Source organism: Malus sylvestris, chromosome 4 (assembly GCF_916048215.2).
Source record: "Malus sylvestris chromosome 4, drMalSylv7.2, whole genome shotgun sequence".
Lineage (NCBI taxonomy): Eukaryota > Viridiplantae > Streptophyta > Magnoliopsida > Rosales > Rosaceae > Malus > Malus sylvestris.
Window position 1 is genome coordinate 26,376,061 of NC_062263.1, and position 65,150 is coordinate 26,441,210.

The 65,150-nt window shown below is 37.4% G+C and overlaps 8 protein-coding genes and 1 long non-coding RNA gene across 21 annotated transcripts; 6 read left to right on the top strand and 3 right to left on the bottom strand.

Moving 5' to 3' along the window:
• The first annotated feature begins 1,222 nt into the window (after positions 1-1,222).
• On the top strand, positions 1,223-2,789 carry LOC126618272 (rhicadhesin receptor-like). The gene is made up of 3 exons (XM_050286322.1): positions 1,223-1,571; positions 1,694-1,780; positions 2,230-2,789. Exons 1-3 carry the CDS (start codon positions 1,223-1,225, stop codon positions 2,772-2,774), a joined length of 981 nt encoding a protein of 326 aa, XP_050142279.1. The 3' UTR covers positions 2,775-2,789.
• Positions 2,790-3,496: 707 nt separating this feature from the next.
• LOC126619531 (glutamate--tRNA ligase, cytoplasmic) lies at positions 3,497-7,130 on the top strand. The gene is made up of 5 exons (XM_050287927.1): positions 3,497-3,919; positions 4,033-4,274; positions 4,607-5,727; positions 5,925-6,389; positions 6,780-7,130. Exons 1-5 carry the CDS (start codon positions 3,780-3,782, stop codon positions 6,996-6,998), a joined length of 2,187 nt encoding a protein of 728 aa, XP_050143884.1. The 5' UTR covers positions 3,497-3,779; the 3' UTR covers positions 6,999-7,130.
• Positions 7,131-7,860: 730 nt separating this feature from the next.
• On the bottom strand, positions 7,861-9,723 carry LOC126619532 (rhicadhesin receptor-like). Its single transcript, XM_050287928.1, has 2 exons — positions 9,511-9,723; positions 7,861-8,514 (listed from the first exon to the last, which is right to left on the bottom strand). Exons 1-2 carry the CDS (start codon positions 9,617-9,619, stop codon positions 7,970-7,972), a joined length of 654 nt encoding a protein of 217 aa, XP_050143885.1. The 5' UTR covers positions 9,620-9,723; the 3' UTR covers positions 7,861-7,969.
• LOC126619533 (uncharacterized) lies at positions 9,575-10,426 on the top strand. Of its 2 annotated transcripts, none has more exons than XR_007622097.1 (2): positions 9,575-9,713; positions 10,006-10,426. It is a non-coding gene; the product is annotated as an uncharacterized LOC126619533 (long non-coding RNA). The 2 variants fall into 2 exon arrangements; XR_007622096.1 differs by having other exon boundaries at positions 9,623-9,757.
• A 3,350-nt stretch (positions 10,427-13,776) lies between these two features.
• LOC126619534 (pentatricopeptide repeat-containing protein At3g56550-like) lies at positions 13,777-15,807 on the bottom strand. Its single transcript, XM_050287929.1, is given in 2 exon segments — positions 13,777-14,117; positions 14,120-15,807. Coding segments are annotated over 2 exon segments (1,758 nt in total). The 5' UTR covers positions 15,564-15,807; the 3' UTR covers positions 13,777-13,803.
• Positions 15,808-15,958: 151 nt separating this feature from the next.
• On the bottom strand, positions 15,959-20,668 carry LOC126619535 (flap endonuclease 1). 2 transcript variants are annotated; one of them, XM_050287930.1, is made up of 18 exons: positions 20,527-20,668; positions 20,316-20,432; positions 20,168-20,226; positions 20,001-20,060; positions 19,830-19,883; positions 19,692-19,740; positions 19,550-19,597; positions 19,365-19,430; positions 19,221-19,271; positions 18,871-18,990; positions 18,712-18,796; positions 18,498-18,579; positions 18,234-18,348; positions 18,084-18,140; positions 17,935-17,981; positions 17,794-17,848; positions 16,651-16,838; positions 15,959-16,308 (listed from the first exon to the last, which is right to left on the bottom strand). In XM_050287930.1, the coding sequence occupies exons 1-17, from the start codon at positions 20,536-20,538 to the stop codon at positions 16,665-16,667; spliced, it is 1,251 nt and encodes a 416-aa protein (XP_050143887.1). In that variant the 5' UTR covers positions 20,539-20,668; the 3' UTR covers positions 15,959-16,308; positions 16,651-16,664. The 2 variants fall into 2 exon arrangements, with proteins under 2 accessions (XP_050143887.1, XP_050143888.1); XM_050287931.1 differs by lacking the exon at positions 16,651-16,838.
• Positions 20,669-23,045: 2,377 nt separating this feature from the next.
• LOC126618273 (protein NRT1/ PTR FAMILY 4.5-like) lies at positions 23,046-25,750 on the top strand. Its single transcript, XM_050286323.1, has 6 exons — positions 23,046-23,084; positions 23,141-23,228; positions 23,350-23,567; positions 23,664-24,080; positions 24,200-24,324; positions 24,499-25,750. The coding sequence occupies exons 1-6, from the start codon at positions 23,046-23,048 to the stop codon at positions 25,433-25,435; spliced, it is 1,824 nt and encodes a 607-aa protein (XP_050142280.1). The 3' UTR covers positions 25,436-25,750.
• Positions 25,751-34,818: 9,068 nt separating this feature from the next.
• LOC126619537 (protein NRT1/ PTR FAMILY 4.5-like) lies at positions 34,819-38,787 on the top strand. The gene is made up of 6 exons (XM_050287932.1): positions 34,819-35,051; positions 35,144-35,231; positions 35,347-35,564; positions 35,653-36,069; positions 36,165-36,289; positions 37,594-38,787. Exons 1-6 carry the CDS (start codon positions 35,049-35,051, stop codon positions 38,534-38,536), a joined length of 1,794 nt encoding a protein of 597 aa, XP_050143889.1. The 5' UTR covers positions 34,819-35,048; the 3' UTR covers positions 38,537-38,787.
• Positions 38,788-48,578: 9,791 nt separating this feature from the next.
• Positions 48,579-60,166, top strand: LOC126619540 (pectin acetylesterase 10-like). Of its 11 annotated transcripts, none has more exons than XM_050287945.1 (12): positions 48,579-49,069; positions 49,686-49,768; positions 50,072-50,201; positions 50,307-50,380; positions 50,565-50,651; positions 50,727-50,851; positions 50,946-51,006; positions 51,122-51,175; positions 51,500-51,577; positions 51,678-51,783; positions 59,083-59,225; positions 59,329-60,166. In XM_050287945.1, the coding sequence occupies exons 1-12, from the start codon at positions 48,883-48,885 to the stop codon at positions 59,416-59,418; spliced, it is 1,218 nt and encodes a 405-aa protein (XP_050143902.1). In that variant the 5' UTR covers positions 48,579-48,882; the 3' UTR covers positions 59,419-60,166. The 11 variants fall into 11 exon arrangements, with proteins under 11 accessions (XP_050143902.1, XP_050143893.1, XP_050143896.1 ...); XM_050287936.1 differs by lacking the exons at positions 59,083-59,225; positions 59,329-60,166 and adding exons at positions 51,899-52,044; positions 52,151-52,637 and having other exon boundaries at positions 48,585-49,069; XM_050287939.1 differs by lacking the exons at positions 48,579-49,069; positions 49,686-49,768; positions 50,072-50,201; ... (5 more) ...; positions 51,500-51,577; positions 51,678-51,783 and adding exons at positions 52,445-53,696; positions 57,321-57,403; positions 57,596-57,731; ... (4 more) ...; positions 58,674-58,751; positions 58,859-58,964.
• Positions 60,167-65,150: the final 4,984 nt, after the last annotated feature.

Consider the following 65,150-nt stretch of genomic DNA (forward strand, 5'->3'; position numbering starts at 1 on the left):
ATATATTTTTACCAAAAAATGTCCCTAATAGGCTAATATATGTAATAATACATGAAAAATAATTTACCTACCTTGTATACAAAAATATTATTTGATTCAAAATATATAATCTAGGTTTTCTCAAAAAAAAATAAAAAAAAAAAAAAAATATATATATATATATATATCTAGGTGTAGTGTGTGTGTGTGTACTTTTTTTATTAATTAGAACAAATTAATTTTCAATAATTTACCTACAAAAAATTATACCCCGTGTGTAATATAATATCTTTTTTTCACTAATACATGGAGAATAATTTTCCCATAACAAGAAGTGATATAATTTGATGTATTATATTGAAAAATATTATGTCATACCTACATTTATACAACAATAAAACGTGCCTAATATATGCAACAATACATGAAAAATAATTTCCCTACAAGTTAGAGAAGCGTTATTTGATTCAAAATATATAATACGGATTTAGTATAATTTTTTTTAATAATTGGAACAAATTAATTTACTTCCCAATTAATGCAAAATATATATATCACAAAAAGGTAAAGTTTTGGTATGATATGGATACAAATAATGCAATACAACAGTTTATATATTTTATTTCACTTTTTCTACAACTTTTAATTTGGAATAAATTTAGGGATTTGGGAAAGTGGCATGGGTGTAAATAAATTGTTTTGGTAGGTCAATAGTGTTTCAATGTGGCTACAGATTTTAAATTTGGGCTTTTATTAGACGTTTAAATGTAGATGAGTTTTTATGTAGGAATCATGAATTATAAGGGCCAAAATCTAAAGCACCCTATTTTTTTCACTAGCGAATATCAATACTTTTTTGTCGTTTTATTAATTCATTTTATTAATTGTTTATTATTTACACACTTTTTTATTCGACTCTGTCTCCCTCCCCTGTCTCTCTACTTTCTCTTCTTCCATATGCTTCTTGTTCTTCGCATGCCCAGATTGCTCCTAGTAAAAATCAAACTTGGTAAATCAAACCAATACTTTCTCTTCATTTCATTTTCTTTCTCTTCAATTCAAACCCATATTTCTCTTCTTTTAATTTCTTTTTCTTCAAATCAAACACAGAAAAATTCCAAATTGTTTTTTTTTTCAATTTACAGAGGCTTCGTCAGATCTGCAAATTCATTTCAATCAATTTCTGCAACATAGTCATCGTCCTCCATGTAGCGTTGTCGTCGTCCTCCTCCCTAGGCTTACGATGACGGCCTGGCTATGGTTATGGCGTCGGAGAAAAAGGTGGAGCGCAGAGGGACTGAATAGGCGGTGGTGGAGGAGCTTCGACATCATCAACAAAGGCCTTGGCCTCCTCTTTGCGCTTTTTGTCGTCGGCGAAAGAAGCCTGACGATGCTTGCTATGCGAGTCCTGGGTGTCACTGGCGACGCTCTTGTCGTGGGACTAGCAGGGAGGAAGGAGGAGGCGAGAGGAAGCTGGGTTTGCTGGGATTGGGTTAGCCATAGTTGGGTTGCTGGGTTTGTGGTGGAGGAGGAGGAGGCTACAAGAAAGAGGGAGGGTAGACGAGAGGGAGGCTATGGGAAAGAGAAGGAGGGTGGACAATGGAATTAATGAAAAAAAAATAGGGGTATTGTTGTCCAAAAAATTATAATTTTGTGTTCCATGGGCTGGAATAAGTCGCTTCAGGGGGAAGGTGAAACCAAAAAAATGACTAAAATTTGTTTCACGGGACAGCATGTCCCAGACAATTTGGCGCACCAAACGTGAGACGAGTGTGTTCTGTCTCATCTCACATACTAAACGGTACCTAATTGTCCCCAATATTTAAACACATTCAGCCATTAAACTTATACTTGAAGTTGATTAAGTAAACCCAATTCATGATTTCTGGAAAAAATTAAGAAAGTTCTATGATTTGATTACCCGACTCTCGTAAAGCGAAGAGCCTCAATGGCTTGGGGTCGCCCTTTGATTAGCTTAATTTTCTCTCACTTTATTATTGTTGAGCCTACTAATCATGTTTCTGCAAGGAGGTTGTAGCTCAGTTGGTTTAAGACCATCCTCACTTGCAGCCGAGGTTCCGAGTAATAAGAACCCTAATTAGCCCCCAACAAACAAGCACATTGATCCACTAATACACTAGAACCTGATTAAAAATAAACCCAATTCATGATTCATGATTTCAGGAAATTAAGTATCAGTTTTAGTATAATTTCTTGCTTAATCCAAGTGAATTGTGGTACATAACACAGCGGTGAAAGTCAATGGATTCGTCTGCAAGGACGCAGCAAATGCAACAGCAGAGGACTTTTTCTTCACCGGACTAGCCAAACCAGGCCTCACCAACAACACATTCGGCTCCTTGGTGACTTTAGCCAATGTCGAAAAAATCCCCGGCCTCAACACCCTCGGCGTTTCGCTTGCCAGAATCGACTATGCCCCCGGCGGAATTAACCCACCCCACACTCACCCCAGAGCCACAGAAATTGTTTACGTTCTTGAAGGAGAATTGGACGTTGGGTTTATTACCACAGCAAACAAGCTCATCAGAAAAACTACTAAGCAAGGTGAAGTCTTTGTGTTCCCCAAAGGGTTGGTTCACTTCCAAAACAACAATGGGAAGAGCCCGGCTTCCATGATTGCCGCCTTCAACTCTCAGCTGCAGGGCAGAGTGAAAATCGCCCTCACATTGTTCGCTGCCACGCCGGAGGTGCCGGAGAATGTGCTGACCAAGACGTTCCAGGTGGGAACCAAGCAGGTTGACAAAATCAAGTCTAAGCTAGCACCCAAGGCCTAGAGGGCCGCTTTTTCTTTGTGTTTTTATAATTTGATGGACTGGGGTGATGATCATTGTATTTTCTCTTTGATTAGTCCAAACTAGCATTTGAGTCCGCACGATGCTGCGGGTTGTAAAATTCTGTTCTATGTATGAAATATATTGAAATCTATTTACATCCATAGCAGAATTTAAAAGTCATCCGAAGTGTTTTTGGAGATCACAAAATATAAATGTTAGTGTAAATGTAGAAAATCTTAAATGCATTTGGGCACAAATACCCCAGAATTCTATAAAAAAGCTGAAATGTTTCTGTAAGTCTTCCAAACCTCTAAAAAAATGGATTGCCGTGGTTTTATCACTAGCTAATCCCATTTTTAAAGAAAATTAAAATAAAAAGACATTGGTCATTCAAATGATTAGATTGTTTTTATTGATCTCAATAGGTGACAATATTTAAATGGTGGAAAAATTGGGAAAAATTAGTGTTGAAGGAAACAAATTTGCTTAAATCCCAAGCATGTAGCACTATAGTCCACTCATAAAGTAGGAATTAATTTCATTTTTCACTTACAGACATAAGCGTAATCACATTAGTTGAAATAACGTGCTCTTCTATATGTGCCAATATCCGACCATTCATTTTAAATAGAGTTATCTATGGCTTCACTTTGCTTTCGTCAATTTTCACACTCTCATTTTCTCTTTATTAAAATGAAAACGAGCAAAAAGAGAAGTAAAAAAAAGAAAAGAAAAAAAAAATGTGAGTGTGAATAGCACCGCCTTCCTGTAACCCAAACCTTCTCTCTCCCACCCACTTTTTTAATTGCGGAAGGAAGATTCTGCGACGGCCCATCAGTTTTGAGTTTTAGGGTTTTAGTGTGCCCACCGAATCAGTTCTGTCTGGATTCGCACATCGTCGCCCTCGTTCGTCGTTTCTCTCTTCATCTCATCTCCTTCGTTCAATTCTAATCCAGCAATCAAGCAACTAGTCCAGGAGCAAAATCTACACCTTGGGTTTTGACGATGGAGGTTAAGGTTGTTTCGTTCCCCGCCGAGAACCCTCCGCTCGCGGAGCTCGTCGCGGCCAAGCTCGCCGGGATTTCTCTCCCAACCGACGCCTCTCTCCCTCCTGATTCCCCTTATTCTTTTCAGTTCTCCAATGGGTAAACCCTAAACCCTATTACTTTTCTCCGATGGTTATTTTTTATATCAGTCTTTTTTTTTTTTTTTTTTTGCGAAGGGTTAAATTAGATGTTGAATGCATCTGTGGATTTAGGTTGAAATTGCATGGAAAAAATGTACTTCTTCGATATATGGGTCGGATTGCGAAATTGTATGGGGAGAATGCATTCGAAGCTGGGAAGATTGATGAGTGGCTTGAGTACGCGCCTGTGCTCTCACAGGGTTCTGCATTTGAGAGTGCTTGTAAGCATTTGGATGAATATTTGGGAAGCAATACTTTTTTCGCCAATCAATCTTTGTCGATCGCGGATATCGCAATCTGGTCCGGTCTTGCAGGTATAGCTTTTGCTTCCCTCACGGTTTGTTGGACGTTGTTTATGATGTTTTTTAGCGTGATTATGAAGAAGTAGAAATTTAAGGACAAGTAACATAAATGCAAGTGCTTTTTGGGTCTTTGGGGCTTCTGTAAGAAGCACTTCTGCTAGACGTGCTTTTATTGCAACCATTGTTAATTTTTATCAAAGGAGGTGCTTTCTGAAGGAGCACCTAGCAGGTGTTTTTTCGATAAAGCGCTTCCATGACCCAGAAGTGCTTTTTAAGTTAATCTATCAAACGTTGGCTGCCAGAAAGGCAATCTTAAACCGGCCCTAACACGTTTTTCTTTGCAGGAACTGGGAAAAGATGGGAGAGTTTGAGGAATTCAAAGAAGTATCCAAACCTTTCTCGGTGGTTCAATTCCCTATTAGCTGGATATGGTGATGCTCTGAATGAAGTTACTGCTACCTTCATCGGCAAGAAAGGCTCAGGAAAGCCAATTGCAGCTAAAGCAAAAGGCAATCAGGTTGATCCGCAGTCAAAGGGTGCAAATGGAGATGCATCTGAGAAAGGTAAAGCAGGAAGCAAACCAACATTTGAAGTAGATCTTCCTGAAGCAGAGGTTGGGAAGGTTCGACTGAGATTTGCGCCAGAACCCAGTGGTTATCTTCACATTGGGCACTCAAAAGCAGCGTTATTAAATCAATATTTTGCTCAACGGTATCAGGGTCAGCTTATTGTGCGGTTTGATGATACAAATCCTGATAAAGAAAGCAATGAGTTTGTGGACAATATTCTCAAGGATATTGAGACTTTGGGTATCAAGTATGAAAAGGTTACCTATACTTCAGATTACTTTCCTCAGTTAATGAAAATGGCTGAGAATTTGATTCGCCAGGGTAAAGCATATGTTGATGATACGCCACGTGAGGAGATGAAGAAAGAAAGGATGGATGGCATTGAATCAAAATGTAGAAACAACAGTCTAGATGAGAATCTTAAATTATGGAATGAGATGATTGATGGGTCTAAGAGGGGTAGGGAGTGCTGTGTCCGTGGGAAGCTGGATATGCAGGATCCAAACAAATCTGTCCGTGATCCAGTTTATTATCGCTGCAATCCAACACCACATCATCGGATTGGGTCCAAGTACAACTTATACCCAACTTATGATTTTGCTTGTCCATTTGTTGATTCCATAGAAGGTATCACACATGCACTTCGATCTAGTGAGTATCATGATCGCAATGCTCAGTACTATCGAGTTCAAGAGGACATGGGACTGCGAAAAGTTCATATCTATGAATTTAGTAGATTGAACATGGTTTATACGCTTCTCAGCAAGCGCAAGCTATTGTGGTTCGTTCAAAATGAGAAGGTTAGTGGATGGGACGATCCTCGTTTTCCAACTGTCCAAGGAATTGTGCGCAGAGGTCTCAAAGTTGAAGCCTTAATACAATTCATTCTTGAGCAGGTAAGACACTAGTCTGTCCTAGTATTATGCATAAAGAAGTTATGAGCTATGCCTATAACAGATGTATATATATATATATATATATAATGCCCGACTAATGCTTCTTATTATGTCCTTAAATTGTTTTTCCTTAATCGGTACTAGTTTGTGTACATTAGATGAAAATTCAATTTATACACTCTTCTGATTAATTTTAGGGGGCTTCGAAAAATCTGAATCTCATGGAGTGGGACAAACTCTGGACTATTAATAAGAAGATAATTGATCCTGTATGCCCAAGACATACTGCCGTCATCGAAGAGCGCCGCGTGTTGTTGACCCTGACCAATGGTCCTGAGAAACCATTTGTCCGCATCATTCCTAGGCATAAGAAGTATGAAGGTGCTGGGGAGAAGGCAACAACATACACAAGGAGGATATGGCTAGACTATGCTGATGCGGAGGCCATCAAAGTAGATGAGGAAGTAACCTTGATGGATTGGGGGAATGCCATAGTTAAGGGAATTGAGAAGGACGAAGACAGAAATCTCAAACTCACAGGGGTCTTGCATCCCGAGGGTTCTGTCAAGACCACAAAATTGAAGCTCACCTGGCTCCCTGAATCAGATGAGCTTGTTAAGCTCTCATTGATGGAGTTTGATCATCTGATAACAAAGAAGAAGGTACGTGCCAATCAACAAATGTGAAGTTTTTTTCCTTAGCGTATTACTAATCAATTAGTCTGTCAATTGTAAAACACCTTGAATTTTCTTTTCGTAAGGATGGGAAGGGAACTTGGGGTTGGGGTAGTTTGTTTAACAGCCTGATGCTTAACTCGGTCACAAAGGATGCTTCATATGTGTACCTTTAATTGTAGTGTATGGAAGATTTCATGTTTGAGGGGGAAATATGCGGAGTTTATCTCCAAAATCATATTATAAGATAGAAATATAAGTGATAAAAGACCGATCTGAGCAAAACGTTTTAGCTAATTCTTTTTTTTCTTCTGCAAGTGATATATGTAATATGTACAGGCTGAGTTACATATTTGTTTTTGTAACTTGTGATTGCAGCTCGAAGAAGATGAGGATTTCGTTGATGTTGTTAACCCATGTACCGAAAAGGAGACTGCAGCACTTGGGGATTCCAACATGCGAAATCTCAAGCGTGGGGACATATTGCAGCTCGAGAGGAAAGGATATTTCCGATGCGATGTTCCCTACCTCAGGCCGTCAAAGCCCATTGTTCTATTTGCAATCCCCGACGGCAGGCAGCAGACTGGATTGAAGTAAAACCTTTACCTTTTTATCGTGTTTTCTACATTGCTGTTCTAGACATGTCTTAACTGCATTATGTATTGTTGGTTACATTTCGATATGGTACTTCTAATTTTTATGGAAATGCAGTTTATCTTTGTGTTTGAACTGGCTGTCGCATTGTTGATTTCCACTCTTTTTTAAGTCTTTGAATCGAACGGATCAAAAGAGAATCAAGAGGAGTGCGGAAGGAGAAAATAGGCGTGCGGAAATCATATTTCCACCGGAATGTAGTAGTTAATACATCGTCGTGGTTTAAACGTTAATTTAAAATAAATAGGTCCATGCTGAAACGTTACCATGATAATTAAACAATAGTTAGTGTCATTAGCTACAACTAATCATGGTTTTAACGCTAAAATATTAACTTTAGGCTCATTTTATCATATCTAACCTTTTAACATATTTAATCATCCTTCTCTGTTCTCATTGTTGTGAAGTGGTTTGTATGTAGTCGTCTTTCTGCCCTTAGAAAACATATTATCCACCTAATCTCCCCCAACCATGCTGATTATTCTTTCTTAATTATTGCCTCCATGCCCTTCTTTTATTGTTTCTTTTTGGATTTAACTAATGGTCCCTCCCAGATCGCTTGGATTCCATGAGTGAATAGAAAGTTGGATCTACCTCAGATCTGATCTAAATCGCCCTAATTTATCCTCTGAATAGAAGTTTGGTTTCAAACTCGGGTGCGAGCGTCTTACTCTAAACTCTTAACTCTTGAAAAGTCCAGTGTTAGGTGAATTTCTAGTTAGAAAGTGGGCAATGTATGAGGCAAGACTTTATTTATGAAGTGAGATTGGTAAGGTAGGCAGCTGATTTCATTTGAAGACTTGAAGAACAAAACAAGTAACCAATTTGGACTAATCAAAGAGAGAAAATACAAGGATCATCACCCCCTTCCATCAAATTACAAAACAAACGCAACACAGAACCGAAAAAGCTCTCTAGGCCTTGGGCGCTAGCTTAGACTTGATTTTGTTAACCTCCTTGGTTCCCAACTTGAACGTCTTGGTCAGCACATTATCCGGCACCTCCGGCGTGGCAGCGAACAACGTGAGGGCGATGTTCTGGGTGCCCTGCAGCTGAGAGTTAAATGCGGCAATCACCGAAGCCGGACTCTTCCCATTGTTGTTCTGGAAGTGAACCAACCCTTTGGGGAACACAAAGACTTCACCTTGCTTAATAGTTTTGCTGATGAACTTGTTTGCTGTGGTAATAAATCCAACGTCCAATGCTCCTTCAAGAACGTAGACAATTTCTGTGGCTCTGGGGTGAGTGTGGGGTGGGTTAATTCCGCCGGGGGCATAGTCGATTCTGGCAAGCGAAACGCCGAGGGTGTTGAGGCCGGGGATTTTTTCGACATTGGCTAAAGTCACCAAGGAGCCGAATGTGTTGTTGGTGAGGCCTGGTTTGGCTAGTCCGGTGAAGAAAAAGTCCTCTGCTGTTGCATTTGCTGCGTTCTTGCAGACGAATCCATTGACTTTCACCGCTGTGTTATTTACCACAATTCACTTGGATTAAGCAAAAAATTGTACTAAAACTGAGACTTAATTTCCCGAAATCATGAATTGGGTTTACTTTTAATCAGGTTCTAGTGTATTAGTGGATCAATGTGCTTGTTTGTTGGGGGCTAATTAGGGTTCTTATTACTCGGAACCTCTGGTGCAAGTGAGGATGGTCTTAAACCAACCGAACTATAAGCTCCTTGCAGAAACATGATTAGTAGGCTCAACAACAATAAAGTGAGAGAAAATTACGCTAATCAAAGGGCGATCCCAAACCAACAAGACTCTCCGCTTTGCGAGAGTCGGGTAATCAAATCATGGAATTTTTTTTTTCCAGAAATCATGAATTGGGTTTACTTAATCAGCTTCAAGTATATGTTTAATGGCTGAACGAGAAAAATTATTGGGATGAGGATCCCATCCGGATCCAAATGATGGGGATTCTAGGAATTCTCATATCCTAACCGTTCATCGTATATCGTTTGATCAGAAATCATTTGAATTTTATTATTTAAAATTAAACACAAATAGTACCTGACAAAAACGAACCGCACGATATATGATGAACGGTTAGGATGTGAGGATCCCTAAGACCCTCACCATTTAAATCCGGATGGGATGCTCATCCTAATTCTTGGGGACAATTAAGAACATGATTACCAGACATAAACACAATAAAGTGAATAACCAGCAAAAAATTATAAATAAAAGAAAAGCTAAGAATATTAACACAGCAAGTTACAGAAAAGAATAAAGAAAATACCAAATCTCTCCTGAAATCATTATAACATGAAAAGTTGCCAATGAACAGGGTCAACTTGTAATTTGCAATAATTGAGGGGACAAAGAAAAAGTGGCAACTTTTGTTTTTTCTTTCTTTTTCTTCTGTTCTTTTGACATGGATTTCTGTGTTCACTTTTAGCACTAGAATACTGAACCACTGGAAATATAGATGAAGAAGAAGAAGAAGAGGAAGTTACCGGCGGTGAGGTCGGCGACGCAAATGTCCTGAAGCATGTCGGGATCAGCGGCAGAGCTGCCGAAGACGGTGGCAAAAGCCACAAGAAAGAGAGCAAAGACAGCCGCCATTGGTGGTGGTGCTAATTAGAAAGAAAATGCGGGTTAGTGCCAAAGAGGAAGAGAAAAGTTTGGATGTGCGAATGAATACGAAATGATTGGTCGGGTGAGTATTTATAGCAAAGGAGTAGGTGAATGTTGAAGCCTTTGGTACGTATTGTGGTAAATATTATAAGAAAACTTAGAGCTGTTTGGTATCGTATTGAAGAGTTTCGTTATTTTTCAAAAATTAATGTTAAGGAGATTAAATTTATAGAAAAATTTGCAAACAAAATAACATGTCAAATTTAATAATTTGCAAACATCGGGGATAGCAAACCTAACATGTGTTTCAAAAGTACTTGCGTTACTTCTCATATTATTAAGTGATCTTACGGTGAAAACTTAATTTTTTTTAGGAATCAAAGTAAGTTGTCAGTCTTGTAAACATGAACTCTAACGACAACAAGTGCTCCACGCGATTTGCAGAAATCGGTTTTCATAATTGAAACTGTTGCTGAAGCTGGTAATATTTGTTGTCGATATTGTGAGTGAAGGTAAAGGCAAAGCATGGGGCATGCCCCGAAAGCTACGTCATGACATACGAGTCCTTGAGGATCTATCTGTTTCTTGAGCAAACCGTTGACCCCATTTACGGCCCTTTGCGCCTCCACCGGATCTTACCCTCTTGTCTTTATTTTTGTTTATTTTTAGTATTTTTGTCTCTATGCATCTTTATTTATTCTACTCGTAATTTAATAAGTGTGTATAAATTTTTTATGTATTATTTAATACGTTTTTGCGATATTTTGTAATGAGAATTAATTGTTACGTAGCAAATATTCTACCTAAATTTTAGAGCATCTTTAAGGGAGATGTCAAATTTTAAACATCAAAATGATATTTGATGGCTTAAGTGGTAATTTGATATTTTGTACAATTTTTTGCTCCGCCTAATATGCTAAATAATAAGTCATTCTATACTTTTCTTTATCTATTTGTGAGGTCCAATTATTAAGACAACCAATCAAATACTTGAACACAACACAACAACATTTATTATATATTGCATTAGATCCCTTAGAAAATCATTTAATAAATTTTACAGCAAAAGACTTTGTCTTCAATTTACTCAGTGCCACGTAAGAAATTGAAAGCTCGATTGAAGAGAGTCTGTTGCTATTTTTTACTGTTATTTGTCTACTTGGCAGTTTTAACATCTCTTTTAAAGATTCTCTTAGCAACCTAAATATGAAAAGTGAGAGAAATCACTTATAAGAGAGTTTCTGGAATACTAAGGTTCACACTGTATTGTCATCTCGAAGCTTTTTATTCATTCAATATGAGCTAACCCTAAATCTTACTTTGTTTTTTTGTTTTTTATATAAACTCAATGACATATGTAGTGACACATCATTCAGATGAAAATAATTTGACGATTATGATATTATTGCTTTGAATTTGACCTTTTAGTAAGTTTTTGGTTCCCAATAAGCAAGTTATATTTTTTTTAATACATATGGTATTATCTACACTAAAGAGTAGAAGAGTTAGATAAATCTCACAATGGGTTAGTTATATTAATTTTATTCAAATTCACATTCGACCGAACATAAGATCTCTCACTTACAAGTTAAGAAAAATACGACTAGACCATAATACTAAATGACTATATTTTTTTTTTCATTATGTTGTAGTTTTGTTCCAATAGATAATTAAGTAGGAGGGTTTTCAATTCATGGAAGGGGATGGACCTGATCATTTGAGTAAATACCAAGTAAAGGTTACGAGCCACCTCATTCTATTATATTCTATTCTTTAATTGACCATTTAACTTCAATGTGATGAGTCGATAATATCGCCTTCTTTTTGACTTATTGTTTTACACTCGTTCACTTCTTTTACTTTCTCACAACTGATATCGACATATAATATACTTATTAGTAAATATTATATATATATATATATATATATATATATATATATTTTATTTATATATTTATTGGTCTGTTTTTATGATATTTTAGCATGTTTTATTGTTATAAAAATTAGTGCAAATGTTATTTAACTTTTCTTAATTTTTTTTAAAAGTAACACATGTTAGTTTTTAATTGGACCAACCAAAATGATTATGTATGTTCGACCAAAAAAAAATTGTCATGAAGTTGAACTTCAGTAATTTTGTCATTAGTTGTTCTTAACCTTACAAAAATAAATAATTTGTCCTTTTGTTTTTATATTTCCAATTAAGTTGGTACAACTGAAAATAGAAATTTAAAAAAAAACATGGATAATGGGAATCAAGAATATGGACATATATCTCCAAGCAAATAGGACAATCGATTTTTTTTCTTATAATAATGTCATTACAATATATCATAAATGATAAAAATGTTCTCCTGATCATTTCGTGACCATGATCAAAGAATGCATGGTCACTCATCATTAGATCTGATATCATGAGTTGTATAAATTTAAATGTGCTTTCAATATCAAATCCAACTCAACGCGACCATGTAATATTAGTCATCACGTGAATTAGACGAAGTGACTCTCATAAATAAATTCTAAAACTAAGCGTTTTGGCAAAGGATACAAGTTTATTCTTTAAATAACTTGACTCTGCTAAATTGGTTAGGTTGCAATTGCTAATGGAATACTAGGCAAGAAACCAGCGCAGTATCATTCTAGAAATCATACAACCAACATCACTTAGTGGGATAAAACTTGGTTATTGCTTATGAAGGTTGCAATTGTTGTCTCCTTTGGTTGAGTTGTTAGAAAGTATGGAAAGCTAAGAGTGGCTCTATCCTCCAACCTCCAAAGTGGGCTTTCAAAAACACCTTTATTTAATTTAGACTCCATTGTTTTAGGGACAATCTCTACTTTCTTCTTCTCAGAATTTGACATGTTTTGGAGGTTGCTTCCTGCAAATGGCTTTTCTGTTATCTGTCACACTGTTTTCAATTGCACTAGAATGTCGTAACTTTGGTTGGTTGGAGGGTCTCCATCTCCAAGTTGATCATTCATTTTCCTAACCCCATCACTAAACCACCTTTCTTAAGTACTAATCATGCTTTGAGCAGCTGTAAGACGACCAAGTCAGCATCATTAAGCTCCTTACTAGTTACATTTAGAAAATAAGATGGAAACTTTCAAGAGCATATGCTTGTTTTGGAGAATCTATGTCCTAGTTTTAGCTTCACGTGTTTGAAAATTAGCTGTACACTCCACTGACTTTGAGAATATGTAGTTGGGTTCATTAAATAACCAAACCCATTACTAATAACAACTTTGGTGAATTTTGTTTTGGTTATGTTTAGTGCTATTAGGGTTCATCAAAAAACGTGATAGTGTTTAATTGATATAAATTTGAGCTCATTGTAGACCTTACTTATTTTTAACGAATATAGTGTGGATTTAGCGGAATGTTGGGTGGTCACTTAAAAAAAAAGAGTGTAGTGAAGATAAGAATGCTTTATTGAATGTGTAGATACACGAGAAATGATATGATTAAGAATAAGGATATCCGAAGTAAAGTAGGAGTGACTGCAATTGAAGATAACATGGGATAATATCAATTAAGATGGTGTGGACACATAAACCGAAAACTTACAGATGCTCCAGTTAGAGGATGCAACTATGAAGTAGGGACTCAAGGCAAAAGTGGTGGAGGGAGAACTAGGAAGACGTGAGAAAAACTTTATGAAAAAATATGGAGTACTTGGGTCTAATGGAGAACTTAGCGCAAAATCGAGCACATTGATGGCCTAAGATTTATAAAGCCGATGGGACTTACTTCTTAGTGCAGTTTATCAATTGCAAGCATTTATTTGTGATTAAATCTGTATTTTTATTCACAGATATGATTTATTATGCAAGTCAATTGTTAAAATTGCCATTCCTGATTCTCCAGTCTATACATATCTCGTAGAGTTGACATTGAACTGGATAAGGATGAAGATACTCTGGAACCCTAAAAAGGTATATTTTCCAAGTATTTATTAAAATAAAAGAATATTGAATAAAAAATGCAACCCCAAGCCAATAAGGTTCTCCACTTTGCAAGGGGCCGGAAAGGAACGTGTGTTGTACGTAGCCTTACTTTTGCTTGAAATGTACAAATTGAAGAACTGGATTTTGAATTATAGCAGAAATCAATTTGGAGATTAGGCCTCATTGTGTGCTCGTTTGATTCAAATAACGAATTAGATTGGTCACCAATAGTCTTTACATGAACACAATCCACCCTTGAAGTGATGAAACCGAACACGATCCCTAACAATTATTTCCCGATCGAAAGCTTGCGAAACAAACTTTGTAAGCGAATGACAATCCCTACAGACTCTCAGGTTCTTTACTATTCGTAAAAGTGTTCCTTCTGGAGTTCTTGCTAGGCCAAAAGCAATTGCCAGCTTCTCGCTGTGACATGAACCGGAAGTTCCCAAACAATCTGTGTCTGTGGAAGTAAGTTCAGACACTGTCATGAGGGAATCCTCCTGCACGTAACCATGCAGAGCAGCTCGATTATTTTCCTCAATTTTTGGTAAATTTCATTAGCATCTGGATGTGACTTGTCGTCCACGACAAATTTGTGAACCTGATCACCAATTTCAATCCAGCTCCAACCAGAAGTGGTCTTTACTCCCTCAGTTTTGATCAATTTTCTCATCTTTACAACACCATCTGCATTTTTCTCTGTAGAATAAATCGAAGCAAGAAGCACATAGTCCCCTGCATTAGCTGACCCTAGCTGGATTAGATTCCTCATGGCAATTTCTCCAATTTCTACATTTTTATGAATCTTGCAAGAGCCAAGCAGAGTCCGCCAAAGGACTGGATCCTCCTGGGCACGCGAAGTCCCAACAACTTGAAGCACCTTTTCGAGCATCCCAGCTCTGCCAAACAGATCCACCAGGCACCCGTAATGCTTAATTCCAGGCTTGACACTGAACTTGGAGCTCATCACATTGAAGTACTCGACACCCTTGTCAACCAAACCTTGGTGACTGCATCCACATAACAAACCAAGAAATGTGATGGAGTTTGGCTGGACTCCTTCGACCAACATCCGCCTGAAAAATGAGATTGCTTCTTCTCCATGACCATGTACTCCATACCCAACAATCATGGAGTTCCAAGTAAAAACATCTTTCTTTCTCATTCTCTCAAAGACGCAAAGAGCACTATCCAAGTTACCACATTTAGCATACATATCAATAAGCGCATTCCCAACATAAACATTCCCCACAAGCCCCTTTTCATTAGCAATTCTATGCATCTGAACTCCGGTATTCAATGCGCCCAAGTGAGCACAAGACGAAAGCAACCCAACAATCGTAAACCCATCAAGACCCACATTCTCATTTCTCATAAGATTATACGTCTTCAACGCCATATGGTGAAGACCCTTCTGAGAGTAACACGAAATCATACAATTCCAGGACACCAAGTCTCTCTCAGGCATATTATCAAAAACCTTCTCCGCACTCTCAATCAACCCATCTCCCGCATAGGATCTCATAAGATTGGTGCAAACAACGACGTCCTTCTCGTACCCATACCTCACCACAGCTCCATGAACCTCTTCGCACTTCTTCCGGGCCTTCAACTTCTCGCAGGCCTTGAGCACGAAGGAGAAAGTGTAAGTATCACGAGAAGAATCGGAACCAGATGAAAGCATGAGATTGTAGTAAAAAATGGCGTGGAGAGGAGAAGGGCTGTTGGAGAAGCCTCTGATGAGGGAATTCCAATCCTGGGTTTGTGGGTTTTGAAGATGGTGGTAGAAGAGCAGCTGCGCGTAGGCCAAGCTGCCGGAGACGGAGACGGCGCAGAAGTTGAGCAGCTTGTTTGAAATGGCGGGATCGGGTTGAAGACCGTTGGTGATGACGTGGGCGTGGATTTTTTTGAGCCGTTTGAGGCTGTTGCATCCTTGCAATAGGGATAGGATGGCTTTGGTTTTTGAATTTTGGCACATTTGACTTAATTTTGGGTTTGGGTGGAAGTGTGTAAAGTTTTAGTAGAGGCACATACGATCTTTTATACAAGCGATAATGGATCTTTTATACAAGCGATAATGGGACGGAAGAATTGAGTAAAGTATTTGTGTGACGTGAAAAAATCAGTTTGAACATGTAAAGTCTTATGTACTTGGAGTCAAAAAAGTCATGAATCAGAAAGTTACCATTCAGATATGAGATAACTAGTTTTACCATTTAGGGTAAGACCTACTTATTTTAAAACATGTTGTGCCTTGCATACCCATCCATGGTTAGTAAACATCATCTAAATGTTATTGTCTACTTTGATGGCTTTACAGATCCGGTAAGCCATTACCGGATCGGGAACGAGCAGCAACCACGGCAGGAGACGTTCTGATGAACCGGGACTTCAACATTTCACTGGTTGGACAATTCTGGTTACAAGAATATTGCATGAAAGGAGACTCACACCAGGTTTGATCTCCTTAATCTCCAATTAAGGTGGCGTTAAAACACTGCATAATCTCTTCAAAATTTTACATCAAACATCCTCCGAAAACAACCCCAAGTCTTGCAATCCTAACATAAGAAAATGAAAGTGCGTCAGTCCGTAGTGAGTTTGCTTTACCCAACTCCATCTCGCTTGAAGTTACAACGCAAATTCAACTATTTTTTCTTTCTACCGCCACCAGCCTTTGCCTTTTTGTTCGCAGTTTCTTTAGCCGTGCTTTGTGGTGTTTCCTGCAACAAGGATAAACAAACATCAGAAAAACAAAACTAAAAGAGGATTGAAAGTCCTATTAAAAAGACCAAAAAAGGCAATGCAAGATGAGAGTGCAGGAATAAACAAGCGATTTTGCTATAAATTAGAGACAAGGGGCCTTCACACGCACATATTTATGCTAATTACTACAGCTTGAGCTCAAGAAACTAGAACTGTAAGACCCCGGTTACAAGCTTTTTCATAAAGTTCTGCATTCTAGCTGTGGCAAAACGGGATAGCAACAATTCATTTTTCCTATTATACTGATGATATAAATTAAATGAGATTGGATTAAGCACAGATTGTCTGTGAAGCTTCACCAAGGTTTTCAGCTTCATGTGCCAAAACAGACGCCTTTGGCTAATGGCATCAAGTGCTTGGAGCCCAAATGAAGAATTGGCAGACTTATGCTGCCAATGACAGTGGGCCTCGATGGATTACAATCTTGTAGAAAGAACATCTTATGCCTGGTTGCTGGTTTGGGACATTTAAGCACACATTTGCTTCCCTGTCATTCAATGTAGCAAGAAATAATGATAACCTGTTCCGCCATTTTTGTTCTTTTCATGAGTTAGGGAGGAAAAGGCAATCTGACAGAGACAGATATCAAAATCGAAGAGAGGGGAACCTGTAATGTTTCAGCACACATAGCTTGCAGCCTTACAAATTTCCAATTAAGATTCAATAAGATGTGCAAAGGAATCAATATCTTGGTGTGTAAAGCAACGCATTTAATTCATTTCATCAGTTCTGTTCAGGTAATATCATGAGAGACCACAAGCGAGTTCACAGTAATGATACGTAAGACCAACAAAGAACTCTTAAGCCTCAAATGAAACATAAATAAATGCCCAATGAAGATAGATGATACAACCAACTAATGCATAAGAGTGTTGTCTGCCTCTAGCAAGGTTCTAAAAAACGCTAGGAGCTAGTCCAACGGCAGGCTAGGGCCTATCGCCTAGGTGGCTAGGCGGGGCCTAGGCAGGCGCCTAGGCGGACTAGGCGGATTTAAGTAACTCTATTATATTTCGTATAAATAAGTGTCTGCTTATACTTAAAATATATATAATTTCATCATAAACAACAAAATTGAATTGACATATATACTATGAAGTATTGGAACATAATGAAAACATGGGGAACAAGGATATAATGCTGTTCATTTAAGTATGCAACAAGTCTCTAACAATTTATTGAAAAAAATGCAAAATAAAAGTTATCTATTTTCTGTCCAAGTGAGTCATGACCTAAGTGGGTGCCTAGGCAGTCTAGGCGGGGGCCTCAACAGGTCTAGGCGCCCCTTCTTAATTTTCAAACGCCTAGGCATTAATCAGGACGGTGGCCAGCCGCCTAGAACCTAGGCAGCACTAGGTGGGGATTTTAGAACAATGGCCTTTAGCCATATATATAGACACAGAGAGAAGAAAGATGGAAGCTTAAAATGCTTAATGGAAACATACCTTTCGTTTAATGGGCACAGATGGGTTAGCAGTCGGCTTGAAAAATGATTCAAGTCTGCAAATGATAAAATGAATGATGCCTTAGATCCCAATAAAGAAGGAAATTTGTGAATTCATAGCCATTCATGCTAAATCACTTACCTTCCCTGCGATGACTTGTTCTTGGCTGCTTTAATTTTTTCTATTGCCTAATCAACAGAGAAATCGAGATAAATAAAGCTTACAAGATGCTGAAAAAGAAGCATCTTAATCTCAGGGAAAGCATGTAAAATTGCTGAGTAGGAGCACACCTTTGCCACTCTGTCACTGTTAAATCCATTTTCATTCACCAAAAATGCAATCAGTCCCTGTAAAACGAGAAGATGATTTGAGTACTTTGACATGGAAGAATCAAAAAGACACATCATCATATAACAACAGTCAACTGGCAAGTCATTTACTTCTTCATCTGGAGCTGTCCATTTAATCTCAACTTGTTCTTCATCAGATAAAGCAACTGGTTCCTTAAAAAGTCTCCGAGCCTCTTGATAGGGCCACTCCTCTGGTATTTGGTACCTGGAGATAGAAAAACAATAAATGTGCATATAATTACTGCAGAAACAAACCAGGGAAATAGCACAAAGAAGTGCGCCAAGAACAAATACAAATTCATTTTCATGCACCATCATATATGTAAAATAAAAGTGCAATAATACAAGATAAACCTTTCTTTGTTTATGTTCTCGAGTATATTCTCAATGGAGCCATGCTGACGGATAAGCTTCAAAGCTGTCTGTCCTCCAATCCCTGCAGCGTAAATTTATAAGGTACTGAGTAATGGACGCATAGCTAAGATTTCAAGGAAACTAGAGAACCGAGTCTCAATATTATATATGACAGAAGATGTGGTCACAAACTGAATTTGAAACTCCTATGTACCTCGAATGCTGTCACAATAATCACATCCGGACAGAATGCACAAGTCAATGAATTGATCCATGGTAAGATTTAGCTCCTCCAACACCTGAAGCAACGCCACAATTAGAACCGTGAATCAAATATTAGGCAATCACGACAGCCTTAAAAATTTGTAAGCACCTTAGCAATATCAAATTCCATGACAGGGATTTTCCTTGAGCTAGGATCCATCAAATGACGAAGAAACCTAGGCGCTCCAAATGTAAGGGAATCCATGTCTTCAGAGGCCACAGCATAAACCTGCAGCAGATAGAAGTTTGATTAATGTCGTATATTTCTAAGGACATTTTCAGGCCAGGAAAGAAATGGCTCCTATTAATTCAACAAATTTCAATGCCATATAACCCCCCTTGGAATGAAGCCTTTTTGCACAAATACGATATACTGTAGAAATTTAAAAAATGAAATACTAAAGTAAATGGCATTCGCGTAAGAATCCTTAAACAACTCGTAACGAACTGGTCACTTGCCTTTCCTGATTTACAAAGTACAGCACACTGTGCCTCTGCTTCTGAGGGGGCCTGTGAAAGTCAAAACATTGTGAATAACATTCATATTTGTTTTCATACTAATTCAAATCTGCAACAGCTTGCTTAAAATATATCATTTCCCACCTCAACTACAGGCACCCCCATGAGCCTGAGAAGTCTTTTGCAGTCATCATTGTGCTGCTTTGTCACCTGTCAATACAAGAACCACATGGACTCCAACATTCTATTTCTCATGTAACATATTTTAAGTGCTGTGATGGTAATTATGGTTGCAGATAATACGAAAGAAATACAGGCAAAGAACCAACCTTTACTGTTCGTTTACTGTACTTCTCAATGTCTTCCTTATTGCCATCCTGCAAAGAGTTGAAGACAATAAAAACGCTGTGAAATGCACTTTACATTGTCTACATTTTGCCAATCAAAAAGTTAAAAATAATATATACGTACCTCTACAGCCGCTGCCAAATCATCAGTGGCATCTGCCCTCTTTGAGTAACTGCATCACAAGTTCATTATGTCAAGCATTATTGAACAAGTGCATGGATCAGTAACCATGGTTAAGGAATTAGTCAACAGGAAAGCTACCGCTTTGCCAGCTCTTGTTTCTTCAACTCTGGAGGCTTCCCATCGAAAACATAGCTGAAAAACAAATTTTTAGACAGACAATTGTCAATAAGCTTTTGGGTTAGATAGGACAACAAGAAGGACAATATCAAGACTAACAGAACATATATTAAGGGTAAAGAAACTAATTACAGTGGTTTAATTCCAGCTTCCAGAAGCCTAATCGTCCGTGAAAACATGCCTTGCAGATGACTACAATGAACCCAGATAAACAAAACCCATGTCATGATTCGCAAAATAAAAGGTTCTTAGCAAACCTGCTTAAGTAACTAAAAGTTTAGAACTTCAGTAAAGGGTACCTAGTAACTTCACCAGCCTCATTGGTGAGCATCTCAGTCCCAGTCCTTCCCACAACAATCTACACAATTCCACAAAAACCCACTTCAAAATTAAGCTTCTTTAATCTAAATTCATGCAGTTAATACATCAATTAGAGAGAGAGAATACAAGGAACTGGTAAATGCTCATGCTGGCATCGATGGCGATCTTTCGGCCGAAATAGCTCTCGAATTTCTGCTCCTTCATGGCCTTCGGGGCATTGTCCGCCAGCAGCTTCGTTAAACCCTAACATCACAACGTCCACAAATCATAAAATCCCATTAGCCAATAAATCCCAGAATTAATTCAATACTATTAATCTGGAAACGAAAAAGTGTACCTTTATACCCATTGCAGAAGAAAAGAGGAGAGAGAAAGAGTGAAATGGAGAGAGAGAAGAGAAAGGGTTTTGGCTGGAGGTTAGGGATGAATCTGCTTCCCGCCCTTGTACTCCCAAAAGGCCAAGGTCTCGTGTTTGTTGGGGCTCGTGCAGGTGGGCTTACTCTTTTGCATTGGGTAGTCCCTTTCATGGGCTATATTTTGGGCTTTCTATTCCATATTGGAACTTTTTATTATTTTTTAATTAACAAGTCGAGAAATTTTTTAATATGTCACAAACTTATTTTTTGGTCGTAATTGTTTGAACTTCACCTCACCCATGCTGCCTTTTGATGGGAAGTTTACTTGAGAATTTCAAATTCATGGTTGACTGTGCTATTTTTCCACCTTGGAACCTAAGTTAAGGATTCGTTTTTCGTAGCAAATTTCAAATAATCAGAATGCGGAAGAAAGAAAATGATATACTAAATCCATCATCATTCCCACTACTATTTGTCTATGTCAATATTCAGTCCGCTCAGTTGCACTAGATTTAACTTTGGTAGTCGATTTAAAATCCAAACAATTGCATGTGGTAGGTTAGGAATCGAAAGGGAAGGATAGGTGTGGTGACTGGCATGAAAGGCAAAGTTAATTGGCATTTTTACGAAAGTAACTTTAGTTGGTTTCGAAATTTAGTAAGAAAAAGTTTATATATATCAACGAACTGTTTTTATCTGATCTGGTTGTTGTTGATAGAGTGCGGTGAGACTGTCTTTTTTGCAAATATATGTGTTTACATTAACAAGTTTATTTCTTTATAGGGAGTACTTCTGGACAAAACAAAACGAAAATGCACCACTTTAGATGATCAAGAGAAAGCTGTTCATTCGAAGGAAGAATGAAGATGACTAAGAAACATCCTTGTGAATATTGACCAGATTACCAGTGCCAACTTTCTAATTATTACTATGTACATATGAATGAAAATCTAATTTTCGTAGCTTATCGATCATTTGAACAATGAGCAATTGAGCACTGCTAATCTTTTAATAAATATGAACTTATGTATATAAATTTATTTTCTATAACATGAGTTTGTTGTATGTATATATTTCTAAAACACTTTAAACAATCGCAATATCGCACGTACACTTTTGCTAGTTATCTCTTAGATAAAGTGGTTGTATGACCACCCAATGAGTTTTATCAATTTCTCCTAGAACCCTCTGTTTAAGTGCTTTATTAACTACGTAATATTAATATATTATGCTGCTTGTGTAACTTTAACTGAGATTTAAGGATATTACTTTAGAGCTTTGGATATCTTTGTTTAATTAGTCTATGACTATGATTAAGAAAACTCTGCAATATCGATGGTACCCATACAAATATTTTTGCTTCGTCCGTCACAAGAAATGTGAAATTACCAAGGCATGCCAGAGTTCACACTTTTTTTTTTTATGCTGGTTTCTGTTTTGGACTTGTAAAAGGAATAATATTAAGAGAAATGCTAAGGAGACGCTCTTAAAGTGAGACTGTGGATTCTTTGTCACTTCGCAGTTACATGTCAATATTATAAAATATTATGCCAAAACATAAGATGTTAGAGAGTCTATAAAGAGTCTCACTTTGAGAGTCTCTTTAGCATCTCATATATTAATACTTAGTTATTATCAGGCAGATTTGAAACTACAAAGACATGATGAGTCCATGAAATTTTGAAGCTTTGGTCCTAGAAAACATTGTAAATTAATCAAGATCCCTTTGAGCTGCATTGTCAACTACTACTAAAAGAGTTTTTGGATAAATGAGAAGACGGTTCACTTCATGTGCTTTCCTTCCCCTTTAAATTTGCAACTCGGTTGATGCTTTCAAATTCTTTGGTTCCAGGGTTTCCTTTTTAGGGTTGTCCTAAGAAAAAAGACTCTTACATGAGAAATTTTTCCTTGCGGTTGTTGTATCAACACATAGTGTGTACTAAAAGGAACCCATATCAAACATTCGAAGAGTCGCCAAAAGACCTTCACATGCTTGTTTCAAGGCCTCCAGGCAGTCCTTGTATCACTTGGCCCAATGTACATCCGTCCTTGATCACATATCCTAATCATTGAAAAACTTCATGGAGGAATCAACCAAAAAAATGAACATAGAGTTCGTCGAGAGCATACAATTAACTTCATTTATCATAATCCAGACATTTAATCAAACCTAATGAAAAACGACATGTTCCCAAATGCAAAATGGACAAAAATTCACAGCAAAAAAAAAAAGAAGGTGAAAGTTCCAAGTTGCATTCCTCCACTTGAGGGACACGCCATGACAAAAAGAGACAGAGAAAGACAGAGGTAGAGAGAAGAGAGGCAGAAACGTAAATTTAGATATATATATAGAGAGAGAGAGAGAACAAAGTTGACAACAATAAGGCGATCAATCCGATGCCTTAAACGTTAAATACTAGGCCTCTTTTTGTGCTATATGTTCAAGGGCTCTTGTCAAAAAACAAGTACTCTCAACTTAACTTATTCTCAACTTTCAACAATGGTAAGTAAGAAAACCCTAAATCTTCTTTCTGTTCATGTCTGTGTTTTTTGTGTTACTCGTGTTAATGTGTTTCACAATGTTCTGCACACCAGGCAGAAGAGAATGCCAAGCCAACCTACAGCTCCCTCGAGCCGGTGGACAAGAAGAAGGGAGGGCTCACTGCCTCCAGCTTCATTTTCGGTAAGTAGCCATTCTCAGAAAAAGGGTGTGCGGAAATCCCTTCTGTGCAGAATTCTATCTGGTTATACTGCTTGCTTTTGTATATATTGGTTTACACTGCATTTTTTTCTTGCCTGTGTAGTGTTGCTGGCGTTGGACAGCATGGGATTCGTCGCGAATATGGTCAGCATGGTGCTGTACTTTATGTACGTGATGCATTTTGATCTGGCGCACTCCTCCAACCTTCTCACAAACTTCATGGGATCAACTTTCCTCCTCTCCCTCGTTGGAGGCTTCATATCGGACACATACTTGAGCAGATTCACAACATGCCTGATTTTTGGCGTAATTGAGATACTGGTAAAGAAAAAAAATTCATATGATTTGGTATATTTTCTTCTGGTTCTCCAGTTCTACTTATGTCACAAAATTTTATAAAATTTGTTTCACTTTTAGGCTTTGGTGATGATGACAACGCAAGCTTATTCAAAGCATTTGCACCCAACAAAAACTTGCCTTTCAAATTGTGTCCAAGGCCGTATCGCCGCAATGCTATATGGATCCCTGTGCTTGTTGGCACTGGGAACAGGTGGCGTGAGGGGAGCGCTGCCGGCACTTGGTGCTGACCAGTTTAACCGGAAAGAGGAAGCAAAGTTGCTGGCGACGTTTTTCAATTGGTTTATGCTCAGTACTACAGCTGGAGCAACTATTGGTGTCACGGCCATTGTGTATGTGAGCATGAATGTAGATTGGTACTGGGGTTTCTTTATATCAACTATTGCAGCCGTTATTGGGTTCTCTGTTCTTGCAATGGGTAAGCCTTTCTATCGCCTCCAAGTCCCCGGTGACAGCCCCATCATAAGGATCGTTCAGGTCTGCCTCTCTCTCTCTCTCTCTCTCTCTCTCTCTCTCTGTCTCTCTGTTAAAGGCCTTTCTATCTAGTCAAACTCAATTAGCACAACATTTTCACACATGTCGGAATATTGTGACAGGTTATTGTCGTTGCGATAAAAAATAGGCGTTTACCGCAGCCAGAGAGCTCGCATGAACTGTATGAGATTAGTGAGAAGGAATCAAATTATACGGAAGAAAAAATTGCCCATACACATCAATTCAGGTACCATTACATTAATTTATGATTAGTGAGAGTCAAATTTACCCTTATATGTCATGCACTGAAATTGTCAAATTACCTTTTATGCGCCTCACACCTGCGATTTCCAAAAGAAATTGGTGCCTTATAGGTTATGACACATTGTACTAATTGTTTTTTCTAATGGTATTGAATCAGTTGTCTGGACAAAGCAGCCATACTTGGCAAAGGCTCCAAGCCCGAACCATGGAAGGTTTGCACAGTAACACAAGTGGAAGAAGTGAAGGTCCTGACAAGAATGTTGCCAATTCTCTTCAGCACCATCATAATGAACACTTGTTTGGCACAACTCCAAACATTCTCAGTCCAACAAGGAAGCATCATGGACCTCCACTTGGGCTCCATCAAGGTTCCGGCGCCATCTATCCCCGTCATTCCTCTCCTCTTCATGTCCATCCTCATCCCACTGTATGAGTACTTCTTCGTGCCTTTCGCGAGAAAGATCACAAAGCACCCAGCAGGCATAACGCAGCTTCAGCGCGTTGGTGTTGGACTAGTCCTCTCCGCAATCTCAATGGCGGTAGCGGGCCTGGTGGAGGTGAAAAGAAAGAACCAAGCCAACAAGGACTTCACAAAGCCGATATCTCTCTTCTGGCTTTCGTTCCAATACGCTATTTTCGGCATTGCTGACATGTTTACCCTAGTAGGGTTACTTGAATTCTTCTACAAGGAAGCTCCAGCAGGGATGAAATCGCTTTCTACTTCATTCACTTTTCTTTCACTTTCTTTTGGGTACTTCTTGAGCTCAGTTTTCGTTGACTTGATCAATGCCGTGACGAAAAGAGTTGCTCCGAGCAAACAAGGATGGCTCTATGGAAAAGACCTAAACAAAAACAATTTGCAGCTATTTTACTATTTCTTGGCAATCCTTAGCTGCATCAACTTTGTGAACTATGTATATTGGGCTTCATGGTACAAGTACAAAGCAGATGAGACAGATCTAAAGCTGCAGCTTAAAACTTTGCACCAAACACCTCTCATGCACAATGATACAAGTGTTGTTCAAGAAAGTGGAAGCAAGATTGATGAAGCTGCTACCTCCACTGAGGAAAATAAAGAAAAGGTGGCAACATGAAGGTCAAAATAAGAGAGAGAGAGAGAGAGAGAGAGAGAGAGGCTTTGTTAAACCCTAACATCACAAAATCCACAAATCATGAAAAACCATTAGCTAATAAATAATATTGCTCTGAATAAAAAATATCGTACCTTTATGCCCATTACAGTAGGAAAGAGAGAGTGAAACGCAGAGAGGGAAGAGAAAGGGTTTCTGGCTGGAGTAAATGGACGCAGAAGACTATGTACAATGGTTCGGCTACACAGGCTTACGCTTTGTATTGGGTAGTTTTTTGTATTTGGGCCCTCAAGCTTTGGGAGTCTTCTTGATATAAGATTATGGACTGTAATTTGGGCTTTCTACTCCACTGAAACTTTTATTAATTTGTTGGAATTTTAGTGAAACGCATTTTTCATAAATTCTGTTTGATCATGAATCAAATGCGATATATGTTTGATTGTATGAAATAAATTTAAATTGATCTCTGTTTGTTCGTATGTGATAAATATACCTCAACAGTTATATGATACGTAGTTATTCTGGTATGAGAAAGAATGTAGTTTAAATCTTTATTCTCGAAGTTTAGATTATTGTTTTAAGTAGAATATTACTTCTATAATTTTTGTTGTTATTGAGAATTTTGGGGTTAGCTAGTGATTAGCGATGATGGTTGGTAAGAGTAGGCAAGGTTTAAGGTTATAATCCTTTAATTTCATAAAATCGAAAAGAAAAAACGCATTTAATTTTTTTTGAGATTCTTGAGAAGCTCAAGGGAAGATCCATAGATGGACCAAGGTTATCCCGGCACGCACCCAATGTCGGTAAAGCACCAATGAAGGTCCTCCGGGGACCCTCCAATGTTTCGACATGGAGACTGGTTTATGCCTATGGTTATTTACGGGTTATGTCCGGGCAATTTGTTTATTGGGTTAACTGACATATAGTTAGGCCAATCAAAATTCTAGTGCATGATGCATCCATGGAGGAGTTGGGAAGTTACAGAAGCTTTCTCGCAAGGAAGAAGATAAATGTTGACCTCTTTTTTTAATTGGTCCTGTGTCAGTCATTTCTTGCTTTATCTTACTAACTTTAAATGAAATGAACTGTTTCATAGACATGACCCTCACCTAATATGGGTTAGAATTCAAATGAATTTAAATGGTGAAAAAGCCCAATAAGTTGACCTTTTATTTAGGAAAGCTAATAGAAAAACATTTTTTTTTCTTTTCTTTCTCCATAAAGTATAGTAAAGCTGACGTTGAGGTAAATTTTTGTAATTTACTAAATTGTAATGTTGTTTTATCATGATTTATGAATAAAGAGTGTTATTGCGTAACTCTCAATGTTATTTTCATCCAATTTTTTTTAAACGTTTTAGATTAGAACCCATCAATCAAAATTCTAAATTCTTCACTATAGAAGCTTTTATTGTAAGGAATAATTTATTAGTTGCGTAATGATTGAGATAAAGATAAAATGTGTGTGTGTGTGTGTGTGTGTGGTACTAGGGCATATTCTCCCCTAACATTGTGTAGCAGTTAGCTAGCTACTCTTACTGGAAGCCATTGGCGTTCTCTATGCACCACCCATACCAGTATCACATAATTGAAAGTGAACATATTACCCTTTTTTGGCGCTGGAAAAGAAGATGAACCTTAACAGATAAAATCTGACAAAACAAGTACTTACTATGAAGAATGTGGACTGATAAAAAGCTGCAGAAAAAAGGCTACAACTGACGGTAAAATCTTCAGGTAAAAAGAAGAGAAGGCAAAGGGGAAGGCGGTGGAGCATGCTGCATATGCAACAACTTTGGAAAAAAGCATACAAAAATCAAAAGAGGAGTTGATGGAGATAAGAGAAAGAAAGATGATGGAAGTAGAAATGTGAGGTGGGGACAACTCCTGCTTTAATCATGGAAGAGAATATTTCTGGAAAATGCATAGGCACTTAGACAGGAAGCATCATCAGCAACCTCTGTGACTAACTTTTCTTACATCAAAGCCATTTTTGAGCTGAAGGTCCAACTATTTAGGGAGAGTGGTTTTCCTTGTCAAGTTCAAGTTGTTGGAGAATTAAATCAAATTTCAGTTATTGAGTTAGAGGCATGAATAAGGATTAATGAAGATAGAAGCCCTAGAGTTGTAATGTTTGAAACTACCGGTCATAATATTTATTTCTCCAGATGTTTCAGTTACAAAGTTGTTCTTAATTAACTAAATAAATTAAGATGTATTGTAGCAGCTATGAAAGTCATGATCATGTTATTAAACTAAACATGGTAACTAGTAAAAATATACATGACAATATTTGAGAATTTCTTCAATATTCATTAATCTCCAAAGTGGAGTATATATAGGAGTTACAATTGGTATTACATATGTACTTCACTAATGTGGGACAATAAACTACTATTTACCCTTTAACTAATAAATAACTATCAACACTCCCCCTCAAGTTGGTGCAAAGATATCACGCATGCACAACTTGTCAAACGAGTTGGAAAACACACTATTAGACATAGCCTTAGTAAGAACATCAACAAGTTGATCTTCAGATCCCACACACGGAAACATAATAATTCCAGGATCCAATTTTTCCTTGATGAAATGTCGATCAATCTCCACTTGTTTTGTTCGATCATGTTGCACTGGATTATGAGCAATCTCAATAGCAGTCTTGTTATCATAATGAAGTTTCATAGCACCCTTGGTTTAAATCCAAGATCTCTCAACAATTTTTTCAATCACAACAACTCACATACACCATGAGACATACCACGAAACTCAGCTTCTGTACTTGACCTAGCCACTACTTTTTGTTTCTTGCTTCTCCAAGTAACTAAATTACTATCTACAAACGTAAAGTATCCAGATGTAGATCGTCGATCAGTGTTATAACCTGCCCAATCTGCATCTGTATACCCTTCAACATTCAAATGACCATTTTTGGAGAAAACTAAGCCTCTGCTAGGAGCCATCTTCAAGTACCTCAAAATACAGGTTACTGCATCCATATGAGCTTCACTAGGTGAGTGCATAAACTGACTTACCACACTAATCGCATAAGCAATGTCAGGGCGAGTATGAGACAAATAAATTAATCTCCCCACAAGCCCTTGATACCATTCCTTATGAGTAAGAACTTGATTTGGAAATAAGCCCAGACGATGATTTTACTCAATCAGAGTATCAACAGGTTTGCAATCTAACATACTTGTGTTACCTAACAAATCAAGAACATACTTCCGTTGAGACAGAAAAATACCATGCTTGGATCGTGCAACCTCGATTCCAAGAAAATACTTCAATTCACCCAATTCTTTCATCTCAAATTCAGTAGCTAGGTACTTTTGAAGCCGTTGTATCTCCTTCTGATCATCACTTGTCACTATCAAGTCATCAACATAAATAATCAATGCAGTTAGCTTACCATTTTGTCGCTTTAGAAACAAAGTATGATTTGAATGACTATGGATATATCCAAACTTCGTCATTGAACTTGTAAACCTCCCAAACCATGCTCTAAGAGATTGTTTCAAATCATACAAAGCATTTCGTAACCTACATACAACACATTTTCCAGGAGATGTTCCAATACCAGGTGAGAGATACATATAAACTTCCTCCTTAAGAACACCATGAAGGAAAGCATTCTTAACATCAAACTGCAACATGGGCCAATCCTAGTTTGCTGCTAAGGATAGAAGAACACACACAATATTAAGTTTGGCAACATGAGCAAAAGTCTCCGGATAATCCACCTCATAGGTTTGAGTATAACCCTTAGCAACTATTCTAGCTTTATACCGGTCAATAAAACCATCTACTTTGTGCTTAATAGTAAACACCCATCTACATCCAACAGCTTTCTTCCCGTTTGGTAAAGGAACCAAATCCCAAGTAGAATTCTTTTCCAAAGCTTCCATCTCAACTTTCATGACATTAACCCACTTAGGGTCAGATAAATCATCTTGCAATTTTGTTGGAATTGATACACTAGATGGTTGACATATGTAAGATGCATATGGTTTGGACAAACAATGAGTAGACACATAATTGTTGATAGGATATTTGGCTTTGGCATGCATATCATGCTCATATTGTACTTTAGGCTTTCCACGATTAGCTTGTGGAGGCAACTGATAAGTAGAAGAATCGTCAGAATTTACCTCATGTATGCCACCATCTTGTACCAAATTGTTAGAAGAATCATCATTGGACGAACCATCATCAGGCAACTCGTTAGACATACCAGCAGCAGACAACTTGCTGGGCACATCTGATCTGTCGTCTTTAGAAATATTTTTGGGAATGACATGTGACCGATCATTATCTGTAGCCGATTGATCAGTATCACGCAACATAATAGGTTATGTTCCCAACTCTGCTTGTAACACATCATTTATACAATCTCTTTGAATATGCACTTCACTCCCTCTCTCCCCCTGAAATAGAGAGTCGAAAGAGGGCTTCACAAAATACGAAACTTCACCGTGGAATGTGACATCCATGGTAATATAAGTTTTTTGAGTCGGAAGATAATAACACTTATAGCCTTTTTGATTGTTAGCATACCCTATAAAGACACATCGGAGAGCACATGCATCAAGTTTACTCCGCTGATGAGAGTAGACATGCACATACGCAATGCACCCAAACACTTTCGCATGAAGTTTTGATACAGAAACAAGAGAAACATATTTTTGTAGCACATCAAGCGGTGTTTGAAAATCAAGAACCCTACTTGGAACACAATTGATCAAATACACAGCAGCCAAAATAGCATGACCTCACAAATGATTAGGAACACATTTATCCAACATCAAAGAGCGAGCAACCTCCATTATTTGACGATTCTTCCGTTCGGACACACCATTTTATTGGGGTGTAAATGGAGTAGTCGTCTGGTGAATAATACCATGATCACGAAAAAAGCATGCCAAAGTGTGATTCACATATTCTCCTCTGTTATCAGACCTGAAGACCTTAACTTTGGTCTGAAACTGAGTAGACATTATTGTACAAAATTCTTGAAGAAGTAACGGAACATCACTCTCATTCTTCATCAAGAACACCCAAGTTAACCGAGTACAATCATCAATAAAAGTAACAAACCAACGGAATCCATTAGAAGTAACTTTCGCCGGACCCCACACATCAGAATGTATTAAATCAAATGACAAAGTAGCTTTAGAATCACTTACGGGAAAGGAAGCACGATGACTCTTAGCCATGACACATATTTCACACTTGAACTCTAAATCACTACAAGTGCAAAACAAAGAAGGAAATAGATGCTTCATATAACTAAATGATGGATGTCTCAATCATCAATGCCACAACCAAATTTGATATCTGTCATCCACTTTAGCAAATAAAACTTGATGATTATTTGAACCGGAAACAACAATATCCTCCATAGTCAAGATGTACAAACCCCTTATTCTTTTACCACGACCAATTATCTTATGAGTTTGAATGTCTTGAAAATAACAATACGTAGGGTAGAAGTGAGCAAAACAATATAAGGTATCAAGAAGTTTTTCTACCGACAAAATATTGCACTTAACATCAGGAACAAGTAAAGTACGGACCAGTAATAAGGTCGGAGTAAGAGAGATAGCGCCTTCACCCTTCACAAGGGAATGTGCTCCATTTGCACTAGTAATATACATATCACGAACATAGTCACATAATTCATCAAACACTCTAGGTCATTAGTCACATGATCAGTGGCATTAGTATCAATTATCAATTTATTTGTTCCACCAAGATGCATAACAACACTATGATTATATTGGGCCATTGAACTAAATCACGAACAATAAAGGCACAAAAGATACGCAGCGGAATGAAAACAATTTACCAGAACATTGTAGCAATCATTGTTCACGCACTGTAGCAGAGACTATTCACGGTACTGTAACAATCACTGTTTACGGGGGCACTGTAGAGGATCACTGTTCACGTACTATAGATGTACTGTAGCGAGACACTATCCACTTTTGTTTTTTGTTTTTTTTTTCAACCAAGGAAATCACGAAAAAGGTAGGCACAAAATTAAAACACACAGGTCACCAAGAGTAAATTGTTCTGATGCCATATTAAACTAAACATAGTAAATACCAAAAATATACATGACAATATTTGGGAATTTCTTCAATATTCATTAATCTCCAAAGTGGAGTATATATAGGAGTTACAATTGGTATTACATATGTACTTCACCAATGTGGGACAATAAACTACTATTTACACTTTAACTAATATATAACTTGCAACACATGTATTGTTATTGGTTTTTGATGTGTGAAGAAATCTGAAAGTTTTCACGTTAAAAGCCTTTCCCTTCTTCACTACACAAAGTTTTACCTAAGATTTCTCTCCCCCTTCCTCCTACAAATTGGTATCAGAATTTTGAATCCGAATATATATTTGCAAGGCACTCAATTAAAATGGAATTTTTGATCATGTTATTAAACTGTCTGAATCCGAATATTTTCATAAAGTTAATGAAAATTGAAATGCATTTAGAAATTTCAATCCGAATTTTTTCGAAGTGTTCCAAACTTATTCCAATAAAGAAAATCCCAAAGTATTCCAATTTTTTATAGTTAATTATTTACTAAAATTATATATTTTGTAATCATTTTTGTAACTTATTGTTAGTTTTGGATACATTTACATTTTGCTCATTGTTTTTATATTAACCATACACTTATATATTAAAAAAGATAAACATACTAGTATACAGCAAAATTTCTTGGATTTATACATCAACATACAACAAATATTAAGAATGTACAATAGTCACTTCGTACTACGGTCTAGGGGTATTATTCTTCACTTGTAAATGAGATGTCTTAAGTTCGATTCTTGCTAAAGGCGAATTTGAACCATATTATTGCTAGTCCATTGTGAAGCTAAGCTCACCCATTTTCCTTAGTGTAGATAATATAGTTTATTCAAAAATAAAATTACAATAAAGTGCATGTAGGAAAAGGTTCAAGGATATTAAAAATTTGCAAAATATATAAATTTTCGAATTATATTTCAAAGTTTTTGAGATTACTCTTATTCCAAAGATTTTGAATTTAAAAATTATGGTCTGATTATGAAATTTCGTAATAAAAAATTGGAACATTATTTTTGACATGATCCGTTATGAAGTCGGCCTTAGTCCTACCAAATAAAAAGTTAAACTCTCCTTGTTTGGAGCCTAGTAATCAAGGTGCCCTTAAAGTTGAAAGTGACATCAAATTAATTGAACCTTTTCTTTGGTCCTAATTGATTGAACTTTACCTCACCCATGCTACCCATTGATGGGAAATCTACTTGAGAATATCAAGTTCATAATGCACATAGTTGACTGACACTGTACCCAGTTTCGTTATAAAATTGATTAATTCTTAATTATCACTTGTTGCCAAATGTATCTCTTACGAAGAATTCTTAACCATCGTCTGTTGTAAAAAAGATATAGTCTCCAATTCCAATCAATCCAAATTTATTGGGCCTTTTTATAATATAATTCCCTTTAATTTTGTAATTTTTTTCCTTTTAATGAAGTTTCATGGACTAAAAAATAAAATCATCGACGGTATCTATTTTGTTTTTGTCTACAGAGATTTTGTAATATCACTAAATATATTAAATCACAAAATAAGAAGAAATAAACACACAGATATATACATATATATACCCACACACAACTATTTAGAGGGAAATTCTACCCTTGCATGGCCACCCAATGAATCTTGTCAATTTCTCTGGACAGCCTCTGTTTAAGTGCTTTATCAAATGGCATTTTCATCTTGCATGGTAGCACTCTGAAGTATTATTGGACAAAAATGGTGAATGGAGAAGTGGATTAATTAGTATATAAATAGGGACCCATGACCTAAAGAAGCTTTTGATCAAGTTGAGTTGTACACGGGTGTAAGGCCCATTTGGCTTGCTTCCTCAAATTTAAAGAAACAGGTATGGGATTGGGAGCATGACCCCATAACCTAAAGGGTCATTAGGAGTCTAGAATGATAGACGTCAATTATATCCGTTGATTAGGGTAGTGTGAAATTTAAGGAATATTGCTTGAGAGTTTTGGATATCTTTTGTAATATAGTGACGGTTCACTTAATTGTATTTGGATAAATAATAAAGCAAATCCGTTGAGTATCAAACAAAATTATCAAACAAAATTTAACACGAGTATGTGAGTAGGTAAAAAATGTGTGTTTATCATTTCTCTACTACAAAGACTTAAGGAAAATGAATTTTTTTGAAGCTTTGGTCCCAGAAAACATGATGAAATCAAGATCCTTCTGAGCTGTATTGTCAACTACTACTAAAAAAGTATAATGAGATGAGGGTTCACTTCATGTGCTTCCCTTCCCCTTTAAGTTTGCAACTGGGTCAGATGCTTTCAATTCGGCCCCAGGGTTTCATTTTAGGAGGGTTGCACTAAGAGAGTAGAAGTGGTACATGATAATTTTTTCTGTGTGATTGTCATGTCAACACATGATATTATTAATTTATCGACACATAATATTACTAGTATAGTTTTGCAATACACATATACATATAATTAATAGTACCATACCCCAACTCCGTAAAATATTAACCTTATCGTTAACATATATTATAATGCATGACTCAATAACATCAAATTACTAGATAAGGCAAAAGAATAATATCTATATATATAAAGGGAGAAGACCAGTTTGGTGAAGCATTTAGAAATACCAAGAAAGTTATAAAGTTTGATCTTGTGGTGGATCGAAAATATTTTATTAATGGTGCACTTATGCAGTGACAAATTGGCCAATAACAAATTATGGTCATGCCAAATCACCACCGCCGTATTGTAATGAACTGTTCAGTGCATTTGCTTTATTAGGATTTCCTGCTAAATATACTTTAGGTTCTCATATGGTACTTGTGAATTTGCTTCAGTAAGATCTCTGTATTAAGGTTAATGAGATGTTCAATAAGTCTGTATTAGGGTTACTTAACAAACTAAAATACAGTATATAATGATAATATTACAATAATTGCATCGAGACTTTTTGCATATACTATATTCACTTATTGAATTGGGCAGGTTTAATTTCATTTATAATTATCAACTTTTATCTCCTAACTAATTCGTTACAAGTTACAACTCAATATAACAAGTTTGATATCTAATTGTGGCTGATAGACAACATGTGATATTACAAATTGAGTGCTTTTTGTTTGTATAATTTTAATGTTCCTTAACTAATAAGACTGATCAGCGACATATAACCTAATCATTGAAATACTTCGTGGAGAAACCATTTGAGCATAGTTTTCCGGGAACATACAATTAACGGCATTCATATGTTCAAAATCATCATAATTCAGACACTCAATCAAACCTAATGAAACATGACAAAAGGGTAAAGTTCCAAGTTGCATTCCTCCAACACTGAGGGACACACCATGAGAGAGAGAGAGAGAGAGAGAGCAAAGCAGAGAGCAAAGCTGACAACAAAGGCAATCAATCTGATGCCTTAAATATAAAAAACTAGGCATCTTTGAATGCTATATGTTCAAGGCCTCTTGTACCAAAAACAAACATTCTCAACTTAATTTATTCTCAATTTTCAACTATGGTAAGTCAAAAAGCCCTAAATCTTCTTTCTGTGTATGTCTCTGTTTTTTGTGTTACTCTTGTTAATAGGTTTCACAATGTTCTCCACACCAGGCAGAAGAGAATGCCGAGCCAACCTACAGCTCCCTCGAGCCGACGGACAAGAAGAAGGGAGGATTCACCGCCTCCAGCTTCATTTTCGGTAAGAAACCATTCTCAGAAAAGGGTTGCAGGGAAATCACTTCCCAGCATGCTAGTTATATCCTTGCTTTTGTATATTAATTATGGTTTACAATGCATTTATTCGGGTTGTGTAGTGTTGCTGGCATTGGACAATATGGGATTCGTCGCGAACATGTGCAGCTTGGTGCTGTACTTTCTGTACATGATGCATTTGGATCTGGCGCACTCCGCCAACCTTCTCACAAACTTCATGGGATCAAATTATCTCCTCTCCCTCGTCGGAGGCTTCATTTCTGACACATACTTGAGCAGATTCACAACCTGCCTGATTTTCGGCGCAGTTGAAATACTGGTTACAAAAAAATTTCACATATTTTGTTATTCCTGTTCTAGTTCTACTTATGTCACAAACTTTAATAAATTTTGTTATTCGCACTTAGGCTCTGGCGATGATGACAATTCAAGCTTACTCAAAGCATTTGCACCCAAAAGAAACTTGCCTGACAAAGTGTGTCGAAGGCCGTATCGCTGTCATGCTCTATGCATCCCTGTGCTTGTTAGCTCTGGGAACAGGTGGCGTGAGGGGAGCGCTGCCCGCGCTTGGTGCTGATCAGTTTAACCGGAAAGAGGAAGCAAAATCACTCGCAACATTTTTCAACTGGCTTTTGCTTAGTACTACAGTTGGATCAATTATTGGCGTCACAGCCATTGTGACTGTTAGCACTGAAGTAGCTTGGTACTGGGGTTTCTTTATATGCACGGCTGGAGCATTTATCGGGTTCGCTGTTCTTGCGATGGGCAAACCTTTCTATCGCCTGCAAATCCCCGGCCACAGCCCCATCATTAGAGTCATTCAGGTCTGCCTTTCTCTCTTATCAAACTCTTTGCGCACAAACTTGATTATTTTACTAGTTAATATTAACTAGTGTAATGTGGCGAAATGATGTGACAGGTTATTGTTGTCGCGATAAAAAACAGAAGTTTACTGCAGCCAGGGAGCTCTCATGAATTGTATGAGATCAGTGAAAATGACCCAAAGTATACTGAAGAGAAAATTGCACATACAGATCAATTCAGGTAACATTACATTAATTTTTTGTTAAAGTTCGCCAATAATTTGCAATAATTCAAACAAGGCTTACCAGATGGTATGTTCCCATCTTGGCACGCCAAGATTCTTCAAAATTGACAATAAAACAAAAGAAAAACATATGACTAAGGAGGAAATTGATAATACAGCGAAAAGTTCACATCAAAGTTTCTGTGCATGTGATAGGGTTTTGCTTTTTGAAGTGAACTTTTTGGACCATGATATCTGTTTATTTATTTGAGGGGTAGACAGGATGTGAAGTTTTTGGAAGCTTTTAATCATTTTTTTGTTGACTTCATTAGATAGCAATTTACAACTATGTAGATCACTTCATTTTTTTTCTTCTAGAAAATGGGTGTGGCATTGTAGCTTACAATTCTGAACAAGATTTCACAATGATGTTGATAAAAAAAAAGGAGAGTTTTAACGAAAAGCTCCTGGTGCTGTTCAATTTAACGAAAAATCACATTTTAACATTAAAAAGTCAATCATGGTACTTTTCACTTTACCCTTTATTTTGCTCTTATCATTAAAACTAAAAATTTTCAAATTCCTTTAATTAGTTTTCTTTAAAAACAAAGTGCTAAAAAACACGAGAAATTTCCATCTAGTTCATGTAGTAATACTTTCGTTCATGTATTTCCAATTGCACCGAATAGTTTTTTGAAGTATGCAGATTGTTCCATTCAAGAAATTCGTCAACTTATGTTAATTTTTTGTAAGAAACATCTGTCAAATTACCCCCGCCTCCAATCCATGTGTCCCGCACTTGACAATTTCATTTATGATATTAGCAAAAGTCGAAGGATGTCCTTAAATTTAAATAGTTTATAAAGTTTCACTTGCGTTCCTTTATTTACAATTACTTCGAGTTTGGTACAAACTAAGAGATCAGATTTGTTGCAATTGAAAATATAAAATAAAAAAAGATCTCCGTGGTAACTACGTGGATTAAAAACGAATTTTGACCGTAACTAAGTAATTATCGTCTTTTTTTCCTACATAGTGTTGTACCTGTAGTTTCACAAAGTTCAAACTTTCATTCACGTATTTTCAATTGCTCCGCATTTCCTGTAGTTTGTAGATTTTTCCACCCAAAAACATCCCTCAACTTTTGTTGATTTTGTATACAAAGTCAGTCAAATTTACCCTTTCATGTGCCCCGCACTGAAATTTGCCAAATTTACCTTTATGTGTGGCTCAAGTGACGATTTCGTGCAAGAAATTAGTGCCTTTGGTTATGACAAAGTAGTGAGTACTAATTAATTACTGCCTAATGGTATTGAATCAGTTGTCTAGACAAAGCTGCCATACTTGGCAAAGACTCCAAGCCCCAACCCTGGAAAGTTTGCACCGTTACACAAGTGGAAGAAGTGAAGGTCCTTACAAGAATGCTGCCAATTTTCTTCAGCACCATCATCATGAACACTTGTTTAGCACAGCTCCAAACATTTTCAGTCCAACAAGGAAGCATCATGGACCGCCACTTAGGCCGCATTGAGGTTCCGGCACCATCAATCCCCGTCATCCCTCTCCTCTTCATGTCCATCCTCATCCCGCTCTACGAGTTCTTCTTCATCCCCTTTGCGCGAAAAATCACAAAGCACCCGTCAGGCATCACGCAGCTTCAGCGCGTCGGTGTTGGACTAGTCCTCTGCGCAATCTCAATGGCAGTAGCCGGCATAGTAGAAGTAAAGAGAAAGAACCAAGCCAACAAGGACTTCACAAAGCCGATATCTCTCTTCTGGCTTTCTTTCCAATACGCTATTTTTGGTATTGCTGACATGTTTACCCTAGTAGGGTTACTTGAATTCTTCTACAAGGAAGCTCCTGTGGGCATGAAATCGCTCTCCACCTCGTTCACTTTTCTGTCACTTTCTTTAGGGTACTTCTTGAGCTCGATTTTCGTTGACGTGATCAATGTTGTGACCAGTAGGATTACTCCGAGCAAACAAGGATGGCTGCATGGCAAAGACCTAAACAAAAACAATTTGCAGCTATTTTACTACTTCTTGGCAATCCTTAGCTGCATCAACTTTGTGAACTATGTCTACTGGGCTTCATGGTACAAGTACAAAGCAGACGAGGCAGATCCAAAGCTGCAGCTTAAAGTTTTGCAACAGACACCTGCCATTCACAATGATTCAAGTGTTGTTCAAGAAAGTGGAAGCAAGACTAATGAAGCTGCTGCCTCCACTGGGGAAAATAGAGAAGAAAAGGTGGCAACTTTATGAAACCCAATATAAAAGGAAAAAAACAGAAAAGAAGGGGAGAGATAGATCATATATAATTAACCAAGGGGAGGAGTTATAATGATAATTAATGGGTTTATTTTCTCTATTTTATCTTATTTTTGTGTGTGTGTGTGTTTTTATGGAATTGTAAGATATAGTGTGTTTGGGACATTGAATGTCTGGATTTTCTGTTTAATAAGTTTTTCTACCACCTTTTCATGAATAAAGAAAAGTGAATTTGTCTTGCAAAACTATCTTGGCCATTTTGCATATGTTAGTATACTGGTCCAAACAAATAAAGGCACTTAAGATTTGTTTAGAAGTGCATTAGAATAATTAAAAAAACTTTCAAATTATTTCTGATAATGTTTGGTGGTAATGCTCTGGCCCATTCTCACTTAACTTCGGAGTTTCTACGGAACCCGAAGCCAGTGAACTTCCATATAAGCCTCGTGCTATATGGAGGTGAGTATGTACATATAAGGCATAGAGGATCCACTCCCCTGGGCGATGTGGGATCTAACAATCCACCCCCCTTAGGGGCTCGATATCCTCGTCGGCACACTTCTGGTTAGGGATTGGCTCTGATACCAAATTGTCACATCCTGACCCGGGCTCGACTCTGCCATAGCACGATATTGTCCACTTTGGATCCCGACCACGCCATCACGGTTTTGTTTATGGGAATTCACGCGAGCAGAACTTCCCAGTGGATCACCCATCCTGGGAATGCTCTGGCCCATTCTCGCTTAACTTCGGAGTTCCTACGGAACCCAAAGTCAGTGAGCTCCCAAAAAGCCTCGTGCTATATGGAGGTGAGCATGTACATATAAGGCATAGAGGATCCACTCCCTTGGGCGCCAATCCCTGGTTGGAAGTGTGCTGACGAGCATGTTGGGCCCCTAAGGGGGGTGGATTTTTAGATCCCACATCGCCCAGGGGAGTGGATCATATATGCCTTGTATATACATGCTCACTTCCTTTAGCAAGAGACCTTTTGGGAGCTTACTAGCTTCGGGTTCCGTAGGAACTCCGAAATTAAGCGAGAAATGGGCTAGAGCATTCCTAGGATGGGTGACCCATTGAGAAGTTTTGCTCGCGTGAGTTCCCAGAAACAAAATCGTAAGGGGCGTGGTCGAGGCCCAAAGCGGATAATATCGTGCTACAACGGAGTCGAGCCCAGGATGTGGTGGACCCCGGGTCGGGATGTGATATCTTAGGTTCGAATTTCGTGGATGGTGAATTCGATACCAAATTAGGTTGCCAATTGTATGGTTTAGCCGAACTCTTCCTCCTCTTAGTGTAAAATATATTATTGTGCTAAAAAAAATGGCAATTCAAGTGTTTTTGTTTTGCTATGTATACTTCTTTGAGGGCGAGTCTTGGCACAACATAAGTGTTGCTTTTTTGTGACCGAAACGGGTTTGAGTCATGGAAACAGCATTTTTGCAAAGTAAAGGTAAGACTTTATACAATAGACGTTGTTCACCACCTCTCTTCTTTCCTCTTCAACCCTCGCAAGGCGAAAAACCATGTTGGCTTGGGATCGCCTTTTTATGCTTACTTCTCTTAAAAACCCCTTCAAATGAGTTGTAGAAATAATTCCTGCGTTCAATCCAAATTGCATAGTCGTATTTGAATTTGACTATTAGGTTACGTAGACTATGTTTTGAGTTAATTAGAAGCACAGTATAGATTGAGGAATTCTGAAATTTCTACATTAATACATTTGTTATCTGTCTTTTAAAATTCCTCCATCCAATATTTTGTTGCTCATTTCTAAGTGTTTCTAAATTCATTGGCACATCCATGACGTCCACGTGCCTTAGGTAGAATTTGTGCCCGGCTACTGCTCCACAGCTCAAATGATTAAGCCCAATGTCAGCTCAACCCGCATACAAAATAAGACCCAAAAATGATGCCCTTAGCTTCTAAAATTTGACCTAAATGAAATTAGCTCATCAAGTTTCTCAAACATGGCCTCAACCAGATTTTTTTTCCTTTTCCATATGGCGTATTCTATAGTCTACTCTACAAGCAGGGAGATTCTAACTCAGATGAAACAGACAAGCAAATTATCCTAATTAACTAACGTAACTCACATCTACAAACTACAACTTTAAACTAAAATGTAAGATTCACAATTCCACCTTTCTGCCTTATTAGGTCAAACCCACGTTAGTACAGTGGTGTGGAGCTTTCAAGCTTTTCCTGTTTGTCTTTTTACTGGCTTCGACTATGACTGTAGGACATGTCCATTTTGTGTGTCCAATAAAAATGCATGCCAAAAGATAATCTGCAAGCATTCCAGTCTTTGCATTATGTTACAATTTATTCACGGAACATTTAATAATCACTTCATTTTAAGTTTTCAGTTTTTGATTGTTTGGTAACTATTAGTTTTCAAAAAAATGAAAATGGTAAACCAAAAACTGAAACCAAAATTTGAAAATTAAAAAGTGAAAACGAAATAATTATCAAATGCCTCTTAAATTAGTGTTACTATGATATTGTTTCTTGCGGATTTTTTTTAGTAAGGACTAGCTCATATTACGGTCTAGATCCTTAGTCGTTGAATTCTTAACCAATGACAATAACTAAGATCCAACGACTAAGAACTCTAGACTATGAAATGTGCAGGTTCATATTCTAAACTTTTATGGTTCTTGCTTGGATGATGAGTTCCACAATGATACTATCATGCTAATTGTGTGGTTAATTAGTGAAAGTAGGCTAATTAATGTGGAATTTTGGAGTTGCAAAAATAAGTGTGCAGACCAAACTCCGATTTGTTGGTGGAATACAATATGTGAGTAACAGCAGTGCGTGACAGAACTTGATGGGTTGTGCCATCAAGCTTCAAAAGATGCATGTGATCATGGGACCAAGACAAAGAGCTCAGCTAGCTCACATGCCACCACCTCTTTTCATTAATTTGGTGGTTTTCCAAATTAACTGGATTCATCATTTAATTATTGTGTCTCTTACACGTGACTGCACCACACTTTTTTTTTTGTTTTTTGGTCATAAAAGACCAGCACACTTATGTGGTTCAAATTAGATCCATAATGTGAAAGCATTCGCGTAATTGGATCGCTTGTGATATAGAAAAATGAAGCATGGTAGATTTTGTAGCAATTGAATCGATCATGGGATGAAATATAAAGCAAACTCTATCTAACGTTTTTTTTCTTATTGAAAGGTTGATAATAGATTAAGCGAGTCGAATTACGTATAAGGTTTTGTTATCGAACTAAAATAGTAGAAGCCTCACTCTCTAAACCCGTATAATGTGGAAAGAAAAAACTTAGACCCTAGGATTTAGCCACGAATTAAAAATAGGCTACTTCCTTTTGGTCATAACGATTAGAAAATGCTAACTCCCTAATAGAACTACCCCCTCTCTCCCCCAATCCCCTATCTTCAAATTTTATTAAATAAAGATAAAAACGAAAATAAAAGAATGCAAGTAGGGGGATGAAGCCAAAATCCTCAAAGAGAAAAACAAAGAAACATCAACGAAAAAGAAAAACAAGATGAAACTCAAGGTCATGAGCATGGACAGCAACTGCAAAATCTAAAATTATGTACATTGAATCTATGCGAATTGAATCTAAATTTTCTTTTAGTTAATTATGTATATATAAATAGCTTAACTAATTAACCATGTACGAACTAATCATGTTTTAATCGATCGTACACACGCATATATATACAAAGGATATTAGAGGTGGAAAAGTACATACACATGATTAACAAACCTTTTCCATTAAGAGAACATATTAAACAAGAGGAACAAAGGGGAGGGATCTTGGATGTGTCGCTCATAAGACGGGTTTATAATGAAAGGTACTATTATATAATGCATATCAGTACTGGAGCCCAACAAAATGCATTGAGATCCAATAATTCTTTTGAATACACTCTTGAATTCTTTGACTATCTCAAGACGTAATATGCAAAATATTTTTCGTTAAAAATAACAGTATTGAGAATGTTTTGTTAAAACTCCCAAATATTTAAGGTCTATTTGGGATTGCTTTGTCTTTGAAAACATATAAGCTGTTTTGACTCATAGACGTGATTTTTTTTTAAAGTACATATGAGATACTGTTTTAGGAGGCATTTTCAAGTATTTATTTAATTAGCATTTGAATTTATAGTAAAACTCTCAACGTGTTTATTGTAAAAGTTCTTGTCACAGAAGTGTTTTCTAGATCTTAAACTGACTTTTAATTTTACAACTGCCCTCTTATTAGTCCTAACTAAAGCTTCTACCGGCAACAGATCTTTTATCTCTGGCGAACTTTTCTATGCTTCTCTCTTTACGCGAATGGAGGATTTTTACGCTGCTGCTGCCCAAAACGCGAAAACAGAATAATATATTTTTTGTTTTGGGTGCTTTAATCATCTCCCAAGACATACTTGACTATATATATAAGCCCAAGGCCCTTCCCACCACTTTAATCCTTGTCTAATTAACTACAATGCACAAGGGTCTATAAAGCCTGATACCAAATCAGATTTGAGCGATGGGGAATTGTGGCATGATTTATTTGTATTAAACTCCAACAAGGACAATCACACTCAGGGGTGGATCCATTTATGAACCTGGGTGCTTTAGGGACTACTCTGAAGTCCGAATAAGCGCTTGTAAGGACCTTCGCTTCGAGGACCACCCAATGGTTTGGGCATGTGGTGAAAGAGAGAAAATTACCATGGCTGTGCAGATGCAAACGCTGTGCTACACAAATTTTTATTTTTTTATTTTGAACAAATGATATGATCTAACTAAAAAGGTGGGGGAGTGGGCTAAATCTCAAAATGTGTTAACAATAATATAGTTTAAATTCACCTTTAACAAGAATCGAACCTAAGACATCTCACTTATAAGTGAAAAGGAATACCATTAGACTGTAGTATTAAGTGACGTGATACAAAATCTTGAACTAAAAAGAAAGATCAATTTCGGATTAAGAGGAACACAGAGAAGACCACCATGATTCTACTGTTCTCGAACCTTGGTTGCAACAAAGAAGAAAGGCTTTTTTGTATAATATTTAATAAATGTATTTAAATCTGTCTAGTCCACCTAAATCCTGTCTAAACCCCTTTAGATGCATAGGTGCTAAGCCTCAATTCAGTCCAATCAGTGCCTATATATCTTGATTAGGACCACTTAATGTTGGAATCTCAAGGATCTCACCTAAAAATCTTTTCACCTTTACATGTCACGAAGAGCACACACCACACACAAGTACAATATCCTTCCGTCCGTGAAAATTCATCCTAATGAAGCAATGAATTCAAAACATAGTTGACAAAAGAAAACACGAGTCCACAAAACCTAGATTACGCAACGTGTGAATGTATGTACTCGTACGTGGTGTCTATTAATGGATGACCAATTCGTTAAGTAAACGCAAAGCATGGTTAGTTGACCTAATCTTAAAAACGCAAAGTATGGTTCGTTGTTACCACACAAAAATAAAAAAAATAAAGTATGGTTTGTTGACCTAATCTTAATTAGCATCAGCTACGGTAATTAAATTGTGACGTCTCCTCCACCTCATAATTAAGCATTGAGAAGAACGTTGACGTCTCCTCCACCTCATAATTAAGCATTCTCTAGTCTCTATAATTTGTTCATTTCGAACATTCCAAGCTTTTCGTTGGATTCTAGCGCTGGCTTTATATTACAATGCTTTACCCCATTCACACTACAATCTACATCAATCTTCCCTATTATTTCTTCCCAAAGTTTACGTGGAGATTAAATCTTCTGCACGTGGTTTTTCCTGTGGCTTCTATTATTGATTAATTCATGATAAGCCTATAAAAACAAATTAAGATTGATTAAATTTATTAGCATATGTTAATTATGACAGAGACACAAAGAGATTGCACACAAAATGGATATAGAAGATTTGAACAACCTTACCTTAAGTTAACCACTTAAGTTTGTTCGTCTGGAGGAATTTCCGCTAGGGACGTTTCCTAGCCAACGAGCACACAGCTTCCCAAGAGGTTGGTGCCGGTTGATATTGTCTGTCGGGCTTCTGCTTATTGGCGGGCTGTAAGAGAAGGACAGAGTTACTTCTGAAAGGTGCCTTTGTGGGGCCTTAGGTGTAGGTCTTGAGGCTCACAATCAAAATTAACTTTAAGTGTTCAGGCGTGCCACTGTCATCTTTAGCATGACAGATGTATGTTTAGTTTATTTGTATATGCCTGAGAGACCAAGTTAGCTATGAAATGTGCCTTTGTAGGGCCTTAGGTGTAGGGCCTTAGGTGTAGGCCTTGAGGCTCACAATCAAAACCAACTTAGTACTCGAACATATAGTGGTTGTTTCATTGTTGCAGACGTATTATAACTGTTATATTTTAATCACTCGAGCCCGAAGAGCCGAATGAACCCAAATAGGTGCCTTTGTAGGGTCTTAGGTATAGGCCTTGATGCTTCCCATCAGAATTAATTCTATTATCAAACGTTATGTGGCAATCATAATATAACATAAGTAATACTAAGAAATGGGCTTGATTACTTGAGCCTCAAGTAACTTCGAACTTCTTGTTATCAAGGACTGTCGTGGATGGGTTAAGTCCACATAGAGTTCTTGTTTATGCCTTGAGACCAAGGACTTTTGATTGATCAATCTTGTATGCCCGAAAGGTTAGAACTTAGATCTGGTTAAGCTATGAGTGCGGATTCCAACTTTATATTTACATGGTCGGGCACCATTAAATCAGCCAGATTCAAGAACCAAGATGCCTTTTAATCATAAACTTGCTAGAAATAACTTGAATCCAGATAGAAGTATACATCATACTACTAGATTTATGAATGAAAAGACAGAAACGAAGAGGGTTAGGCAAGGCTAATCGTCTTGCAGTTTCCTCTCTTCGTGATTTACAAAGGGTTTAGGAGCTAAAAGGGGGAATTGGGAAATGAGTTTACATAAAGGAATCGATACTACAACAAGATTCAGACAAGGTAGCAGAGCTTTTACAAAGGCTTTTGGTGAATGTTGATCCTAAAAAGGATGAAGGCTTGGTGCTGACTACAGCTTCGTATGCAAATCTGGCTTGAGCAGAGTTTGTATGTTTGTTTATTTGATTGAGTGTCCTTTGAGCAAAGTTTGTCTTTCCCCTTTTATAGACGATTTGGCTTGGCTTCCTGCAGCATCAATCTTGCTCGAATGCAGTTGAAGGGTAGTGACTCATCAGCTTTTTACTTGTACTGCCATTGTAAAGTACTTTTGGGCTGATTAGCTGGCTAGTCTACACCACTTGACTTCTAGGTAGGTGAGCAAGTGGCTTAAGTGATCTGCATTTAGTCGGAAAAGGGCTTCTTCTGCCTTCTGGGCTTCGACCGAACCTTGGGCTTCCTTCCTTCTAGACCTCCTTCTGGACTAACTTCCTTTTGAGCCCAAAGTTCAAGTTTTAACCCGAACAAAGTTCATCCTAGTTATCCGAAAGAATCATCATATCAGAGATATAGTTCTTTATATCTATAGGACTATAGTCACTCTATGAATGAAGTGTTGAATGTGCAGCATATGATGTAACATATATCAGTGTGTATGTATACAATATACGTGTAGTAGATAAGAGGATTCCGGTTTATACATAGTATACACCCACCCATGGGCCATGCCATGCATATTAAAAATCCCTCTTCATTTACTGTTCTCCCGTTTCTGTTAAATATGTAATGCTTACAATTCACAGTGCTATTTTCCAAAAGTGTATGACGTGCTTGAAGCTTATGTTATTCTTTTATGGCTAAAATTCAGGAGAGAGATGGGTGGGTGAATAATCTTGGGAACAAACCGTACAAGTAAATGTTGCTGTCACAGTTAGAGAAATTTCACACACCTTTTGGTCGTGGAGATTATACATTCTAACCAGGACATAATTATTTTATTTCACTCTTTCTTATCACGTGATAGAGTAACGTAATAAGAAATTACAAGAATACGATATACTCTCAGTTACATGATAAGAGTTAATTAAGTGAACATAACCTTTTTTTTAGGTAATTAATAATTTATTAAGAATCCATTAAAAACGTACATAGGACATGCCTGTTGATACGACCAAAAGGTCATACACGCAAAAAAACATCATACAATTTCACATTTACAAAACTCATCATGAATACAATTACATCCTCAACTACCACGGGCATGGAGGCATATATCTAACTAACACGAAAGATAACAACCTTGCGAGTCGTAGAATCAACGTAACAACATTACGAGAAATAGACCGCACTGCCTTTGATGATCTTGCAATTGTCAGAAAAGAAGTACTAGTATGAGTTATCTCCAGAAAACGTCGAGCTTCCTCCTCATAGTCCTTTGCCATGCTCAAAAACCAACATTAACTCTAAACAATAGTTGTTGCTTAAAGATCTAAGTGTGATCTATAAGTTATAGCCATCACAAAAACTCTCCTTCACATAACAAGAGAGCGACCACAATCACGAAAGCTCTTCTAACAAGAGAGGAACCACAATTATGAAAGCTCTTCTTGACACAACGAAAGAACGACCACAACTAAAAAAGAAACGCGAAAGAAAATAGAAGAAAAGGACCATAAGAGTTGCTGCTGACCCTAAAACCAAAAGCCAGAGTCAGCGGCTGAGGGATTTTTCCTTTATGCTTTTTCTCTAGATAGCAGCTAGGGTTGTAGAGAAGAGAATATAAATTGGGTTAACTTAAGGATTAGATTTTGCCTGACAAGGAAATTAATCACAGCCGAAATTATGGATTAATTTATACATGTACTGTTTTAGGTCTGTTTTCCATTTATCAGTCGACAGGAGTCAATATATTCAGCGAAAAACACTGCACATGCAAAATTTGAACTCCCAAAACTACAATATTTACGAATAAAAGATCAACTACAATAATTTTTACCAAAAAAAAGATCAACTACAATAATGACCATGGTAGGTCCACTCGATATGGACCGTCGGATCAAGGTGGTGATATGATTGTTTTTAGTGTTAAAACACATAAACAGCTGTATGCATCCCAAGCAAACAAATCCCCCACACCCACATTAAAGTCATAACCATTTTCATTGTTTCACCATCACCACGCCCACCACCACCTTCCTTCTGCTCTCCAACCCAGAGGAGAGACTAGAGAGCCAACCACTTTTAGTTTATGTAATGTCACGGTTGTCACCGTCACGGCCGCTGGTCTTCTGAAAAGTGACTTGCAGACCCGCAAGTAAACGGGTTGTTGGAATCCACGTCAAAATAGGAGAAACCCGGTTCAAGGAGCGGGTTTTGTCGGAAGAAGATGAGAATGACGTTTACATGACATTGTATTATTGAATTTAAATGTCATACGGTGATAAACCAGTTCCATGCAAGTTACTTCTAAAGAACAAAGCACGATGCAGTGTAGTTTATGCTCGATTGCTATTCTCTCGGGTTGTTTTCTCGTTCTGACACGAAGACGTGTGATTCCACTAGTGGTGATGATGTTGAAGTATAGTTTGGCACATATATTTATAATTTCTCACACATCCCTATCAATTTTCGATCTTCAAATCGAATAGATTGAAGATGATCAATAACTAACTAAAAATTAACAAAAATGTGTGTAAGTAAAAATGAGCATGTGAATAGCTCTATCCATATAAAAATAGTTGTTTTACATAATAAGGGGGACACTTCGAGTGCTTAAAATAAAGTGATTTAATACATTGCACATAGGTTTACATAGAGCGTTATTTTTATAATCATGTGATGTGACTATCCATTTTATAAAAGATATATTTATTTTATTAATATTATACTTTAAGTGCATAAAATATCAAACCCATAGTAAATTCATTATAACACCGACACTAATAACATTATATGAAAGCTTAATTTTCTTGAAAAATAAAAGGACAACCTAATTTTCTCAATCTTTTGTTCTCACTCAAATCAACGGCTGACATTGTCCGTGACTGCCGGTATCTTTAGCGTTGCTCTCCAAAATTACGTAATTAAGATTCGAAACGTGCCTGTGGTGCAATTAAACCTTTAAAAGCCCCCCAAACACTCTTCTCGCTCACACTCTCTAGATTTACTGAGTTTTATCAGCTCCCAAGCTGAAGAAATCTTCCATGAAATGGTATAGCACTTACTGAAACCAGTCACTACCCATTTGGGCCATTTCTCCAAATACCAAGGCAAACCAAAGTTTGCATTTTTTTTTCAATTTCTTTTCCAACATTTTTTATAAGTAAAGCTTATATTTTTCAAAACTTGGGTGGTGGCAGAGAGATTTGAATCACTGAACCAGAGAGAGAGAGAGGGAGAGAGAGAGAGAGAGAGAGGAAAGATGAAGCTTTTCTGGGTTAGCATTGTAATTTCACTTGCTTTCAGCAAATGGGTTGCTGGGTTTATGGAGTACGGATACAATGAAACAGAGATTGCATTGTTGGAGGGCTACGGGGAGGCCAAGGTCGGAGCTAACTTGCTGATGGTTGGACTAACCCTCATTCGAGGAGCTGGAGCTAAACGAGCAGGTAAAATCTCCACTCCTATGGTATACATTTTGCATATTGTTACAAGACGATATTCTAAACTACTCTGATTTACGGGGATTGGGAATCGAACTCTGTTGAACGGGACGGGCATGGGCAAACTGGCCTAACCCACATCTGCGTTTTTCATTTTTTTTATTCGAAACATTTTGCATATTGCTTGATTAGATAAAGTTAGAACCTTTTTCCTGTTTTTCTCTGTACTTCTTTCGGAGAGGAGAGAAAACAGATTATTTGCTATATATTGATTGCTTTGTTTTGTCCCTCGATTTATGTATTTATTGTAGCTTGTATTGCAATTTTCCTGGAAACATCTTATTTATTACTTTTTGAAATTCTGTTTTCTGAGTTCTTTAATTCCTTCAGTGGTCTAAGATTCTGAGTGAGATTCCTGCTTGAATGATTAGCATACTGTTTATCATGAAGCTGATGTGATTGGTGATGAATTTTTTATTTATTTATTTTCCAATTCATATTGTGAATCATTTCTTATTCATTGTTCCTGAATGATAGTGACTTGAGTTTTATATATTTATTTGAGATCTGTCTTATTTTTATTTTGGCCTAATTTACCTACTCGAGTTTTCGGATTTTGCAGTCTGCTTGGATGGAACCTTACCGGGGTATCATTTGCATCGCGGATATGGATCAGGATCAAATAGTTGGCTCATTCAATTGGAGGTTTGTGATTCTGAGATAAATAAAAAACAATGACATCTTGTAATTATGCAGTATTATCTTCATTCTTTTGTATATCAAAATCCTAAAGATGGTTTCTGAAATACGAACTGCCAAGCGTGTCGTGCATGCAAATGATCAGATGACTAGTTTTAAAATCATCCACAATGTTTTTTAAATACGTAAAACATGTTTTTATCATGTTACCTTTTGGTTGATTGATCTCCAAACAAGCCTCTCAAGTCCTTTGATTTGTTGACAATTTGCGTAGTTTAGGACTTGACTTGAATAAACATCTTGTGGCAGGGGGGAGGATGGTGTAACAACATTAGAACTTGTGTTTACCGAAAAACATCAAGGCGGGGATCATCAAAATACATGGAAAAACAGGTAGCATTTAGTGGAATACTGAGCAATAAAGCCCAAGAAAATCCTGGTTTGTTCCTCAAATTTAATGCTAAATTGTCTAAGATTATACTTGCATCTGCTCGTTTCTAGTTTAGTCGTCTTGACCCTCACCTTATCATGTATGGGGTTGCAGATTTTTTCAACTGGAACAGAGTAAAGGTTCGTTATTGCGATGGTGCTTCTTTTACTGGGGATAGTGAACACAAGGTTAGTAGGATGTTCTCAATGTTTACATTTTTCTACCAAATGGCGGTATTGATATCATTTGGCAGCTAAAAATTGGCTTCAAACTGATAAATCCAACATAAATATGGTAGTACTGGATGATAACTTGACTATTTTCATTCATATGTGCACATGAGATGCTAAAATATAGTGATTTTGCTTTTAGGCTAAACAACTGCAATTTAGAGGGGAGCGTATATGGTTGGCTGCAATGGAAGACTTGAAATCAAAGGGCATGCGCTACGCCAAGCAGGTACAATGCTTCTTACTTATGATCTATTCTCATGCTATGCCACTTCTTACTGTATATTAACCAATTGTGTTTCAGGCTCTTCTTTCAGGTTGCTCTGCCGGAGGTCTGGCAGCTATTTTGCACTGTGATAAGTTCCAAGGTTTAATGCCAGGATATACAAAGGTGAAGTGCCTGAGTGATGCTGGATTGTTTCTTGATGCGTAAGTACTATCCGGAATGCCCTTTCTCTTTCCAGTGTTAAGGCGTGCTCTAGCTTATTAACACAGATTTTAAATGGGAACCTGGATCTTGTAGGCATGACGTTTCTGGTGGACACACACTCAGGAATTTATATAGTGGCATCGTTGGCTTGCAGGTAATGACTCGATCCTAAAGAATTGTAACCCACTATCAATCCATGTTTTATCTTCATTTTTTGTGTGTGCATGTTTTCAATGTATGCTTATGGTATTATATTATGCTTATCACAGGGGGTGAAACCAAATCTGCCACATTATTGCACTAATCACCTTGATCCGACTTCGGTAATAATTTCCTTTTCCCTTCCTATATATCTTTTTCTAACTTGAAGATAGGTGGTTTGACAAAAACAAAAAAAACACAAAAAAACTTGAAGATAGGTGGAAATGGGGTGTGCTATCCACACACCCCAAATTACTTCTCACACACCCTTGTTAATTTCTATCCGTTGATCTTCTTCAATTCATCCGATCCGACGGCCGAAAATTAGAAGGGTGTGTGAGAAGTAAAATGGGGTGTGTGGATATCACACCCCGGTGGAAATATAGAAAAGTTATGTGCACTGCTATTTAGTATTTACTCTTCAATTACCATCCCCTTCCTTGCAGTGCTTCTTCCCTCAGAACTTGATCTCCAGCGTCAAAACCCCACTGTTTATACTCAATGCAGCATATGATTCGTGGCAGGTAAAGTTTCGTTATTATAGAATTTTAAAATTTGGTTTTACCTGATGTTCCATGCTGCACAGTGTTTGAGAAATGATGGAATGATTCTACTTGAAAACAGATCCAGTCCAGTTTAGCTCCACCGGCGGCAGATCCTGCCGGCTACTGGCGCGATTGCAGATTAAACCATGCAAAATGTACTTCATCACAGATCAATTTTCTTCAAGGTGATCCCACATTTGAGGAACTACCTTGGATCTTAAGATTTTATAGCATTTTCAGAAACAAATTAACTGAATTTGTACAACTTGTTAAGAACTTTTGTTTTCTTCTTTTAAACAGGATTCAGGAATCAAATGCTGAATGCAGTAAAACGGTTCTCAATGTCTAAACAAAACGGGCTGTTTATAAATTCGTGTTTTGCGCACTGCCAATCCGAGAGGCAGGATACATGGTTTGCTGATGATTCTCCAGTTATTGGAAACAAGGTGAGCCTCTGATGCAACTTAGTGTATCCAGTTCTCGTCCAATCATAAAAATAAAGCGATCTTAAATTTTAAATTCTTATGTTTATGTGTGACCGATGATATGCAGGCAATTGCTATAGCAGTTGGAGATTGGTATTTCGACAGAACAAGCGTGAAGGCCATAGATTGTCCCTACCCATGTGACAATTCGTGCCACAATCTAAATTTCGAAAGAGCTTAGTTTTCCCTTTCGTTGAACGAAATAGCTTTATAGTTGGATTGAAAATTGATATAGAAGACAATAAAAAGGAAATCTGCTGAGAAGCGCAAATGCCATCAGCAAGCCTTTCGCAATTGATGTAATGTTTTTCGTGCAAGTTCTTCATATCTTTGATTATGTCTCCAACAAACTCAGTTGGTGCATTAGCAAATTAGTAGTTGAAGAGGTAGAGAGAAGTCTCACTTCTTTAAGGAGTTTGTAATATATTATGTGATGATTTTAATTCTGGGTTCTATTTAGTGTTTTATGTAAGGTGTTAGCAACTCTGTATTGCAGCCATTCGATTTTTTTTTCCCATTTCTGGGCAACTTCGGTCGAATTACTCCCACAAGAATTCATCTCTTTTAAATTTTATTTCCATTTATGTTGTGATAAGATGGGCCACAGCAAAGTAAGAATTCAATGAACATTCTGATTTAACCAAGAGCCGAAGTGCAGTCGAATGTTTTACCAGTTTAGGATTTGAGTTTCGTTTTTATCGCCATATTTCGAAGGCAGAGAGATTGAGGCAGAGGAGAGCCATGGTGAAGTTCTTGTGCGTCGGCACTGTGGCTAATCCCACCATCAGTATGTTATTTGCTTGATATTTTTCAGGGATTATTTGATAATTGTGATGGTTTTTGTGTTCACCAGTCACTGTCAATCAGCGTCTGTTACATGAATTGGGAAACACTCTTCTATATAGACAACTTGCAGACTAAGTTGCGTAAACTCTGAGATAACAAAAACAAAAGAGGGGACGGTTTTCGGACTTAATCGAAGGATTACTTTGAAGCATCAACAACATCCCCTGACAGTATCTGTATATATAACCATGCGGAATCCGAAGTAGTCCGGTTTACCATGGTGGATGAGAAAGGCCTTGATTTGTTCATTTCGAAATCGAACACTCCAAGCTTTTGTTAAATTAAGGAAGTTCATACCGGACATTTCTTCTTAGTTTTTCCCATTTCTGGGCAGCTTTAATTGACTTAGTCCTATAAGAATTCATTTCCTCTTTTTTCAGCACATTTCCTTTTATTTTCTGATAAGTTGGTAAAAAATTGTTGATGCGACGTCTGGAGCTGCCAGATTTGACTAAGCACTAACGTACGTATATTCAAATCCTCTCCAGTTTAATCAGGATTTGACTTTCGTTTTTATATCTAAGTTTCCGAAGACTTGGGTGGCCGAGAGATTGGAGGAGAGGAGAGGAGAGCCATGGTGAAGTTCTTGTGGGTTGGCATTGTAACAGCACTTGTTTTCAGAATTTGGGTTGATGGGTTTGTGGAAGAGAAGAATTTTGATGAGACGGTGCCGTCTTTGTTGGAGACATATGGAAGCTCCGAGGCTGCAAATGACATACTCATGGTAGGGCTAACACTCGTCAAAGGAGCTGCTGCCAAAGGAGCAGGTATGCCATACATTGATGTATACTCTAAAACTTTTGCAGTTCTTGGTTAATCCTTATTCGGTTTAATTTACCTACTTTGCAGTCTGCTTGGATGGAACAGTACCTGCTTACCATTTGCATCGTGGATATGGATTGGGGGCGAACAGTTGGCTCATTCACCTTCAGGTTTGTGAGATAGATCAGAAAAAAATGACATATTTTATACGTTTCTATGTCGATATTGGGATAATTATATCGTAAAGATAGTTTGAGGAAAATAGTTTTAGTTATTTTCTTTTGGACTTCATGATTCCTTTTAGTTGATTGATCACCAAGCAACCCTCTGAAGTCCTTGTTGATGCAGGGAGGAGCATGGTGTAACGACACCAAAAGTTGTTCTAACCGCAAGCTTTCACCTTATGGATCATCAGCGCACATGGAACCAGAGATAGCATTTTCTGGAATACTAAGCAATCACTCTGAAGAAAATCCCGGTTTTCTCCTCAAACTTAATGCTACATTGTTTCAAGCTGATTCATCTGCCTTTTTTTAGCCGTCTTAACCATTATCATGTAAGGGACTGCAGAGTTTTTCAACTGGAATAGAGTAGAGCTCCGGTATTGTGACGGTGCTTCATTTTCTGGGGAGGGCGAAAATCAGGTTGGTGGGATGATCTTTCCGTTTATAGTTTCCCACAAAATTATGATAGTGACTATAGTAGTGCAGCTATTGGAACAAAAAATTAACTTCCTTGTATCGGAAGGTACCTTGTGTATTTATGTTCCTAAGTGCAAATGAGAAGCTAAAATATAGTGATTCTGGTTTTAGGCAGCAAAACTGAAATTTAGAGGACAGCGTATATGGTTAGCTGCAATGGACGATTTGATGTCAAAGGGAATGCGCAACGCGAATCATGTACTACATTTCTTTATGCCAAAGAAATTTTTGTGTTTCCGTGTTAAGCCACTTCTCAAAGCATATTAATCCATCATACCTTAGGCTCTTCTTTCTGGTTGCTCTGCCGGCGGTCTGTCATCAATTTTGCACTGTGATGAATTTCGGGGCTTGTTTCCCACAACTACAAAAGTGAAGTGCCTGAGTGATGCTGGATTTTTTCTTGACGCGTGAGTACTATATCCGTAATGTCTTTTCTCTTTGTCAATGTTCCTTGCTAGTAATTAACACTTAAAATTTTATTGGTGATATCCTGTATGGAATTGTAGGGTTGATATTTCTGGTGAACGCACAATGAGGGATTTTTATAGTGGTGTAGTAAGCTTGCAGGGGGTGCAAGAAAATCTGCCGCGATTCTGTACTAGTCACCTCGATTCTACTTCGGTAAACAACTTTTTTTTTACCTCTTGCAGTTTTGGATTTGAAGATAGGTGGTAACTTTAAGTAAGTTTTACACTGTTTCTTACTTTGCAGTGCTTCTTCCCCGAGAACTTAATTGTGAACATTACAACCCCGCTATTTATACTCAATTCTGCATATGATTCATGGCAGGTAATTGTTCATTGTAAATTTGAATATGGTGTTAATTATTTGAGAATTACTGGACGGACTCTTACTGAAAGAATGCATTGAATTGTACTTTCCCACTTGAAATCAGATCAATAACAGTTTAGCTCCACCATCAGCAGATCCGCACGGTGAGTGGAAGAGTTGCAGATATAACCTTGCAAGTTGTTCCGCATCACAGATGCAAATTCTTCAAGGTGAAATCCCACATACGAGGAAGTTTTTCAACTCATAAAACTTGCAACAGCTTGAGAAACGAACTAAACATGTGACTTCTGTGACATTATTTTTCTGTTATATATGGAACAGGATTCAGGAATCAAATGCTGAATGCAGTAAAACAATTCTCAATGCCTAATCAAAATGGGATGTTCATAAATTCGTGTTTGGTGCACTGTCAAACCGAGAAAAGTGCATGGTATGCTAATGAATCTCCAGCTCTTGGAAACAAGGTGAGCCTGTTTAACTACTAACACACACAAATAGAAACAGAAACACATGCATTATATGTAGAGAGAGTTTAAAGATATCTTAAACTTACCATATGTGACGGATTATTGCAGACAATTGCAGAAGCTGTTGGAGATTGGTATTTTGATAGATCAGAGGTTAAGGTTGTTGATGAAACTTGCCGCCATCTGGCCCTCGAATGAGAATTGTTTGACCGATTATTTACATGGTCATTGTATTGAGTTGTCTGCTTAATGAAATAACTTTGTAATAATTGAAATCAATAGAATTCTACTACCAAGTTCAAGAACCAAAAACAAATGAATGAATTGGATAAAAGACGGTAAAAGAGCTGGCAGATAATTGAACAATATTCTCATTCTTCCATTGTGACAATGGTGAGTAGTGCAGTGATACCAGATTCCTTGTCTGGGCCATGTATTAGTTCCTTGCCTCCAACACAGTCAATCTCCCATCATGGTCTGGACACGATTCCCCCTACTCCGCCGGACACAAGTTCAAACGGTTTATGTGGATGTATGATGATATTTATTGTTGGATGCGTAAATTGTAGACGATATAAACATACTTTAAATAGCTAGTTACAAGTAACTTTTGGGTCTCACCAATATTAGAGAGTGTATCAACAAATGTGTCAGTTTTGAAGGTCAAAATAGTATCGCCCTAAAAATCACAGATTAAAACATTCTTCCCTTTTCAGTTTTAATCTTAATTCCATCCGTTGACAAGTAGGCAATTGGCGTCTTCCCTGAACAACCATGTTTTTAGAGACTTCTCTGAGTATGTATGTATGTATGTATATATATGTATGTGTGTATTATATAAAAACCTTTTCTACTTTGGTAATTGATTAACTAATTAATTAATTGCTATTTGCTTCAGCTGCTTCTCTATTCTGATTAAATTATGCTCCACAGTTCGAAACCAGACAAAGAGAGTTGATAACTTGTGTATTACGTTAATCATCCTACTCCCATGTTACCCTTCCTAATTTGGAACATATCTTAATATGGTGTTTATGTGATTTCCTCTCTCTTTCTCTCTCTCTCTCAGTTCACATTTTGGAGAGAGTTGAAATTAACAATCTTCAATGATTGTGGCAATATATGAGACTTTCTCGAATTATTTGGAATGACTTCTGTGTAAGATTCCTCACCATTGACCCTTTGATTGTCTGCAGGGATGAATAAAGATAATGGCCATTTGCAATTGAATAGCTTTTTCTTGATTTATAGCAGAATGAATAAAGATAATGGCCATTTGCAATTGAATAGCTCTTCCTTGATTTATACCCATGTGCTTCGTTTGCGTTTCCTTTTTATATCTACGTCTTCGAAGACTTGGCTGGCGGAGAGATTGAAGGGAGAGGAGAGCCATGGTGAAGTTCTTGTGGATTGGCATTGTAACAGCACTTGTGTTCAGAACTTGGGTTGATGGGTTTGTGGAAGAGAAGAATCTTGATGAGACGGTGCCATCTTTGTCGGAGACCAATGGAAGCTCCCAGGCTTTTAATGACACACTACTCATGGTAGAGCTAACACTCGTCAAAGAAGCTGCTGCTAAAGGAGCAGGTATGCCATACAATGATGTATGCTCTAAAAGTTTTGCAGTTCTTAATTAATCCTTATTCCTTTTAATTTACCTACTCTGCAGTCTGCTTGGATGGAACAGCACCTGCTTATCATTTACATCATGGATATGGATCGGGAGCGAACAGTTGGCTCATTCACCTTCAGGTTTGTGAGATAGATCAGAAAAAATGACATCTTTTATACGTTTCTATGTCGATATTGGGATTATTATATCATAAAGATAGTTTGAGAAAAATGGCAAGCTCATGTTTCCTTCTACTCATTTTCTTTTGGACTTCATGATTCCTTTTAGTTGATTGATCACCAAGCAGCCCTCTGAAGTCCTTGTTGATGCAGGGAGGAGCATGGTGTAACGACACCAAAAGTTGTTCTAACCGCACAACTTCACTTTTCGGATTGGGATCATCAGCGTACATGGAACCATATATGGCATTTTCTGGAATACTAAGCAATCAATCTGAGGAAAATCCCGGTTTCTTCTCAAACTTAATGCTACATTGTTTAAGGCTGATGCCTGAATCTGCCTTTTTTTCCTTTAGTTTAGCCATCTTAACCATTATCTTGTAAGGGACTGCAGAGTTTTTCAACTGGAATAGAGTAGAGCTCCGCTATTGTGACGGTGCTTCATTTTCTGGGGACAGCGAACGTCAGGTTGGTGGATGATCTTGCCATTCACATTTTTCCACAAAATTATGATAGGGGCTGTAGTAGTGCTGCAGCTATTGGAAAGAAAATTGACTTCCTTTTAACGGAAGGTACTTTGTGTATTTCTGTTCATAAGTGCAAATGAGAAGCTAAAATATAGCGATTCTGCTTTTAGGAAGCAAAACTGCAATTTAGAGGACAGCGTATATGGTTATCTGCAATGGACGATTTGATGTCAAAGGGAATGCGTGACGCGAAAAATGTACTACATTTCTTCATTCTAAAGAATTATTTGTGTTGCCATGTTAAGCCACTTCTCAATGCATATTAATCCATCATCCTTTAGGCTCTTCTTTGTGGTTGCTCTGCCGGCGGTCTGTCAGCAATTTTGCACTGCGATGAGTTTCGGGGCTTGTTTCCCACAAGTACAAAAGTGAAGTGCCTGAGTGATGCTGGATTTTTTCTTGACGCGTGAGTACTATATCTGTAATGTCTTTTCTCTTTGTCAATGTTCCTTGCTAGTAATTAACACTTAAAATTTTATTGGTGATATCCCGTATGGAATCGTAGGGTTGATATTTCCGGTGAACGCACAATGAGGGATTATTATAGTGGTGTTGTAAGCTTGCAGGGGGTGCAAGAAAATCTGCCGCGATTCTGTACTAGTCACCTCGATCCTACTTCGGTAAACAAGTTGTTTTCCTCTTGGCAGTTTTGGTTTGAAAATAGGTGGTAACATAAAATAAGTTGTACACTACTTACTTTGCAGTGCTTCTTCCCGGAGAACTTAATTGTGAACATTACAACCCCGCTATTTATACTCAATTCAGCATACGATTCGTGGCAGGTAATTGTTCATTTTGAATTAGAGTATGGTCTTTAATTATTTGAGAATTACTGGACGGACTTTTACTGAAAGAATGCATTGAATTGTACTTTCCCACTTGAAATCAGATCAATAACAGTTTAGTTCCACCATCAGCAGATCCGTGTGGCGAGTGGGAGAGTTGCAGATATAACCTTGCAAGTTGTTCTGCATCACAGATGCAAATTCTGCAAGGTGAAATCCCACATACAAGGATTTTTTTTTTTTTCAACTCTTAAAACTTGTAACAGCTTGAGAAACAAACTAAACATGTAACTTCTGTGGCGTTAACTTTCGGGTATATATGTAACAGGATTCAGGAATCAAATGCTGAATGCAGTAAAACAATTCTCAATGCCTAATCAAAATGGGATGTTCATAAATTCGTGTTTGGTGCACTGTCAAACGAAGGAAAGTGCATTGTTTGCTCATGAATTTCCAGCTCTTGGAAACAAGGTGAGCCTGTTTAACTACTAACACACGCAAACACAAACACATGCATTATATGCAGAGAGAGTTTGAAGATATCTAAAACTTTGTATGTGACGGATTACTGCAGACAATTGGAGAAGCTCTTGGAGATTGGTATTTTGATAGATCAGAGGTTAAGGTTGTTGATGAAACTTGCTGCGATCTGGCTCTCGAATGATCATTGTTTGATCAAATTATTTACACGGTCATTGTCTTGAGTTGTCTGCACTATTTTTGTAATAATTGAAATCAATAAAATTCTACCATCAAGGTTCAAAGACCAAAAAACAAATGAATGAATTGGATAAAAGACGGTAAAAGCGCCGGCAGATGATTGAACAATATTCTCATTCTTCCATGGTGACAACGGTCAGTAGTGCGGTGATACCGGATTCCTTGTCTGGAAGATGTATGAGTTCCTTGACTCCAGCACAGTCAATCTCCCATCGTGGTCTGGACACAATTTCCCCCACTCTGCCGGACACAATTCAAACGGTTTACGTGGAAGTATGATGATATTTATTGTTGGATGCGCATACATGGCCTTTCTCATCTAGTTCTATGTACACGTTTCAGGGTTGATTTGTATTTTGACATTCATAATTTATATATGTATAGAGAAAATGGGGCCAATTCTTAAGCAGAATCCGTTCATCTGTAGCTGGAGCAGGACTTTTGCAACATTAAGAAGAGACGTACCACAGTAAAGTAGGCACAATCAAATCTCCATTATCCCAGTAAAGTGTGGAGAAAATCAGGCCTCTTCCTATACAAGCGGGATCCATGTCGATAACATATCCGCAACTATTGTATTAGTATGTATACCGTTGACAATATGTTCTCCATGTAGATACCAATTCAGCTACGATTGAGTGGGATCCCTCTATAGAGAAAAGTATCAATAAAAGCTTTTGTGCTTTTCAAAATTACTGTGTTTGTTACATACATGACTTGGGAAACACTTTATTGACCATGTTGTGTAAACTTGCTGGCCAAGAAATAAGAGGGCATTTTTTTGGCTTAAATCTAAGAAGTACGTTGAAGTATTAATCACTTCTTCTAATAGTTTTGGCTTACCATGGAGGAGTGGAAAGGCCATAAATTGATCATTTCGAAAACTCAAAGCTTTTGTTAGATTTAAGTAATCAATCCATGCAGCTATTTTATCTTATTTTCCCCATTTCTGGAGAAATTTTTAGTTGTGATAGGAACACAAGTGTTACACCACGTGTTTTAATAGGAGTGGTGGAAAATTTTATTTTTTAAGTTATTAACTTTTTAACACACATATCCCACCATTTATATAGTAATACGTGATGTACTACCCCGGGTACTGGTCACATTAAAAAATCTCACTAATATCCCATTTCTGAGCAGCTTTAGTTAATTTACCCCACAACAATTCATTTCCTCTTTTAAAGTTAGGCTGGGTTAACAATTTAAAAACTCTCACTAATATCCCATGCCAAACTCATCTATTATCTATATATCTTAGAGAACTTCTGTACTGAAGGGTGTTGAGTAAGGTTTTAGTTGCAGGGTGTATAAAGAGCCACTCGATTGTGGAGAAAATGATTAGAGACTAAAGTTCAATGGTTGAATATATTAAAATTGAATAACGACTACTTAAATATTGACAATAGAGCGATCAAATATCAATGACATACTGGAAAGTCATTTTAGCAATTGAGATTTGAAAAGGATGGTATTATCCACACATCCATTTTCACCATCCACATACCTATTTTCATATCTTACACACACTCTGTCAATTTATGTCATTTGATTTTTTTTAATTTATTTGACCCGATGGTGGGAAATTGAGAGAGGCATGTGGGACATAAAATTTGGTGTGTGATAGCACCGCCTTTTGAAAAACATTTTGTTCAATTTTGAGTTGATAGATGAATTTGATGGCTACTAAACAACCCATGCACCAAACCTCCTCACTTAAACTATCGGGATCTGACAGCTCTTGTTCAAATATGTAACTTAAATGTGCATTTATATGTGTACTGGTGAAAAGTCACAATATATATTGTATATACCTATGTACAACTTATGTAGGCTTTTGCCAAATCTTTTTCAAAGTGCTAAGGCCCAGTGATAACAAACCCATTTAGCCCAATATGCATGAAAAGTAGTTGCTTGATTAACAGAGTTCATTAAAAAATGGTTAATGATACTAGGTGCTCATATAATCTGGGCCATCTAACAGGTTGATCCGTAGCTTTCAACATTTGGTTTTCGAATGTAACACACTCAGTTGGCTTATGCTTTTTACTTATATAGAAGAAATGTTGATTAACACATACAATTGGACAATAAATAAGAACATTTTTCTTTTGACGGCGAGAGAGAACAGTGTACCAATTTGTAAACTTCAGGGTAAATTTTCAAATTTTGAAATCATATAGACCACATTGTTACGCACCCTGAAAATAGAAATAAAACTAAAATGTTGGTAAGGGACTCCAAAAAATGGCATTATACACCCCACTAAAGTGTATTTTTCCTATATTTCTATATGTTTGGAGTGTGCAGAATAACTTTTTTGGGAGTGCCTGTAACAACTCCCTCAAACTATTCGAAAACATAAAACTAACACACTTTGCTGACACAGATGAGTCTTACTATTGTATGTGGATCTCACCGATATTAGAGAGTGTATAACTGATGCAGCACGAGCGTAGGAGGATTACAAGCGTAATTCCTCGAAGAACAAACTTATGGAATCCAACAGTTCAGAGAGAAAAATCTCAAAAGTATTTTTGATTAATTGTTGAATTTATGAGGTTACATAAACAACCAAATGGCTTATAAGCAAGGAAGAAAATATCGATAATATTGGAAATATCGGTAGTCCGAAAACACGGAAATATCGATGGAAATATCGGGATAATATCGATATCGATAAAAATTACATGGAAACCACGAAAATTGTAAGAAAAACTTGAAAATTTTTATTGAAACTTTGCAGGATGTTTATTTAGTCAATTATCTATTAGTTTATCACAAAAAATTGGAAGGAAATGCATTGCATGATGAATTTAACATTATCAAGTTGATTATATAGCGAGCTGACTAACATTGTGAGTGTAGAAAATATGTAGTAATTAATGAAAGAAATCTAAACACACCATAATCATTTATATATAATGAATTAGTACAATATTTTACACTTTATACATTGCATTTTTGGTTCTTCTATGACAGAATTTGGTCTTCACGTGGAGAAGAAGATAAAGTAAGCAGATTTTTTGGTTCTTCTTCGACAGAATATTTGGTTCTTCTGAGCAAAGTCACTTCCAAATCTTTCATACAAAACCATGTGCCACACACACACACCCTCAAAGTTTTTTTCTTTTTCTCTCGGATAACACACACACACACACACACACACATAACCACACACACACACACACACACACACAAAACCATGGTTTCATACAAAACCGTGTGCCACACACACACACACACACACACCCTCAATGTTTTTTTTTTCTCTCGGATAACACACACACACACACACGCACACGCACAAGCACACACAATCTCTCGATCCTTCTCCCTCATTCCACACACACACGCACACACACCCTCCCTCTCCTTGTTTCTTCTCCAGTTCTCCCCCCCCCCATCTCTTTTCTGCATCTCTCCTTCCCAGAGGAGACATACACACACACACCCCACTTCCCCGTGTTTCCCCCTTCCCCAATCCCTCGAACCTTCTCCCTCATTCCTCTCCTTGTTTCTTCTCCCCCAATTTCTGCAACTCTCATTCCCGGAGCACAGCCACACCACACCCACACGAGGCGGAGGGTCCATCAAACCCGAGCGGGTTTTAGGATTCGGAGAGAAGGGATTGCGGATTTTGATGGGTCTGAGCGCGGATTGCAGAGAGAGGCGCAGATCTTGGCAGCTGCGACGACGAAGCCTCGGCTGCAATTTTCCAACGACGGAGCCTCGGCGATTTTGTCGATAATATTGAAAATATAGCGATATTATCGATAATATCGCGATATTATCACGAAAACCATTTAGATAGTTATAAAAATATCGGTTCCCTTAAAAACTGATAATATCGGCGATATATCGCCGATATTATCGACATTTTGTTCCTTGCTTATAAGGACACTAATTTAGCTCTGGGGAAACTCAGAGGCCTTAGAAAATTCAAAATACCATTTAATTTGGACGAAAGTCAAAATGTTTGATGTTTATTACAGAATTTCAAATGCTTTTTTGAAAGCCTAAACGGTCTCGGATGGCTAAAATTCATCATATGTCACGACAATCAATGAGTTGGAACCGCATCGTCGTTCCCTTTCCGAAAAGGTATCAAGGCCCAAATTGAAGCTTGGGTGTCAAACTTGCAAATTCCCGTTGCGTCCTTTAGTCTTCTATCGGTCCAATTCCTTTTCTATCCACTCGGCCAGTTGTTCTACATAATGTGTCAGTTTTAAAGGGACAAGTAGTATCGCCCTAAAAACCAACTTGCACGTAGGATGTATGTGGTATAATGGATGGCATAATATGTTATGCGAGTTGTTGGAAAACACAGATTAAAACATTCTTCCCTTTTCACCATATCATAAATAGGCCTCGCATTTTGGACCCAACCCGTTAACTTGACCCAACCCAACCCGTTAATATTTGTATTTGGGTGGATGCTTAACGGGTCAGGTTGCTAACAGATGAACCCATTAACAACCCGTTAAATAACGGGTCACTTTGGGTCAACTTTTTAGCACCCGTTAGTTGAAGATATTTTAGTAATTTTAGTAAAGTCTTAATAACAAAAAATATACTTTATGCAAAAATAATAATAATAATAATTGTTAACGGGTGAAACGGATGACCCGTTAGCTTAATGGGTCGGGTTCAAATGACCCGTTAGCTTAATGGGTTGGGTTCGGATGACCCGTTAACTTAACGGGTCGGGTTCAACCCAACCCAAACCCAATAAACCCGACCCGTTTACATGTCTAATCATAAATGAAGGGCACACAAAATTTACTGCATTTTGCGGCGCTGGTAGAACCCTGCAAAAGGTATCCACTCCTGTGAACTAAACTATCACGATATGATAATTTTAATCTTAATTCCATCCGTTGACAAAGTAGCTAGGGATCAATTGTTGCCGTCCCTGGACAATCATGTTTTCAGAGACTTCTCTTTGTATGTATCTTTTGATTCTCCTCTATCTCTAAATCTTTATATATATAAACCTTTTCTACTATGTTAATTAATTAATTAATCGCTATTTGCTTTAGCTGCTTCTCTGTTCTGATTAAATTATGCTCCAAAGTTCGAAACCAGACAAAGAGAGTTGATGTTAATTTGTGTATTATGTTGCATTAGTGATCCTACCCCCATGTTACTCTTCATAATTTGCAACATACTTTAATATTTTCTGGAGAAAGGTCTTGTGTTTGTGTGCAGGAATCTAATTTCCTCCCTGTCTCTCTCTCTCTCTCTCTCTCTCTCTCTCTCTCTCTCTCTCAGTTCACATTTTGGGGAGGGTTGAAATTAACAATCTTCAATGATTGTGGCTAGATATTAGACTTTCTCTCGAATTATTTGGAATGATTTATGTGTAAGATTCCTCATCATTAACCCTTTGATTGTCTGCAGGGATGAATCATGATAATTTATGATTAATTGTGTTGTTCTCCGGGGCCAATTTTTTCGGTGTTTTCTTCTGCTTCAACTCAACATTAAATTATCTATACATTCTACTAAAACGGTGGTGTTATATACAATAGTTAGCTTTACTTTAAAATCAAAATAATATTAAGTAAACTAAAGAAACTCTCCACGATGGGTTTAGGGTTTAAGAAAAAAAGCATATCGACAATTTGCCAGTTGTTACGGACTATATTTTAGAAGTTGATGGCAAAGTAGTTT

Bases quoted from the DNA above. Each gene is read 5' to 3' on its own strand.
- LOC126619532 (XM_050287928.1), bottom strand. From the start codon at position 9,619: ATGGCGGCTGTCTTTGCTCTCTTTCTTGTGGCTTTTGCCACCGTCTTC. The intron at 8,515-9,510 runs GTAACTTCCTCT...TAAATAACACAG, and splicing joins CGTCGCCGACCTCACCGCCG to CGGTGAAAGTCAATGGATTC.
- LOC126618272 (XM_050286322.1), top strand. From the start codon at position 1,223: ATGACGGCCTGGCTATGGTTATGGCGTCGGAGAAAAAGGTGGAGCGCA. The intron at 1,572-1,693 runs GTGGACAATGGA...AAAATGACTAAA, and splicing joins CTATGGGAAAGAGAAGGAGG to ATTTGTTTCACGGGACAGCA. The intron at 1,781-2,229 runs GTACCTAATTGT...TACATAACACAG, and splicing joins CTCATCTCACATACTAAACG to CGGTGAAAGTCAATGGATTC.
- LOC126618273 (XM_050286323.1), top strand. From the start codon at position 23,046: ATGGTAAGTAAGAAAACCCTAAATCTTCTTTCTGTTCAT. The intron at 23,085-23,140 runs GTCTGTGTTTTT...TCTGCACACCAG, and splicing joins TAAATCTTCTTTCTGTTCAT to GCAGAAGAGAATGCCAAGCC. The intron at 24,325-24,498 runs GTACCATTACAT...GTATTGAATCAG, and splicing joins GCCCATACACATCAATTCAG to TTGTCTGGACAAAGCAGCCA.
- LOC126619540 (XM_050287936.1), top strand. From the start codon at position 48,883: ATGAAGCTTTTCTGGGTTAGCATTGTAATTTCACTTGCTTTCAGCAAA. The intron at 50,381-50,564 runs GTTAGTAGGATG...TTTTGCTTTTAG, and splicing joins CTGGGGATAGTGAACACAAG to GCTAAACAACTGCAATTTAG. The intron at 50,652-50,726 runs GTACAATGCTTC...ATTGTGTTTCAG, and splicing joins GCATGCGCTACGCCAAGCAG to GCTCTTCTTTCAGGTTGCTC.
- LOC126619537 (XM_050287932.1), top strand. The intron at 36,070-36,164 runs GTCTGCCTTTCT...ATGATGTGACAG, and splicing joins CCATCATTAGAGTCATTCAG to GTTATTGTTGTCGCGATAAA. The intron at 36,290-37,593 runs GTAACATTACAT...GTATTGAATCAG, and splicing joins GCACATACAGATCAATTCAG to TTGTCTAGACAAAGCTGCCA.
- LOC126619531 (XM_050287927.1), top strand. From the start codon at position 3,780: ATGGAGGTTAAGGTTGTTTCGTTCCCCGCCGAGAACCCTCCGCTCGCG. The intron at 3,920-4,032 runs GTAAACCCTAAA...CTGTGGATTTAG, and splicing joins TCTTTTCAGTTCTCCAATGG to GTTGAAATTGCATGGAAAAA. The intron at 4,275-4,606 runs GTATAGCTTTTG...TTTTCTTTGCAG, and splicing joins AATCTGGTCCGGTCTTGCAG to GAACTGGGAAAAGATGGGAG.
- LOC126619535 (XM_050287930.1), bottom strand. The intron at 19,598-19,691 runs GTACGTATATAT...AACTCTTTGCAG, and splicing joins ATTTGGCAGCGGCTGTAGAG to GATGGCAATAAGGAAGACAT. The intron at 17,982-18,083 runs GTGTGCTCCTAC...TCTGTTGATTAG, and splicing joins ACAGTGACAGAGTGGCAAAG to GCAATAGAAAAAATTAAAGC.